General features: G+C 38.4%; 2 protein-coding genes and 2 long non-coding RNA genes across 4 annotated transcripts; all 4 read left to right on the top strand.

Annotated features, from left to right (window-relative positions):
- The first annotated feature begins 20,287 nt into the window (after positions 1 to 20,287).
- On the top strand, positions 20,288 to 22,189 carry LOC105444596. Its single transcript, XR_004065419.1, has 3 exons — positions 20,288 to 20,395; positions 20,808 to 20,929; positions 22,055 to 22,189. It is a non-coding gene; the product is annotated as an uncharacterized LOC105444596 (long non-coding RNA).
- Positions 22,190 to 22,655: 466 nt separating this feature from the next.
- Positions 22,656 to 30,153, top strand: LOC115927660 (adhesion G-protein coupled receptor G2-like). The gene is made up of 8 exons (XM_030993803.1): positions 22,656 to 22,829; positions 23,453 to 23,830; positions 24,304 to 24,468; positions 25,052 to 25,167; positions 27,449 to 27,732; positions 28,460 to 28,526; positions 29,080 to 29,338; positions 29,524 to 30,153. The coding sequence occupies exons 1-8, from the start codon at positions 22,794 to 22,796 to the stop codon at positions 30,151 to 30,153; spliced, it is 1,935 nt and encodes a 644-aa protein (XP_030849663.1). The 5' UTR covers positions 22,656 to 22,793.
- Positions 30,154 to 42,759: 12,606 nt separating this feature from the next.
- On the top strand, positions 42,760 to 58,604 carry LOC100888350. Its single transcript, XM_030993802.1, has 5 exons — positions 42,760 to 42,993; positions 43,760 to 44,754; positions 45,698 to 46,994; positions 53,205 to 53,374; positions 54,498 to 58,604. The coding sequence occupies exons 1-5, from the start codon at positions 42,881 to 42,883 to the stop codon at positions 57,923 to 57,925; spliced, it is 6,003 nt and encodes a 2,000-aa protein (XP_030849662.1). The 5' UTR covers positions 42,760 to 42,880; the 3' UTR covers positions 57,926 to 58,604.
- LOC105444376 lies at positions 50,670 to 54,876 on the top strand. Its single transcript, XR_973057.2, has 3 exons — positions 50,670 to 50,716; positions 53,133 to 53,374; positions 54,498 to 54,876. It is a non-coding gene; the product is annotated as an uncharacterized LOC105444376 (long non-coding RNA).
- Positions 58,605 to 60,948: the final 2,344 nt, after the last annotated feature.

Raw genomic sequence — 60,948 nt, 5'->3', positions numbered from 1 at the left:
GTATGCTTTTAATGAATGGATGGTTGGCTGGGCTTGTAATAATTCGTGTTATGGTTGGCTGGATGGGCTTGTATTCTTAATTGGAACAATGTTTTGGTTGGTTGGTTGGGCTAGTGATGTTCCGATAAATGGCTGGTTGGTTGGGCCAGTAAGCTATTAATGAATGAATGGTTGGCTGGGCTAGTATAATGATTCGTTTTAAAGTTGGCTGGATGGGCTTGTATTCTTAATTGGAATTGGTTGGGCCAGTAAGTGTTGTGGCTCGTAGAGCCTTCTTGGACGCATTTTAAATAAATGGTTGGTTGGTTGGGCTAGTATGCTTTTAATGAATGGATGGTTGGCTGGGCTTGTAATAATTCGTGTTATGGTTGGCTGGATGGGCTTGTATTCTTAATTGGAACAAAGTTTTGGTTGGTTGGTTGGGCTAGTGATGTTCCAATAAATGGCTGGTTGGTTGGGCCAGTAAGCTATTAATGAATGAATGGTTGGCTGGGCTAGTATAATGATTCGTTTTAAAGTTGGCTGGATGGGCTTGTATTCTTAATTGGAATTGGTTGGGCCAGTAGCTATTAATGAATGAATGGTTGGCTGGGCTAGTATAATGATTCGTTTTAAAGATGGCTGGATGGGCTTGTATTCTTAATTGGAACAAAGTTTGGTTGGTTGGGCTAGTGATGTTCCAATAAATGGCTGGTTGGTTGGGCCAGTAAGCTATTAATGAATGGTTGGCTGGGCTAGTATAATGATTCGTTTTAAAGTTGGCTGGATGGGCTTGTATTCTTAATTGGAACAAAGTCTGGTTGGTTGGTTGGTTGGGCTAGTGATGTTCCAATAAATGGCTGGTTGGTTAGGCCGGTAGACTATTAATGAATGAATGGTTGGCAGCTGGGCTAGAAATAATTAGTTTAATGGTTGACCGGATGGGCTTGTATTCTTAATTGAAACAAAGTCTTGGTTGGGTGGTTTGGATTGAAGATTCATCTGAAAATTCTGTTTTGGCATTCTTTATTTTGAAAATATGCTGAAGGGTTGTGGCTCTTGGAGCCTTCTTGGACTCTGTAATTAGTATTATTTGTCTGCGGTACGATTGTATAGCAGACAAATGTTGTTTGTATCGTTAATGAATGCATACCTATGTTGGGTCCGGGGCTGTGCCCCGATGGAATGTAATTTGCTTAGGCAGCTCGTACAGGTGTGCGAGCTAATTCTGCCACGGAGACCAGGGCGTGGCATGAATTGGTGTGTAATTGAATCATTCTAGCTTGAACTTTCAACGAGACAACTTTTATTTACAATAAAAGTGCGTTGTGTCATGTAGTGTTATATGACTGTGTTTGAATAAGGTTTTCCAGAGTTTTTATGCTCGTTGAGTTTTATCTCTGGTTTTTTATCCTGGACCATGATAGGTCCGGTTTCCAGTGAAGGAAACGGTTTCCAGTGAAGGAAACGAGAAGAAATGTTTGTTATACATTCATACTGAATGAACGGTCGGCTCTCAGTAGTCGTTGTCAGGCTATTCCACAATAATTGAAGTGAATTATTGTGTTATTTGTGTGTATTGGGAGTCAAGAGGGATGACAGACGAAATAATATGTGAGATTATAGGACAGACGTAGATATAAGTGCCCAGATAGATGTATCGAAGCTTATCATAACTCATCCTGCTATGAAATTATTATATGTATGTTTGGGGTTGAAAATTGTCAAGGTTGCTTATTGCTATTGATATTTATGTTAATTGTTGTTCATAACAGGGGAGAGCGGTTTGCCCAATGGCAAGGAGGGGCTCTCAGTAGGAGAGGTTGTTTAGGGGAATCCGTATCTCAGGAAACTGGGACTTCGGTTGGATCTCTTCCTCCCGGCTGGTCACGTGACCCGGGTTCCCCTACTTAGTATCTCGTTTTTATTTAGCCTCTCCCCTCTTCCCTGTACAATAGTGCGGGTACAGATATCGCCCCTTTTTAATTTCATTGCATTTCTGTTATTTGATTGTGACATTAATTGTTGGACGGTTTGAAAGGGGGAAATTCTATCCCCAGTGGAATAAATGTTGAGAAAATGGCAAACAATGTATCCATGTTGTATTTCTTCTCACAAAGGTAAAGACCAGTTATGGTCATGCGATTGCATTGTGAAAGAAACGTTGTGGAATCGATCAGAAAAGGTTGATCATCTAGCATCTAGCATCTGCAAGGTTCTGGAATCATCAAAATGATAAGAAATTTGGCCCATTCTTCGTAAAGTTACAAGCACTATACACAGAAAGATGTATATGGGACTACCCTATATTTCTCACAGACCATGAGAGAAACAAATTTACCAAATATATGAATTAGTAGGCGGTTTCCCGGCAAATTTTTTATCATCATGTATTAGTCAAAACATATTCTTTCACATGATTGGTAATAAGAGCTTCGATTTCATTTTTTGAAATTGGGGCGTTTCCAATACTGGTCTTTACCTTTAATATGCATTTGTGTTTTACAAGAAGGATTTTAACCTAATTTATCAAGTTAAACATCTACGCAACAAGTTCAATATATATCCAGTCTGACCATACTACTGAGGAAACAAAGAATGATTGAAATACTTACTTTATATGTAACTATAACGTATTGCTCCATTTGCACACATATAGAAACACTTCAGTTTAAATCTCTAGATCTAGTGCTGAGATCACAAGTAACTAGTTGTGCAGAGTGTTTTCCGATAATGATCCGTTTCAAAGATGATACATAAACTAATAATTAGCTGTCTGTAATGAGTGTTTCTGAGGTATATGCTTACTTCTGTTTGCATTATGGCATTGTTAACATGTTTTGGTAGAGTTTTTGTCTGCTACTGTTGTATGAATGCTCAAAGTCAATACGAGTGTGGCCGTCTTGCCAAGTGTGTTCCAATAAGGATTTAGTTTGAAAAATAATCTTTGTCCATGTAATTAGCTGTCTGCCATGCGTTTCTAAGAGGGTGAATGCATAATCATGTTTACACTGTGATATACAATAGTTATTGTTAAAGGCGCTGCCAACTATCGCTGCTCAAAGTCAAACGAGTAACCTTTGCCCCCTCAATCAGCTAATCTACATATCAATTTAGCAATAGTTTCTGCCCTGCTGAAATATTATCAATATCCTTATTGGCCATTATCTCAGGTCATATTCCGTTACCTCTTTTTTAATTGCATGTACCTGCTCGCGATTATATTGAACTTTGCCTTGTTAAGGCTATAACGAACAGGGATGATTATCATTATTGTGTACTGTGAGACAATGCGAATATATAATATAATAGACACGAGGTATTACTGGCACAAAACGTTTTTTGATACAACTCTCCCTTGCTTACAAAGAAAACAAAATAAAAAACAAACAAACCAAAAGCAGCAACAACAACAACAGCAACAAGATAAAAACAAATTTGGATCCAGAAATGAAATGGGTATTTTTCAATCCTTCTTAAGGGGATGAACATGTACTTAAATTTACAAATTTTCCCGCATATTTTTACTATTAAACTCATCTTAAATTCATTCTTAAGAATCACGTTCTTTCATACGGGTATGTTTACTGAGAAACACATCGGCAATGACCCCTACTTGAATTCCAGCATTCCAATAATTATATGGATAGTAAACTTCCTACCTGATTTTGTCGTAACCAACTGTAAGATACCATACCCCCTTTTGTCTTCTTCTTCTGTCTATGATTGACCCTTGCTCCTTATTTTCTTTCTACGCATCCTCCACCCCTCTCTCCGTCTCTCTCCGTCTCTCTCTCTCTCTGTCTCTCTCTGACTCTCTCTTTTTCTGTCTCTCTGTCTCTCTCTCTCTCTGTCTCTATATTGGTCTATTCTCTCCCCTTCCCTTATGTTCTTTCCCTTATTCTCTCCCCTCTCTTTCTCTCTATCGTCACTCTTTCTCTTGCCTTTGCTCGACTCTCCTGTGTTTTGTTTTGCTATTTGTATGCAATTTGTTCTTCCTCTCTCCCTCCCACTCTCTCACCTTCTCTCAAATACACCACTCTCACCGCAATATATATACCACCCCCTCTCTCTCTCTCTCTCTCTCTCTCTCTCCCTCTCCCTCTCTCTCTCTCTCTCTCTCTCTCTCTCTCTTACATTCAGGTCCCACTGAACGTTTTTCAAAGTTGGTGGGGGAGGCTTAAGTATTTTCGATCAGGTAGAGCATAGCGTAAATTGGCGTTGGGTCTAGGGGCAGGGCCCCGGCGGGGGTTAAGGGGCGGAGCCACCGAAAGCTCAGGGGTATGGGCATATTATGGACAAATGGGCATATTTTGATACCTTATTCATGACACTGGCAGGTCACTAATTGACGTGGGGTCAAGAGGTCTGAGCCCCCAGAAGCTCAGGGGTTTAGGCATTCAATTACCGTCAGATGAGCATCTAGGGGCCCGCCTAAGGCCCCTGGTGGTGTCGAGGGGGCGGAGCCCCAGGAAGCTCAGGGATTTAAGGTATTTAAATACGGTCAGATGAACATATTCTGATACCTTATTTGTGACACTGGCAAGATACTTGTTGGCGTGAGGTCCAGGGGCGGAGCTCCTAGAAACTCAGGGGTTTTAGGCATTAAATTACTGTTAGATTAGCATCCATGGATCCGGCTTAGGGCCCTAGATGGGGTCCAGGGGGCAGATCTTACGGAAGTTCATGGGTTTTAGGCATATTTTGATGCTCGAGGCCCCCGAGCCCCGCCGTTTCGCGGCCCCTGACATGTATGCCTGTAAATCAGCATATTTCCTGCCTGACCTTTAAACTTAGGAATTAGTCATTTTCCAACAAACGCATACAAAAGTATAATTTACTAAAAAAAGTGAGGAAAAAGTTAGGAAAATTATGTAATTTCAGCAACAAATACCAGTATTTAGCCTTTATTGGGGGCAACTGCCTTCCCCCTCCCGATCTCCTCTACCTTTCTACTGTTTCTTTTTTTCCCTTTCCCTTTCTCTCCTCTTTCCGTTTCCTTTTATTTCCTTCTCTCTCTTTTAGGATAGCTGGGGGAGGCAAGGGCCTTTCGCCCCCCCCCCCCGATCCATACGTTGTTGGCGGGATAAATCGCAACTGACTTCCCCATTTTTTTTCCTTTTCTTTTCTACTTCCTCTTTTTTGTTCCCTTTTAGCTCTCCTCTTTCCCTTTTCCTTCCTTCTTTCTTTTTGTTGACGGGGCAGACGGGGGGGGGGGGGGGGGAGGCAAGGGCCTTTTGCCCCCCCCCCCGATTCCCAACTTGTTGGAGGGAAAATTGCAACTGATATCCCCCTTCTTTTCTTTTCTTCTTCCTCTTCTTCCTTCCCTTTATCTCCTCGTTTCCTGTTTTCTTTCTCTTTCCTTACTTCTCTCTTATTTTTTTGTATTGGGGGGGGGGGGGGTGGAGGCAAGGCCCTTTCGGCCCCCGATCTTCCTCTTTTACCCTTTTCTTTTCTTGTTCCTCTTCTTTCTTTCCCTTTCTCTCCTTTTTCCCCTTCCCTTCTTTCCTTCTTTCTCTCTCTCTCTCTCTCTCTCTCTCTCTCTTTCGGGGGGGGGGGGGGGGGGGGGGCAAGGCCCACTCGCCCGCCTGGATCCGCGCATGCAGAGAGCCTACATTCAAGATTTAAGATTCAAGATTTTATTGTCCATATATAATACAGAAATTTGTCTTACAATGGTGTAACATGTAATGTGCAAAACATAAGACAAAAACGTGGTGTCGTGTGCTGAAAGCCAGAAGGGCGTCAAGATCGACTCTGTAAAGAAAAAGTCTATGAGCAGGTACGGTCTTCCGGCTGTCAGCACAAAACATAACAAGACAGTTACAATGTATATGCCTCATACACAGCAAGAATTTTAAATACAATTCTGAATCACATCATGAATAAATTCAGGTATGAATATAAATGTGAATATGAAAGTAGCAGCATCACAATCGATATAATCACATATAAAAATATTTAGCTTTTATATAGCGCTTAATATAAAGCGCTTTACAAATATACTATTATCCCGGTCATTGGATTCAGTACTTGTCCGTACACAGTGTGTGCACAATCTCCACTCCCTGGGGAGCATTCCAGCCTGGCGTTAATTGACGCTCAAAAACTGTTTTACCAACAATGACGGCCATATCCTACTGGGTACCTATTTACACCTGGGTGGAGAATAGCGAGTGCAGGTTAATATCTTGCCAAAGGATATTATTGCCGTGTCGGGATTCGAACCCTCGAACTTCGCATTTCTAGTCAAGCGCCTTTAACCACTCGACCACGACACTCCCTATGTACCGGCCCACATATTCCCACACATTGTGTGGACCTATTATATATCTAAATATACCACCGCCAAGACAACAGTTTTAAAAGGCATGAAAAAGGAGTAGATGGTGAATAAGTAATCAATGAAATCATTTCGTGCGTTTCTTTTCCATTATTTCCATTTCTTTTCCTTATTATTATAAGGAGAATAAATATTTTCAATATAAACATCTAGTTTATGTAAGGTTCTGCCTTGATATCCGGAATCGTAGTGGTATTTTTCCCCCTTTGGATGAGGCAAATCTTCTAGCTGCAAAGCGGGGATCAAACACAATCTGACGGAGCACGATGCTGGTTGTTCCATACATAGCTGGCTCGATATATGACGTAGCTTGAACCGCATCTGAGTGATTACCAGGTCGTTATATATACGCTTTTTAATTAAAAGATTTTCAAGTTAGACGGATTTCCAATACCAGGAAATCAGAACGCATCTGAATTTAAATTGTGAGACAAGGAGGAAATTATGTGTTCTCGAGTCTTGGCAAGGACTATTGCCGGGGCTATTGCCGATAATTGAAGTAGTTTGAAGAATGTGTTCCTTCTGTCCAGGACGTCCAGCTAAGGCCTGAACTTGACTTAAATTCACTAGGAGAGAAATAATAAAAAATCACCAGTGGTTCAAAATTAAGCTCGGCCGAAACTTTCTTCTTCTTGGATAATTTCATATGGGAAAACCCATTTTATATCCATGACAAATTAAATGTAAGACTTTATTTTGTGAAGAAGGAAACACTACTCCTTGATATGACCTGGACTATTTCATGTTGCCTCGCTGATTGTTTCTAGATTGATTATTTCAATCAGTCCTTTCTGTCCATCTGGGGATGAGGTTGGCTCAACTTGATATGTTTTCAGTTCTTACAAGGTCCTGATCTTCGCCAGACCAGCTAGATTAATGGAAGCGCGATGCTGACCTAATATTGCATCTTCCTATCATGATTGGAGTTTGTGTACATAAAAGAGAGAGGCCTATATCATCTAGTCCTCATTTAGGATTCACTAAATAGCCAAACGTGGAACCGTAAGCTTTACCTGAAACACTGTCAATTACCAAACAAAATTAATAACAGCAGATCTTGTACCTAATCGGACCAAACCGTTGCAAATAGACTGATATTGCTACATGTACAAAGGTGCGCTTGGATTGTTTAGAAGATTCTTTTTGGAGCCCGCAACTTAATTTAGAGGCCTTTCTGGCGTGGATGTAGTATTGAACACACTCCATTACAGAGAAATCCTTATGGATTGGGATGGTGTATAGAGCAGAGGGCTCGACGAATCACTGACAAACTTATTTTACCTGTTTACTATTGTGGTAACCTACATATTATGGCGTCCTTACTAAGTTGGAGAACATCCTTTTCTGGACTCATGCTTGTATTGTTTTACAAAGTTGCTACAAGTAATGGTAAGTAGATAAATACACATTATTATCTATACGAAAAGGTGTGCCTTATAAATAGCCTCCATTTATGCAAAAAGTATACTTCATGAAGAAAAATACAATAAGCTATGCTATAAAAATATGGAAAAACACACCCCCCGAAAAAAATAGCAAATTTCGCTTTTTAAAGTCAATAAAGTCTATACATATTACAGTATACAGTTTGTCCCACAAAAACGAAACCGAGATTTATCGATGTTTTATCATAACTTAACCACAATTATAATTAATAAATGACACACATTCGTAAAGCTTCGATCCTCTTCTTTCATTTGATGCAATGATGCATATTTCACGCATGATTGATTAAAATCAATTTGAAGAAAGGGAACCAAAAATCATTTGGCGGACGGTATCTGAATTTCAGAGGGAAAATCACATTTTTAGAAAGTTGAGTTTCTGCCCTTTCATATGACGCCTCAATCAAGAAAACATGACCAAGTAATGACAAAGTTCTGTTTGTTGAAAGTTATGCTTGCATTTCCAAAATTGTATTAAATGAATTCGTTTTTACTGACTGCCTACCGTAGCATCAAACAAGATTGACAAAATACTTGTCATCTCCAAACTTTCTTTATCCATTGGCAATAAATTGCATTACACACGATGAAAAACATAATATGAAGAGTCGGGAAGGGTGAGGTACTTCCTATTCAAAACAATGTTTCATGTATAATGACAGTAATTAAATGCTAATAGGCCTTATGTCAATACAGTTGAATTTGAAACGTAGTAAACACGGTACTACATAATGTTTTTTTTTTGCGTGTTAACCAACAAATTAAAGATATTAAAAAGCATTTTTTTTTGGTTCTGTTGATGCATGTCAAAAGGAATTGACTCATGAAAATATTATTTCATTTATCTCATTATGATTTAGATCTATGGTTTTATCATAAATCATTCTACCCAATATAAATATTTAGCAGATAAAATTCACTTGTCGTATTTAAGATGTATTTCAAACCTAGTTTGACCCCCCCCCCCTTAATTGGCTGCCACTATCAGAATGTTCTTCCCCTATCAAACCCGAACGGCACGTAAGATGTTTTAATGGTAATGAAACAAATAATAATAATAATAATCATGATGATGGTGATATTAATAATAACAATAGTATTAATACTAATAACAATGATAATAATACTACTAATAATAATAATGATAATACTAACCATAATTGGTTATTTGTATGCGCCTTGAGCATCTCTAGAGATGGATATGTTGCGCTTTATAAATATTGTTATTATTATTATTATTATTATTATATAGCGCGTTTTCCAGAGGACATAATGCACTGTCCCTTTAATAGTCTATAATCCACTAAAGAAGAATTGTAGAGGTATCTTTTCTAGGTTTTTGAAGAAGTCAAGTGAAGTACTCTTTCCTAGAAATGAAAGGAGTTCATTCCGTAAGCGTTGGACAACGGATTGAAGCCAGCCAGGGGGTGTTTCACAGAGATCCTAAGTTGAACTTATCTCTAAGTTGGACTAAAAAATTAGGGAAAGCCGTTAGCATCTTTGAAAATATTTTGTAAAAGTTATTTTGAAAGGCATAAAATGTTGATTCAAATCATTCATATTTTCTTTCATCAAGGAGATTTCATGTTCTTGATGTGAAATTTATAAAAAAAAAGTATAAAATACTTGAATTTCTGCTTTTGAATATATTTAATTTTAAGGCTCAAATGGCTGTCCAAAATGTTTAAGTCCAGCTTAGTGTTAAGTTCTACTTAGGATCTTTGTGAAACACCCCCCTGGAATCATTATGAAGTGTATCTCAATCCAAGTAGCTTCTGATACGACTAATATTACAAATGTCCCTGTTTAGGGTACGACATACTTATTAGGAGGTAACATGGTCAGACTTTTTTTTATCCCTAACAAACACTACACCCCCTTACATTGCCCCAATCCATACATCAAATACATTATGCCGGAAATAGAAAGACACTGGTTAGAAACATATCTGCTTTATATCTGTTTTGTCGACATTGCTATATTCGTCAGGAGATTTACAATTTGTATAGGTGAAAACAATTGAGAAGAATTGATATATATTGACATTGTGCAATACGTCAGTGGGTGTTTTACTTTATTTAAGGCCTATCATACAAAACATGCCAATTACAGCGGTGCATAAAAGAGCACTAGGTATTTTAAGTTGATACAAAATATTACTTTTTCGTCATATCTATAACAAGTTTAACACTATATATCGAAATTGATTAGCAAGAGAGAAAACCTTTCCCCAGAAAGGGAATGCAACACCTCCGCGCGCCGAAATTATCACATAAACTTAAAAGTTATTTTACTTCACATTTTAAGCTGTATTTGAACAGGTAATAATCTGCAAACAGCGAAATGAATAACAATCTAGGAGTTTATATAATTTTTAATTGGGAGGGGGGGGCGGAGGTCTTTAACATTCATGCACTAAACTCTAATACTTCCATTGTTGGTCACCTCATCTTTCTGTGAGAATTTTAATGAAAGATTTGGACTAGCTACTATGTAACTTTCCATTAAGTTAAAGCCCTATGGCGAATGTTGTTAAAGATGACTCCCTTCATTCAGGACCAGAAGCCTACATTCTAGTCTACGAAGTCCGCTGAGATGTGCATGCTATTAAGTATAGTATTGATTGATTGATTGATTGATTTTCATTCGCCAAGCTTCCAACATACTACAATATACAAGAATAAAGGATCAAAATTAAGCCAGCTTGAACACGATAGCCCTCGAAAGCTCGAGAGCTAATTTCCAGTGGGGTCCCCGAATTGACGATTGACAATTTTATTTTTTCCTCTAGGTTACATCGTAGACCTGACTTTAGTGACCAATCACCCACTCCTGGATCCTCGCAACACACGTGATCAATATATCGGCGCCTTCCTAGGACAGAAAGATTCAAGCATCAGAGATCATATCATGTTCGACCGAATTATCCGGACCGTTGATACTCCTAATCTCCCAACATATAGCAACAGAGTAGACGAAGGTCGATATATAAGAAAGCTTATCTTCGAACAGTCTAATCAAACCAAGGCAATAGGAGCATTCAATGCAACTTTCGAATATGAAGGAACCACACGTAATACTTCAACTGTTGTCTTGATGCACAATGGCGAGTATAAATTATTTGTTAAATCGAGAGGATTGAATACCTAGGTTACAACGCCAAACCAGTTTTAGTAATGAAGCTGTTTTACTGGGTATGTAATCGGTCTTTTATCGGTCCCTAACAAAAAATTAGGGTAATAGCAATTTCATGTAATTACAATGTCCTACTTCTTGAAATTGATAAAGGAATAGGACTACTTAATATGACATAAAAATGGAATTAATACAAAAACCTGTTTAAAATAGGGGAAGTGATCGCGCAATGATAACACTTAAAAAATGTTGACTCAAAATGCATTTTCTGAGCACCTATTTTACTCATTCCCTTACCTGATGTAATATAATAATATGGTCTTCCATTGCCTCGGGTAACCTCGTCAATTTTAATATTGTTCTTCACGAGGCCATTCAATACCCCCCCCCCCCCCCCCCCCTTCAGCCGGGCGGCCATGACAAGGCCCCCAAGCACTGAAGGATTTATTCCCACCGGGTACCTATACATTTCATAGTGGGGGGGGGGGGGGGGGAGGGTGACTGGCAAATGTTTAGAAATGTCTTGCCAAAGAAAGTATTGCCGTGACAGGTATATGACTCTGTACTATGTACTTCAGCGACTGCTAGACCACGACACCTTCAATACAATGATTGTAAAAGAAAATCGTCAAAATATGTACATATAAGCCTATTCATGTATCCATATGGGTACCCCGTTTTGACTTTTAAATTTGATGATTTCTATACTTTCAGTACTAAACATCAAGCGTTCATGTGCTTATGATTGAAAAAAAAAACATTCATATGCTTAAACGCCTATACATATCATACAGTCGATCAGCGGCTTCAGATGTAGCCTATACAATAAATGACTTTATTTTGAAAATTCCCCCCCCCCCCAAAGTTGCTTCCACAATTCATGATCTTTTTTCTTCTCGGGTATATATATATCTCCCATCATGCTCCAATTTACTTTACAGCGACAGTCTTGCCTGAACGGCCAACTTTGACTGTCCATTTCGGGGAAGATGTAAGAATCGCAGTTGTCACCAACATGACGAAAGGTGACCTCCAATGGCGGTTTAATGGTGCAAAGATGTGGGGCAGTAATGGAAAACAGCGTCTACTTTTGGAGAACGTGCAGCTAAACCAAGCTGGGGTATATAAGTGTTTTGCTGAAAAAAAATGGGATGCAGCAAATGCAATATTCCTTCTTCATGTCATCAGTAAGTTGATAGCTTACCTATCCCTACATGTATCTTACATATTCTGTTATTCCAAAGCATCTTTCATTTCCAACAGGACCGTTGAACTTGCAACAAAGGTAATTACAATTCTACATTATTGCTTTTAGCGAAACATCAGTGAAATCAATCCGAAAGGTCCTAAAAATGTATCTATGTCCTGTGGATATCAGCGTATTTTCACAGCTGTTTCCATACTAACATGGCATTTGTTTGTATAGATTCCTTTTTCCCTAAAAAGGCAATAATATCAGCATATTGAACATTTGATATTGATAATTGTTATATGTTGTATGTGTAAGGGGGAATATACAGATAGAAAGTTAGAATACAGGCAAGTCGATGCATATTGGCAAATCGGTTATCTACTTCTGATATTGTTTAGACGCTGGATTCTTATCTACTTTGAAATACTAATACGGTTTACATCAAACAGGATGCCCAGCTCATCGTTGGGGATCTGAGTGTGAACACAACTGTACCGAGTGTCTGAATGGAGGCAAGTGCGATGCAGACTCAGGAGAGTGTGTATGTCCTCCTGGTTTCAACGGGACAACATGTGAACACGGTAGGTTACACTTTTATGGGTCCTCTGCACTTTGAGACACTGGCATACACAAGGCGGGGGTACAGGTGGAGGATGACACACAAAATTAAAGAGTTACATTCTAAACACACACACACACACACACACACACGCACACGTACACGCACACACACATGAGGTCTCGACCGTTAAGTTTCATGGATGAACTTTGATCAAAGTGGATGAACTTTTGCCCCCGCCCACCTTTTTTTTTTTACACACGCCATACTCATTTTATTTCTTAGATTCAGCTCAATATTTTGTGATGTGAATGAAAATACCGATTTCATGTAAAATACTTGCTTGTAATAAAGTTAAATCTGCAATACTCTAAACTGTACGTATAGTAAATCAAATAATAACATAAGCATTCATTAATAAGATTCAGTCGATGAAACCTTGGATAGGGAAACAGCATTTTTTATCGTTCAATACCTTAAACTCTGTTCAATATAGCCGCTATTACGCTAATCATACTCAACTCAACTCAATGTTGATACCATATTACGTATGAAACATTATCATGAAGGCACTTGTATCCTTATCACTTTATTGTCACTTTATCCTAAGTCCTGGGCAGCAACCGGTTTGGGCAGGATGGCAGCTTTGCTTGTGATTCCTCAGGAGATGATCACAGTCCAGGGTGTCGGGGTAAACTCTTCTGCCTACCAGACCCCTTTGGATGCACCTGTGCAGCAGGATTCATGGGAATCGATTGTACAACAGGTACTTTGAGTCATCTTAATCAAACTCTGGAATCATCCCTAAGCGAATATTTTACTACAAGAGACCTCCTAAATATATTATTTTGATAGAAATAACATACGCGTGTAATATTCATTTTCTCATAAATGTACATGTACATGCAAATTTCAACAGTTCTTGGAATGTCTGTTCAGGCAAATAATTGTATTGTATTGAAGTGGAGAGGTTATTACTCTCTGTGGCTTGTGATATTATATACTCTTATGCGTAAAGTGAAGGTATATACCGAGGAAAGACATGAAAGAATACTTTCATTATTAGCCCCGGCAAAAACTGAATACGAAAGACATGTGTGACGTAGAAGGTTATATTTGTATTTGTAGTTAATGAATGGGTTAAACAATACGAATCTCAAGACTGAAAGAGAGGCCGCCCCACGTGTGACCTCGCATCTCATGTGATGAGAAGAACTAATTGTCAACAGAGAAATGTTTTTCAAAGGCCAACTAGTCTTCTATGATCATGACATTTCCGCATGGTTACTTTTTTGCTTCCTTTAATTAAATGAAAGCTGAACTTAAAATAAGCACAAGTATATCCTGAATAGAGTAATTAGAGAGTAATGCTTTTAGTGCGTATCAAGGAACATGGTAACATAATGATTTCATGAGCAATAATCCTCTTTCAGGATAAAAGAGATTCGATATTAAATGGGATATACTCTGCCATTCGAAACCTCAGTAGTGTTATCTTTTAACAAGTGGTGCTTGGGTTGAAAGTGAAATTGAAAGTGTTTTATTTTTCATTATTCTGTCATCATCAAAACCTTAGTTTTGTTATCTCTTAACAAGTGATGTTTTGGTTGGAAGTAAAAGTGTTTTAGTTTATTATGTTATCATATTTTTCTGTCATTATGAAACTGAAAACAAATATTTGTATTATTTTCCAAGGGATATTAATTCCTGTATCCATGTTTCGAAAAGCGAAGTCAAAATGTTTGTACAAGTGTTCTATACATATATGAGGAAGAGCTGGACAGCCATGGACTCTTTTCCGTATAAACAAGGAAGGAAACTGAATTGACAATATTCCACATTATAGAGGATGACGCTTCCCCATCCGACTTCCTGGCAAGGAGCTATACAAATCTGTCCAACACAAACATTTTCCTAGCCTAATTCTCTAAGGGCAGAATGTTGCATAACTAAAACAACATGCATGTACAAAATGCCTTTGCTTTAAAACCCACGTACTATAAACTTTAATGATTCTATTTAAATACTTCAAAGCGGCCTGTTTGAATAAAATAGTTATTTAAAAATAGGCCTATTCCGCAAGTACAAGTAGAGACTTGCATGTCAAAAATATTTGAGTACTTTATTCGATACTGTACTGAATTTAAGAGTTGATTTAAAAATGATTGAAATCGAGCTTTCTACAATGTCACTCATAAAGTTGGAATATTTTTGTTTTACCCCAATTTACGGAATTATTTTAAAAATAATTATAAAAAAATAGATCTAGACCATAGTATACATACATACATGTGTGCCCATGCCTTGAGCCGTATATGCATGGCCGTCCAGAGGATTTTTTATGTTGGGGACCGGGGTAAAATGTAATAAATTATTTAAAATTTATTGCATTTTCTTTGTTTGTTTTAATTTATGGAAACTGCCCCCTACCCAAGCCCCTGCTGCGTGCATTCATGGTTCAGTGACAAAGCAATGGCCTCGTAACTGTGAGGCCCCAGGATCAAAACCGTGTCGATGTGCTATATTAGTGCCCTTTTGTGGGGCATTAATTCTCATTACTGTCATTTATGACTTAAGGTCGTAGGTCCCCTAGTTGATAAGCATAGTAGCATACACATGCTTTAGCAGTCACGCAAAACACACATTGGCAAATTTCAATTTTCAATTATTTTTTCAATAAAATCTGAGTATATATACTCTTATCGAGACCTATTATTTTTAAATTATTTTTAAAATAATTCCATAAATTGGGGTAAAAACAAAAACATATTCCACCTGTATGAGCGACAGTGTATAATTATTACTAGATATATTTAACCATTAAAGACATTCTAATGCACTCGGGGGCAGGAGCGTATCGAAGAAAATACCCCGAATCAGCTGATTCAAATCTACCAAGTATTCAAAACGTACCCTAGATACCTCTTTGACCCATTTATTTTGGATTTGTTTGAATTTACTCTCGAAATTCAATATCAAGGCAACAATTACATTGGGGTCTTGGTCCTGCTCCTCAATGTTAAATTATGATTTTCAAATGACACATTTGGCCTACCTAATAATAATGATGTTCCTTATGTTCTATTACTTTATCAATCCCCATGACTTTTTTTAAAGAATGTAACCCGGGAACGTATGGAGTTCATTGTTTGCAAGAGTGCCATTGCTCTCCACGTAACTTCTGCACCAAGGATACAGGAGAATGCATTGATGGGACTGTGTGTCAAGGAGGCTGGACTGGTGTCAACTGTCAAAGTATTTTTTTTTCTTTCGAATAGTCAGTTTTCATAAGAGTTTCTTTTTGTTGTTGATTTGTTTAATATACAATATTATCACATAATAAACATATCACGATTTAAGAGACAAAATCCATTTATTGCATTTGTCAAAGCAAAAGGTAAAAAACACATAAACACGTTTTTTGATTTTCGTTTTTGCTTTTGAGGCGCACTTTTATCAAACATCCCAACTTTCCCAATCTCATATATTGGCATTTCAAGATGTTCCTGGAATAGATGTTTCAGTCTACGAACTCAACGTCACGTCAGTTTCCACAGATGTCTCCAAACAACTTTCTAACTTGGAATATTACGCAACTTATATTAGATCACCATCATATGTGTTTGTACAAAGTACAAAGACTTTGTTAAATTCAACTTTCGTTCAATTTTGTGTATACCCAAAACACATTTACTTAATTTGCAAATGACAAGTTCCGTTTACCTGTATATTTCAAACTTATTTCCAGAACCCGCATGTGTAGGAGCCCTACAAATGTCACCTTCAACCACACAAATTGAAGTCAGCTGGGAACTGTCATCCAGCCTATGCTCCGCTGACTACTATATCATACGTTATAGTCTCTATCAGAAGCTTGCCTGCTCTTCACCAGAAACCACCCCAACAGAGTTTGAATTGAACACCAACGTCACACAATACAATCTAGTGGGGTTGGAGCCTTACTCGCGATACCAGATCACAGTTACAGCTGTAAATGGTGCTGGACAGAGTGAACCCACGATCGGCTATTCAGATACCAGGCCAGGACGTGAGTAATGAACTAATAAGCAAAATACCCGTTCCCCATAACGTTTTCAAGACAAGGTGATATATTTTGTTATCCGTGTAATGATTATGAAAATTGGATATAATAAACAGAAACAAAGTTGTGACTGGTCCAAAGCTCGTCACGTGATATCGATTGCGAGGATCGTAATAATCCTTTTATCACTCCCGGTTAGCAATTCGCAAGGGAGAATTTTCACTCGTGATCACAATTCCCCTCGGCGCTGTGCGCTTTTTAAACATACAACCCCTTTAAAAAAATGTTAACTCCTTTCGGTAGTCCAAAAATGTTACACCCTACCAGTCAATATCTGCTTTAGATTACTTTTATATAACATACGTAAGGTGTCAAAATATAATTTTCATGACCTTTGCTTTATGCAAAATTATGAATGGTACAGTTTGATTGCGATGTATGTTCCCTTCTACCTTCACCCTAGCCTTACTACGTTAACGAATAACACGTCAAGTTTGAACAAATTTAGGTATGTTCTCTCATATTTCTGATTCACTTTAGCACCATCCAACATTACAAATGTTAGGATTAATCCAGAAAGGACTTCTCCAACACGATTAGGATTCACCTGGCAACCTCTCAACTGTAGAAATGTGAATGGAGTGATCCGGTACTACTATCTAAGAATCTACAAGGATGGTGATAGAACTAAGGCATCGGTTGGGAGGACATACTTGTATGATGACTTTTCATACTCATCAGTAGAGTTCATTGGTCTTGAGCCATGTACGATGTATGAATTGTATATCTATGCTGTCAACCGTGACGTGTCTCCTGGAAATAATTCGTATGCTATCGGTGTAACAGGAGTTATTTGTAAGTGTCGAATAGTACAGAGATAATTAATGTTTTAATCCCGCTTATGATGTCAGATTGCCTTGTTATATTGACGAACTTCAATTAAAGGAATTTCGTTGCAAAGCTGCATAGTTAAAGATAAAGACCAGTTATGGTCATGCAATTGCATTGTGAAATAAACGTTGTGGAATCGATCAGAAAAGGTTGATCATCTAGCATATAAGTATTGGTGTGTACTGCAAGGTTCTGGAATCATCAAAATAATAAGATATTTGGCCGAGTCTTGGTTAAGTTACAAGCACCGCACATAAAAAGATGTATATGGGACTACGCGACACGTGCGCGACACGTGCGCGACACGTGCGCGATATCTATCAGGGCCAAATAGATATAATAATTTACCAAATATATCAATTATTAGGCGATTTCTTTGCAAAATTTGTATCATCACGTATTAGTCAAAACTTATTCTAGCACATGATTGTTAAAAAGAGCTTCCATTTCATTTTTTGAGAGAGGGGCGTTTCCAAAACTGATTTTTACCTTTAGGTAATATTTGTGGGAGAGATCCACATTCTTAGCGATACCAAAGTTTCCTTGACTTTATATGTCAATAGTTATTGAGACAATAAAGGATTTTCAGGTAGAGATAACTATATTTCCCAGTTACAAAGTGTCGTTTTTACAATTGTACATTTTCTCTCCATTTTAGTTATTACGTTTTATTAGGCGAATTAAGATTCGTAACGTATTCATAAAGAATTTCAAACATGAACATAATAGTATGGGGCGGGGATTCTTAACTGAATACGTAAGCCTCTTTTTATTCAGTATTTACATACGTCATGCAATATATGCTGTATTAATGATAATTATAATTGACTGTGGTTCAGATATGGACCCTGTATTGATTATAGATCTTACAGTTATCAAAAATAGAAAAGGGTCCTGATGAAATTATAAATATAAACATATAATATCTGTTTCTTGTAAACACTTGTGTCCATCGCAGTATGATGCTAAAGGCGCCCCAATATATAATCTAGCTTTGGGCAGGCTTCCAATTCGTATGCTCACTGCAATCAAGGATACCTGTCTGTTGGATAGAAAGAAAAGAAAACATGTTCAATATTTACACAGATAGAAATATATTTTGCTTCATCTTTAGGTAGACAAAATTAAGCTCCCAAATCCATGAAAATGTAATGAGACGTTGTTGCAAGACTGACAGGCGGTTCTCCGTGTTATGGACATTGGTTGGTGTAATATAACCTTCTAGAATACAAACTGCTATCCTGAAATATACGATATTTCGCAAGATTACAAATTAAAAATATTCTCTCTATTTGTGTTGAATATAGTCACAAGTGCATCCGCTTATGCAACTGGGAATCAACCCAGTCTGACAGTTCAGTGGAGGGTTCCGTCTCAATGCAATGTGGATTACTACAGGCTATCGTATCAGCTCATCTCACATAAGGCATGTCAAGATGTTCCTATAATAGATGCTCCAGTCGACGAACTCAACTTCACGTCAGTTTCCACAGATGTCTCCAAAAACCTTTCAAACTTGGAATATTATGCAACTTATAGCATCTCCATCATAGCTGTGATTACGACAGCGGAGAGCTTACCCATCAATATTATTGGAGACACACGAGGTGGAGGTATATAAACAATCATGCTAATACTAGCGTTGCCGAATCTACGGGGGAGAGACGGGAGGGGGCATATGGCGTGCGTGCTCCTGGTGGCACTTGAAGGGAGCGCAAACAAAAACCGAATAAGAGAAAGAGAAAGGGTATAAAGCGAAGAAAAATATGATTATAATGTAAACCCTAAACTTGCAGAATGAATAGCTGTATAATTTCTTTTTTAAATGTAGGTATTAAATGCGAAAGTTTCTGAAGCTTGGTCGCTTTGCTCATCGCGTATGTTCCTTCAGGTTCGGAATTGTCGCGCCCCAATATAAAACATATTAATGCAACTGCCTTTGCTTGCTCCCTTTTTTGTATGATTTTCATCAGCCTCCTGTTCAATATATTAGACAAAGGAAAAATGCAAAACCGTATAAAGCGATTTGATATTGTCCAACATTTGAAAGAAATCTGAAATTTTCCGGGTTCTTTAAAACCATATTCCCCAGGTACGCCATGGAATACTAGATTTTCTAATGCATGACATGACAAGAAAGTCCGTTTAATAAACCATGTATCGAAACATTAGTTTGTCCTGGTGTTAAAGTCTCCCCTCTGTGGTGTCCTGTAGGCCCGGGAAGACAAAGGGCCTACTCCTTTTGTTGCCATATTGGTTATAACGGAGAGCCTTAAATGACCATTACGATGAGATTCTAAATTATAATAATGATAAAATAATATATATGGATATTTATATAGCGCCGGTATCCGCCAGGCTCTGACGGTCATGGCGCTGTACATATTACACTAAAATTAAGTAAATTAAAATAACACACATTATTACGCTTTATTGAAATAATTAAATAGCACTGTCTAGAAAGAGATGGGTTTTTAGATCAACTTTTAAGTCATGGACGGCAGTTAAGTTACGAATACTAATTGGCAGAGAAATATTGTGACTTGACGTTACTAACAAGTCGCCTTCTCGCTGAACGTTTATGCATCCTTAACATAAGGCGCCTCTTGGCGAAAGCAATCCTTTTATTGTACACAAACAAACATTGAATTGAATTTCGTTCAAGCCTTTTCTCTTTTAAATGCATTTTTTATTTTTTATTTTTATAAATCATGAATTTCTCCTTGATTTGAAAAAGACGAATTTCCGGTGGGTGACAACGAAACAAGTGCAAATTCAACAGGAAGATGTCCATTCAACACTTCTCAAGGTTGGTTTTCATTGGCTTTCATTTTAATTCCAGGAAGTAGACGGGGAATTAAGTTAAGTAGAACGACTAATATGACATTTTCCCTAAAGTTTTTTTTGTTCAGATATGGCGCAGTAAACCGCCGCAAAAAAGCCCCCAAACTGTTTCTTGAATACAAATGAATTTAAGGGAGGCACACGTAGAAAATATTAACAGAAACACTAAGCCCCCAGCCCTCCGACCCAATTAATATTCTAGATCCGCGCATGTTGTTGTATAGTTCCAGAATCATGAATTACTTGAGAGAATTTCAATCAGAGACAGTACTTCTTTACTTGATTGATGTCTCCTCGTTTCTTCGTAATAATATTTTTTTTGCCAGTGTTCTTTTGACATATATATATATGTATATATTTTGTTTCATATCGAACAGCCAATGAACCCACTGGACGGGCTCTGTGTATCGGCGATAGTAGTAACCAGAGCCAATGGCAACACGTGGATAATTGCGGACCATTTACAAATGTCACAGATACTCTCACCAAAATTGCACAGGTTTTTGGAATTTTCTTTTAAAATTTGATCATTGAAAAGAGGCTTTTTATAATCTTCATACACTATGTAAAGCAATTGTGTATAGGTACCGCTTATATCTCTAACCTGAAAACAGTTTTTTTGTTTTAATGGATAAATATATTCACTTCATGTTCCCTTCTTAAAGGTAAAGACCAGTATTGGAAACGCCCCAATTTCAAAAAAATGAAATGGAAGCTCTTATTACCAATCATGTGAAAGAATATGTTTTGACTACTACATGATGATTACAATTTTGCCGGGAAACAGCCTACTAATTGATATATTTGGTAAATTAGTTTATCTACATGGTCTGTGAGAGATAAACGCACGTGTCGCGCACGTGTGCGTAAAGTCCCATATACATCTTTCTGTGTACAGTGCTTGTAACTTTACGAAGACTGGGCCATATTTCTTATCATTTTGATGATTCTAGAACCTTGCAGTACACACCAATACTTATACGCTAGATGATCAACCTTTTCTGATCGATTCCACAACGTTTCTTTCACAATGCAATCGCATGACCATAACTGGCCCTTACCTTTAATCAATTTGTTTGTGTTAGTATACGCCAATTGTTCATTTGTAAACTATTAAATCATGGATATTAGGTAATGCATATCCCAGTTGATCAATTCTGCTGATTGTTTTAATGTCATTCCATTCACAAAATGTTGGATGATTTATAGTCGAGGCGGCAACATATTCACTGACATATGCATTGACAAAACTTAAATAAGAGCAATTACAAAAGGCCTACTCATCTCAACTCTTTAACTCTTGATAATGCATTAAAAACAGAAAAATAGGTTGAAAAACTAGAGTTCAACCATTCGATTGCATTTATAAAATCCTTTAAAAACACTAGGCGATCATAACCGCCAAATTCACTCGGAAATTTATCTTCCGGTTCATGAGTTGTGAAATTAGATATTATGGGACACTGTTTTTGTAATAATTAAGATGGTATACGGATAATGAACCTAGCATATATCATTTCAATATCAATAAGGGAAACATGTCCGCAACTTTTGTAATACCTTAATGAGGCAAAGTAGATCATTTAAAATGTACATGCTGTAAGATTTTCCCCTCAAATTTTAGGTAATCGTAAGTGAAGAAAACGCAGGTGAAGTGAGCCAGCAAGTATCATCTGTTACTTCCAACATCGAAGATATCACATCAGACGACATCACGTTTGTGGCAGAGATAACATCACAAATTGTGCAGCAAAATCTTACAAGTAAAGAGGTATTCTGCAAGTTGACTAATCCTATTAAACATGAAGTTGCGATGGATTTTATCTCGTTCCGATGATTATCTAAAGGGAAGAAAAAATTGGAGTCTTCCCTCCGATTCATGTAAAATATTTTCATAAAATGTGAAAGAAGTAAACCCCATAACCGTTTGTTTTACAATATTGGAAGCCTTGAAGCTTAAGTAATGTGAATGAAGAATTTACCAGAGCCTTACCCTGTATCTGGCTCTTTTGGGAAATTTAGAATAATATTTTATTCGTTTTGTCCCTGTCCTTTCATATCTGTCTGACCCCTTGGCGGTTGCTCCTTCCAGGGGTTGCGTAACAGCGTTAAAATAACAACTGTCATATTATATAATACACTTTCGTCATTCATATTTCCGAGATTTGTCAACATTCCACTGCTATAGTTTTTAATCGTGATTAATTTGTCAGGTAACAAAGTCTATAACGAGAATTGCCAGCAATATAGCTCAGGTAGAAACAGAGGAACTTGTAGCCGCTGAGGAAGACGGTGGGGCAATAAGTAAATTTGTCCAGGCTTTTGAGGAACAAATCAGTCGTGTTGAAGTTGCCGATGGTGAGATGCTCATCATTCAGCAGCCAAATGTAGCAGTACAGGTGATTTTAAATTACATTATAGACTTTGAACAAATAATTTGGTTTAACCAGAACTCTAAAAATACAGAATCATGTTATAATTTATGTAATTGTTTGCATGGAGTTTCAAGAAAAACAAACAAATTGACACTGCCGTTCATCCATTTGTAGTCTCGTTCAATCCGACAAGGTGCAACACTCCCACCATTTTTCTTTATAGTTTAAAAAAAGATCTACCAAAACATCACCATTATTTGTGCATTTATGTGTGGGAATAGTGACGGGACACATCAGATTTTTAGAGAAAATCACTTTAAACAATCTGCATTATACACAAAGTACTTCAGAAGATGGATCATACGTAAATTAGAGGGAATTATTTATCCAATTCAAATAGAAACGTATTTAAATCATTTTTGAAAACCCAACTGACCTGCTACTACGAATATGTAAAGGAGAATATTCCATAGCGAAGGATTCCTTTCAGTGTACAAAAGAGACATATTTTGTTAGTCACCTGGTCATGGAAACAGGCCATTGTTTAATGATTTGTTTGACCTGTTCTTGTTTTGTATTAAAGGCAGAGCCATGGGTAAATGAAATTGAAAACAAATCAAGTATTGAAGTTTTATTTGACATAACAGGTCCAGAGTGTACCTGCTGAAGACATCATGCGTGGTATCGTGCTTTCGCTAGCTGGATCCAGTCTTTCAGACCTGACCAAGTCCAATATTACCATCAATGCTCCGACCCAAGATGACCGCAATGACATCATCGCTCAGGTCAACATTCCACCTTCACTCTCAGGATCGCCATCAAATGGCAGTGGTGAATACGTCCGGGTCAGCTTCTATGTATTTTCGACTCCTGCTCTGTTCATTTCTAAGTCATTGCGCACAATCAGTGCAGATAATGAAGGCTTCAATCGATCGGCTAACTCGCCATTGATTTCTCTCAGTATTGGTCAAGGGAAAGTAGAAGCCTTGACCGAATTCATCAATTTTACCTTCACTACACTAAAGGTAAGACCTTTATCAATGACATGAAATGGAAGGTGTTTCTTCATTATACGTACTTGTAATCTGCCTTTAGCAGTATTTATAGATAATACAATGTCTGCATGAACATGTATTCCGAGCCATTTTCTTTCTGTTTTAACCGCTGTGTTTGACACGCTCCTAAATGGGCTTTTAAAGCCACACTGTCCTACCGACTTGTAGCTATACTTGCTCCCTTTATAATTATAGAAAACAATGCTTAATCGGTAACCATTCGTCCCCCACGATCCTCTTTTCCTTATGTTAATTGGGAGGTGAGTTGATCTTGTCCAGTGATCTCGCAGAGGGGGTGGGGTCTAATCCCTCCTATAAACTGGTACAGATAAGCTTTAAACTATACCAATCAAAGTTATTGATCATTCTTAATTATGTCAAGCTTTATCTAACCAATTTGATTCTCGGTCTATGGATTCTTTTTTTTTGTTGCTGTTGTATAGTCTGGATACGTGAATCCCATTTGTTCGTTCTGGGATGAGGAGGAGGAAGATTGGTCCCAAGATGGTTGTGTTCTTGTTTCTGGATTCGCATCATCTGATGAGCGCTATGACGAGGAGGGCGTGCGCTGTGCGTGTAATCATCTTACCAACTTCGCTGTTATAATGGTCAGTGAAAATCAATTTGGCAGTTATTATATCACTTGCACCGGTCAACTACTCCCCGGACAATTTCCCCCGGACAACATTACCCGACTCACTAAACGCAGTTGGTTACTAGAGCTATAAGCAGTATATATTACGCCAGCGGTAATGCCAATGGATACAGCCCCTAGTTTTTTTTCCAGACTGGTGAAAAATACTACGCGTACCAGGTATTTGGGGACGTGTGGTCATTATTCGACCTCGAAAAGTAACCCTTTTACTTCCGAAAAAATATAGTATAATATAGTAACCCTTAGTTGGTCTTCAATTGGGTTTGAATCATAATCTCTTGAGATCAAATAACATTTGAAGCTATAGACTCTTGTGTAAAAAATTGTAAAATGATATCCTTTTCTTTTGTCCATCAGTAATATGAATTTTTACCCTATTCATAAAACCCCCCCCCCCAAAAAAAAAAAAAAAAAAAATCTCAGTTTTCAAATTAACGCCACAGAGACTTTATGAGAGCTAATTTCAAATATTCAGTTTCATTTGAGCATTAGCAGAAGATGTTTTAGTTAGGGCTCAAATTAATTTGATGTTACAGGATATCCATAGACAGGAGGATTCATTAATCGAGGCATACAACATCCTGACTTACATTGGATGCTGTATTTCTATCTTCAGTCTTCTTGTCACATTGGCGACCTACCTGTGGAACAAGTGAGCTCATTAAAAAAAATGTGCAATTATTATGTAATCATTCTCTGGCCATTCTATCTTCGATTTTAGTTGGAAGCTTTTTAACAAAGAATGTAAACCTTGACCATGAAAGAGAATAATTTTTAGAATTTATTAAATAATCATGCAAATTTAAATATGCCCCCTTTGTATACAAATTATCTCGTAATCGAAATATTTGTGAGATACGTGTAAATTTGCAGCACAGTTATGTTTGGTATAATTTCTGTTTGAACAAGCAGGGCTGGTGCGAACTATTGCCATTAATGTACAGTTCGTGAAAGAAAGGGGAAGAGAGGGGGAGGAGTGGAAGAAGAAGAAGATGAAGAGGAAGAAGAAGAAGAAGATGAAGAGGAAGAAGAGGAAGAAGAAGAAGAAGAAGAAGAAGAAGAAGGAGAAGAAGAAGAAGAAGGAGAAGAAGAAGAAGAAGAAGAAGGAGAAGAAGAAGAAGAAGAAGAAGAGACACAGCCATAATATGATTACTTGCTCTGTAACAGTGGTGTAAGGGTTGTGCGACGAGGGTAATAAATAGGTTACCATATTCATTTGTTAATATCATATCAATATGACATATTGATATTCTATTAACGTCGTAGATCAAATCCTCTGCTTCATGGTGTGGAGTTTTTATACAATAGGAATCACATTCATTTCGAACAGCTTTGGCTTACATATTTTTCTAAATTGCCTTCGTCGTGAATAGTAACAACCGAATTGATTTTATTCAACACGAGTCACCATTCTGAGGGTTTGTGCCCAGTAGTAGAAGAGATATACAAGTAGAGCAAAATCACATAATCTCCTTCATTTCACACACGTTTTCCACCTATTTTTTCTTTTTTGTTCTTGTTTGTGACCTTTTTATTCTTCTGTGTTGCTGATAAAGTGATGGTAACCCAGGTCGAAATTCCAGTTGGTACCAGTTGAAACCAGTAAGGATTTCCAACTGGTATCTACTGGTTTGAACTGGTCTCAACTGGTCTCAACTGGTCTCAACTGGTACTAGTTGATACCAGTTGATACAATTTGGAAACCAGTAGAAATACCAGTTGACATCTGAGACCAGTTGATATTACCAGTTGATTTACCAGTTGCTTTACCAGTTGAAAACTAGTAGATGATTACCAGTTGATTTACCAGTTGAAAACCAGTATATTACCAGTTGATTTACCAGTTGGAAACCAGTAGATGATTACCAGTTAATTTCCCACTTGAAAACCAGTAGATGAGTACCAGTTGATTTACCAGTTGAAAACCAGTATATTATTACCAGTATTTACCAGTTGAAAACCAGTACGATTACCAGTTGATTTACCAGTTGAAAACCAGTACGATTACCAGTTGATTTACCAGTTGAAAACCAGTAGATGATTACCAGTTGAAAACCAGTAGATGATTACCAGTTGATTTACCAGTTGAAAACCAGTACGATTACCAGTTGATTTACCAGTTGAAAACCAGTACGATTACCAGTTGATTTACCAGTTGAAAACCAGTACGATTACCAGTTGATTTACCAGTTGAAAAACCAGTTCAATGTATCTTATGCATATTCATGATTAATTCGCATGTTTTCACAGAAAATATAATTATCATGATCTGTAAAGCAAATGGGACAATGCACATAAATTTTGTGATTTACATTTTCATCGTTAATTATTGACAAATATATTACACATGTCTGATCATGTTTTTCATCTAATTCAATACGTAAAATTAGATATATCGATATATGTAATTACTAACCAGAAATAAAGTGTACTATAAATTTGTATATATATGCATGCACAAACTAAAATTGTCAACTCACATAATACACATATGTAATCTACTTCAAGTGATCATTGTGATGGAGTAATTGCAAGGGTTAGTATATGTGGTCAAGTTGGTGGCCAGATGCTAATAATGATCATTGATTATCAGTTGATTGATTACTGGAAAATCATCTGAAAAATCAACTGGTAATTGAACTGGAAATTCTACTGGTAAATCAACTGGTAAATCAACTGGTAATTGAACTGGTAAATCAACTGGTATTTGAACTGGTAAATCAACTGGTCCCAGATAGCGTTGTTTCAATTTCCATATTAAAAACCAGTTGAACCTACTGGTTTCAACTGGTACCAGTTGACTTACTGGTTTTAACTGGTACCAGTTGCCTACTGGTTTCAACTGGAATTCCGACCTGGGAATCTTGTACATGCATGGTACAGTGTTGCTTCGATGCTTTCCTACTCTTATTTTAATGTTACAATCTTGATAGGGATTTGAGGACCAAACAGACTAACCAGATCTTCATCTGTCTGTGCCTGACCTTGCTGTGTCTCTACACGACATTTCTCATCATGATCTCTCTGGATTCTACCAGAGATTATCGTGAGGTCCAAGCTGGACCATGTGGGTTCCTGACGGCCCTAGTTCACTACTTCGTTTTGTCCTCCATTGCATGGATGGGGGTGGAAGGGTACAATACCTACCTCATCCTTGTGAAGATCTTTAACACCTACATCCAGAATTTCATGATCAAGGCCTTTTTAGCTGCATGGGGTAGGGTATTTGTTTCCTTAACATTTTTTTTCTAGAAATAGTGCGTGCTTATGACATGAAGTGTCTGTTTTCTTCTTCACATATAGAAACCCTCGACCAACTTGTTTGAGCTTATACATGTAGGTACTGAAAGTATCCATAAAAAAAATAGTTTGGCAAGGTGCGACAACCTGCTCTGCTTTGATCAACCTTCTTCAATCAAAATAATGATGAACGGGCGATCAAAGGAAATTCTTTTTTATATCGATATAACAAAGGAAATTTGTATTTACCTGTTTTGTAATGAACACAACTAATTAAAAAAATCTAGCAGGATATAACTTTAATTTCGCCATGCTAACTGAATGGTCATTAATTATGGAAAGATCACATTACGACTGACTTTATAGTCCAACAGGCATCAACTAATAATGCATATGAATTAGTCAGTTTTGCCATCTATGTGTAAATTCTTCATTATTATTAAACGGCTCTCGGCATGGCATGTATTGTATACAGAGAAGACCCTAGACCTCAAAGAGTATAATAATCGCGATATCTAATTCTTGACACAAATAATAATAGTGTCACCATAACCGTGGGTAAAATCTGTGAGCTGGACAGCTCAACGATATCATGAGTAGACATTTTGAAGAAACTAGGAAAGGAAAGTTAGGCCCATGTCCTATGTAGCCATATAATGAATGACTTAAGTTTTTTTTCTTCTCATACACGTATGTCATTTCAGGAATTCCTGCTTTCATCGTGGTTCTTACCGGAGCTATTGCTAGAGGCTCTTATGCTCATGATGATCTGTAAGTGGTAATACATAAAAGTTGAGTTAGATTATTGGATTGCATAGCATAATACCTAATGATCTTCAAATGTCAGATTTAGCCACAATCACGTTTCTGTATTAAATTTAATCTACTTTGTAGGCATTTGGCATTTTGGTATCTCATGTACCTATTAAAGTATCACTTTCGCGGGTATGTTGTGTGATCCAAGCTCTAGAAAGGCCACCAACTTTAATACAGTGACCACACATACTAAAATCTCAGATATTGTTGGTAATGGATGGGGCAACAAAGCTTGGACTTGCCAAACAAAAAAAAAAAAAAACAAAAAATAGTTCAGTTCTTGTATAGCGCATACAACGTTAAGAAATAGCATCTCTATGCGCTTCCAAACTCCAAACAGCTTTGGAAATTATTACCCTATCATCCTAATGGGAAATAATGAATAATGACAATTCTTCAGTTGAATTTTTTTAAGGACCATGGACATTTCGTTAAACTATCACTATGATAGTCAGTACTGATTGATTTAATTTAGTCACTTTACAAAATGCAAATTTACTATCAACAGATGCTTTCTACAATTCTGGGCTCAAATCGGTGGTCTCCTGATTCCCATGGCCATCATCCTCCTCATCAACATTGTCATCTTCATTCTGGTGGTTCGACAGTTGCTCCGGTCAGCCAACATCACTGGTCGGGTGAAAAGAGAGGCTAAGGTAGAACGTCGAGAGACTATCGAACGCGTCCAGAACGCGATCTGCATCTTGCTCCTGCTCGGTCTGACCTGGGTCACTGGATATCTTCTCTTGATTCCGTCATTCAGTCAGGTAAAGCCAACTAGCTTTAAGAATAACTCCTGTGTGGTATACGTCTCTTCTAAGAAATATCTTGAAAGCTCAGTTATGATAATTAAACACACCAGCAATACCTCTTTAGATGTTTAGTATCTGAAGAATTTGAGAGAGAATGCCATATACCTAATCATTATTTCTGAAACATTTGCGTTTAACAGGTGGCTCAGCCAATCTTCGTCGTCCTGAACTCCTTCCAAGGATTGTTCATCTTTCTACTCTACTGCGTCCGGAAGCCTCACATCCGTAAGAAATGGGGGCTAACTTGTTTCGACAAGTTGCTAAAGAACGGAGCAAGCACTTCCAGCGGTGTGGTGAGCTCGACGGCGTCATCCTCGTTAGATGGCATGGTAAGCAAATTGCGCCCAGGAGCTTCGGGTAATTACTTGCTGCCTACCAAAGCCGACAATCCCAATCCTATGTGTATGTTCAATCCGACCTATGATATCAGCCAGATTGAGGAAGGGGCCACACCACCTATACATAAAGATATCCAATGTTTCACCGAGGAACAGAAAAGGGACACAGATCGTGATGCAACAATCACTGATGTCGTGACGGTAAGTCTCCGGCCACTCAAGTCATCTGTCAGAGGTGATGATGTTTCATCCACCACGATTGCTGACAACGATGATTTTGCTTCCACCAACAATGATGCTCCTGTTAGTCTCCCTAAGGATGCCGCGGATGGCACCATGCACAACGAGAGAAGTGATGATGTTGCTTCTGCAACAAGTGATCAAGCCGTCAATCTTCAAATGGATGCAACAGACGTCAGCAAAGGAAATTAGAGCAGTATCATAGATTCCATTGGCACCACCAATTTACAACGGCCACTGGCTCAGTTGAGATTTTGACTATAGCGATGCATTCATTTTTACTGATTAAAACAAATATGCTTAACCATGTAAGCCACAAGAAGGTCTTATGTGAGAGTATGATCTTGTTTTAGCATACAAGGCAGGGAAGGGGGTATGGTGGGCATCAGCTGAATCCACTCTTTCTCCGAGCATATGGCAATAACCAATATTCCGTCACCACATACTCGGGAAATACGTAATGTAATAGTACTAGTAGAATGGTTTTTATTAGACAACTTCAAAATGGTAGCCCTAAAGCTAAATTACATTGCAAGTTTTACAAGTATTAAAAAGCATTTCAACAAAACTTAGATATAGACAAGTACACATAATACACAGTCGGGTAGATCATAACTTATTACTTGTTCCCTACTTGCAAACAAATAGAACAGATTCGGCATTATTATTATTTCTGTAATCATTGCTAAGTGAGGAATATTCATATTTTAAAAAGAAATTGAGGCTGATTAATTGAGTTATAACAAGTAAGTACTGAAGATTTGTTTAAAAATTTCTAACCGTAATGCACATTGAATGTCTATAAAGCTACACAATATATACGGATTTATCATAGGCACATTATTAAACAATTACCGAAAGGGAGAGATCAGGTCAGGGAGAGAACGATGTAGAGAGAGAGAATTAAGTTAGAAAGAAAAACAGGAATACATGCGGAAGATGGGAGAGGGAGAGAGAGATAGGGAGGGAGTGGAATGAGAAGAATGGAACAGTTGGAACTGTGAAGACATGGAGGAGAGGAATGATGATGAAAGTAAAACGACAAAGAGAAAGCGATTAGAAAGAAATTACAAAGTAAATTACAAAGTAATTTGTTATATCTATATTTTATTTTATTGACGAAATTATATATCTTCATTTATTATGGTAGTTTATCGAAGTATTAATGACCATATACATTTGTTTTGATGATACTTTGTGGTGTATTACTCAGAGAAGAGGTCTTTTTATTTTGGGGGAAAATATGTTTTGTTTTGTTTGTTTTTATTTCTGCATTTTCAAAATAGAACATAATCATATACATAAAGTAACAAATATTTCTTCATTTTACATAATTATACATTGTTTAAGTACATTAAATAAGATGCATACAAACACAAATACAATTTCAATGAAAAAAAATAAGATAAATTACAGAAAACGCAGGAGACCGCCATCATGAGCGGTAAGCTTGAAATCGATGGCGGCCTCGAGATAATAGCGGCAAATTCTTAAATGATATAATTATATAATTATACACGCGAAATTGATTTAGTGGGTGCAGTGAAAGTACATGTGCAAGTGCCAATGGGGGTCTGGTACGTAATGTTTATAATCGAATACTAGTGTATTTTTAAGAATTAATAAATTAAATTTATGTTAAGATGATGATGCGATGATTTTTATTCTTAGTCATTTTTGTAACTGATTTGATAAATATTTGTACTTCGAAAGGAAATTAGAAAATAAAGGTTGCGTAGCTTAAATCGAAGTTCACAAATTTCTGTCCTCTTTTTTGTTGTTGACAGTTTGGCAGAGGTTGAAAAACTGTTTCCATTGGGAATCGAACCGGGTTACTGGCTAAGAACGCCAATGCCTTAACCCGCCCCCCCCCCCACTCAGTGTTATTTAGGGTACGCGTATGCTCGTTCCCTTTTTTTGAAAGCACCCCCTATCTGAGGACTGCCAACATTTCCGAACCCCCCTTTCGCGGGCTTTTTGCGGGCTTTTCCTGCCTTGGAGACCCCGTAAATACGAAGAAAAAAATGCTCAATGTACCCCCTAAATTGCCGGACTAAATTACCCCCTCGGGCCGGACTTTGTCGCACGAAAAGTACCCCTTTACCGGACATTTTGGTAAAACGCATGCGGTCATTCCGACCCCGGAGTGTGGGGGGGGGGGTGCCTTAACCACTATACCACAGAGACGGTCCAGTAGCTTCGGCTACACACATATTCAATCGACAGACAGATTGACCAATCTCTAACCTTCATTTATTTATTCCTTTGTTCGGGGCAGGCGAGTTTTGAACAATAAAAAGCCGCTTGACTCAGTTCGATCCAAGCAAATGCTTTCAGATTCACGTATAGCTTGGAATAACTGTAAACAGATGTAAATCACCTCTACAACCGCTTTGGCGACTTTCTTGGAAAATATATATTCATGTATAATAATATAATGTGTCTGTTTATGTATTGTTTGTATATAGATGTGTTTATGGAATTCATCGAATCATGACCTAAGATCCAGTTTTATAATTAACAGATTTAAATCGATGTACTAAAAAAGATAATATTCAAAGACTGATATTTGTTGGTGAGTAAGTACTTCTCGTTCATTTTTGTTAAATAATTTTATTTAATTCTTTCTTATTTTGTATCCTTTCTATTCTTTCTGCAAAACCGTCCGTATGAATGTGTTTATGTAGGTTTGTATAAGAGGCTGGTATTATGCAAGTCTTTAACATTTTATTAATTACGTTCATTGTCCTATTTTTGTTTGTTAATGGGCCCCGATTACAAGGCAATTTTGCTTTATATTGTCTTTGTAAAATGTGTTATAAAGTTGAATAAATGCTGAATTGAATGTATCATATTGATAATTACATTTATGTTTGAGGCCTAGAATCTTGACATGCGGTATATAAAATTCTTATCTGTTGATTACATGAATATACATCCAATTTATAAGTCAGCATTTAATTTTATGCTGGGAAAGAAAGTTACCCACATTTAATTTTGCTGTTGTATTTGTAATGCTTTTTAAATGTTAATAAGCTGGATGAAGGAAAACAAAAATGTTTTGAAAGAAATGCGTACAAATGATGACAAAATACTGCCCTTTCGTGCAACTTTGTGTCATTCGAGTAGGCCTACTATTGAACCAACACAGAAATGATTGGTAATGAAAAAAGTACTAGCTGAAAGAGAGAGAGAAAGAGAGAGAGGGGGGGGGGGGGGGGGGGGGAGGGAGAGAGAGAGAGAGAGAGAGAGAGAGAGAGGGCGAGAGAGAGAGAGAGAGAAGAGGGAAAGCCAGGTGTAGTAGTCCACCTCCACAATCCTTTACTTATACCGGAAGGAGAGACCGGGGATTACAGTGATTTAATTCACTTCTTCCCTCACAGGCACACGCTAGTTTTCCGGAGGGGGAGGGGGGGGGGGGGGGGGGGCAGAAGAACAAATATTTGCATCAATACCACTCTTACATGTTTCATGCAGGCCCCGCGAAAAACAAAATCAAAATGGGGGGGGGGGGGGCTACGATCGCGTGGAGCGTAAATTGACGTGGGGTCTACGAGTAAAGCCCTAGGTGGGGTCAAGGGGGCGGACCCCAGAAGCTCAGGGGTTTGAGGCATTTAATAACGGTCAGATGAGCTTTTAATTGTTGATACTGTAACACTAGCAGATCGCCAATTGGCGTGGGCTCCAGGGGGCCGGGAGCCCCAGGAAGATCAAGTTTTTTTTAAGGCACTAGATTACGGTCAGATGAGCATCCAGGGCCTTTGGTGGAGTCCAGGGGGCATATAGCCCTCTCCCCTAAAATCGGGGGTGTTATAGTAATAGTAAACCAAAATATATTCAAATTTATTTTTAGAGTAGTATTTATTCATCTTCATTTATTCAGTCATAAATATTAATAATCATAAAATGAGTAGACCTTATTGGTGCATGGTAGACGAAATGTGTTTTTCTTTTGCAGTGGTGGCGCTTCAGCAGGAAGGGGGGTATTTAGCACTTAATATAATTAGGTGGTCTGTCGTTTTCGACAGATCACCTATTGTTTTCGTCAGAATTTTCTTTCTTTATTTATTAGGTGGTCTGTCAACGACAGATCACCTATTGTTTTCGTCAGAATTTTCTTTCTTTATTATTATTCTTTATTTTTATTTATTTCCTACACTTTTTTGTGCCTAGGATAACTCAAGTTCGGTTTCGTCAATTTCATTCAATTTTGGCACAGTCATAGGTCATTGTCATGAGACGTGGCAGGAACCTTTTCAAGGTCATCACGTCATCGTGACGTCATCCAGGCGCCATTTTGTGAAATCACGTTATCCATCATATCTTCATGATGCATAAGCAAAGGTCATTCATATCCATATCACATATATTTCAGGTCAAGGGTCAAAAGGTCATGTCATCATAGGTCACATAAAGGTCATGACGCGCGCGTACGTGCGCGTCAAAATTTAAAAATGCTCAAAATCACTTTACTATTAAAGGAGAGTACGAATTAGGTCATTTTAAGCATTTCAAAATTTTCCGTCCGTATGTGTCCACGCGCGCGTTGCGCGCGCTCACAACGCGCGGAAAAGGTCAAATTCATTTTTTTTTACATGATTTAGATTCCTCTTACCGTAAATGATAATTTACATTAATTTCAGTCACTCTTGACCTTTTATAAGGCCGTGAGCGCGCGTCAAAGTTCAAAATCCGCGCGGGCTGCTATGGGCAATATAATGCAAATTTGATCAAAAACATCCCATTTTAAAAATCAAAATAGCTCTTCAGAAAGTCAATTGACCCCAACTTTTATATCATGGTTGGAAAAAGCATGAGTTGGAGATATGATTTCATGTGTCATTTGACCCTCAATTAACTCATGACGTCATCATAATGGCCTCCAAACTCATAATTTCAATTTGCATATTATGCCGTCAGAATATTTTTGGAAAATTGATTGTATCTTTGTAAATGTTGATCAATTTTCTTCCAAATTTTGATATGTTCTACCCGAGAATATTCTCTACAAATGCGGTTATCACGATTGTTCATTTTGACAAAGGTATCATGGCGTATTTTTGCGATTAAAGGAGGCATGTCAATTTTTCACTTTTTGCGTGTATTCTCTATGGGACATGACTTTTTCTCAAAACTGGATTCTACATTCTCGTCTTTCGCGAGCAATATCTCCGTCGTTTTTTTTGTTGTTAAGGCTGAGCTTTGAGTATGTTGTAGCTGAGACAATAAGCTATCACTAGTGTGCCCTTTATTTTTCGATCAGATGCCGGGATCATGCTCATATTTCACTTACAAAGTGGCATTAGAGAATTCCATTTTCCGTTTACGTGTAATCTCTATGTGAAATGTTTTGGTATATCGGTAACGCACTTGACTTCCGACCTCGAGGTCCCTGGTTCGAGTCCGGGCGTCTCCAACAATTTGTTTTCTTCACTTTTTTTTCTTTTTGACCTTTCACTGTACCATCTCCTTTGAATATTAAAACACGTAGAATCGCAAATAATGTAATAAACAACCATATTTACTTTATTATTACCCTATTATCACTTGATCCATTACTTTTTGCGTGTAATCCTTATGGGAGATGACTTTTTCTCAAATCTGGATTCTACATTCTTGTCTTTTGCGAGCAATATCGCCGTTATTTCGGCTTGATTTTTGTTGATTTTTGAGTATGTTGTAGCTGAGACTATATACTATCTCAAAGTTCTCTCATTTTGTTCAGTCTGATGTCATCATGGTCTGTTGATGATGATCATCAACATCATCATGATCGTGATGATCATCATCATCGTCATCACCATTACTATCAAGATCATCATCATCATGATCATCATCATGATCATCATTGTTTACATGTCTATATAACTTGAAGGCAGACCACCTTATTCGTCCTCGTGACGAATTAAAATCTAGTTTATTATTATTATTATTTATTAGGTGGTCTGTTGTCAACAGACCACCTATTAATTTCGTCAGAATTTTCTTTCTTTATTTATTTATTTATTTATTTATTAGGTGGTCTGTCGTTCGACAGATCACCTATTGTTTTCGTCAGAATTTTCTTTATTATTATTATTTATTCTTTATTTTTATTTATTTCTTCCCGTTTTTTTGTTTATCGGTTAACTCAAGATCGGTTGTGTTAATTTCTTTCAATTTTAAAACAGTTATAGGTCATTGTCATGAGACGTGACAGGAACATTTTCAAGGTCATCAGGTTATCGTGACGTCATCCAGGCGCCATTTTGTGAAATCACGTTATCCATCATATCTTCATAATGCATAAGCAAAGGTCATTCATATTCATATCACATATACTTCAGGTCAAGGGTCAACAGGTCATGTCATCAAAGGTCATATAAAGGTCATGACGCGCGCGTACGCGTGCGTCAAAATTTTAAAATGCTCAAAATCACTTAACTATTAAAGGAGAGTACGAATCAGGTCATTTTAAGCATTTCGAAATTTTCCGTCCGTAATTGTCCCCGCGCGCGGTGCGCGCGTTCACAATGCGCGTTAAAGGTCAAATTCAATTTTTTTACATGATTTAGCTTCCTCTTACTGTAAATGACAATTTACATTAATTTCAGTCACTCTTGACTTTTCATAAGGCCGTGAGCGCGCGTCAAAGATCAAAATCCGCGCGTGCTGCTATGGGCAATATAATGCAAATTTGATCAAAAACATGCCATTTTAAAAATCAAAATAGCTCTTCAGATAGTCCATTCACCCCAACTTTTATATCATGGTTAAAAAAAGCATGAGTTGGAAATATGATTTCATGTCTCATTTGACCCTCAATTAACTCATGACGTCATCATAATGGCCTCCGAACTCAAAATTTCAATTTGCATATTATGACGTCAGCATATTTTTGTAAAATTGATTGTATCTCTGTAAATATTGATCAATTTTCTTTCAAATTTTGATATGTTCTACCTGAGAATATTGTCTACAAATGCAGTTACCACGATATTTCATTTTGACAATGGCATCATGGCGTATTTTTGCGATTAAAGGAGGCATGTCAATTTTTCACATTTTGCGTGTATTCTCTATGGGACATGACTTTTTCTCAAACTGGATTCTACATTTTCGTCTTTCGCGAGCAATATCTCCGTCGTTTTATCTTTGTTTACGCTGAGCTTTGAGTATGTTGTAGCTGAGACAATGAGCTATCACAAGTGTGCCCTTTATTTTTCGATCAGATGCCGGGATCATGCTCATATTTCACTTACAAAGTTGGATTTGATAATTCCATTTTCCGTTTACGTGTAATCTCTATAGGAAATGTTTTGGTATATCGGTAACGCACTTGACTTCCGACCTCGAGGTCCCTGGTTCGAGTCCGGGCGTCTCCAACAATTTTTTTTATTCACTTTTTTTTTTCTTTTTGACCTTTCACTCTACCATCTCCTTTGAATATTTAAACACGTACAATCGCAAATAATGTAATAAACAACCATATTTACTTTATTATTACCCTATTATCACTAGATACATTACTTTTGGCGTGTAATCCCTATGGGAGATGACTTTTTCTCAAATCTGGATTCTACATTGTTGTCTTTTGCGAGCAATATCGCCGTTATTTCGGCTTGATTTTTGTTGATTTTTGAGTATGTTAAAGCTGAGACTAAATACTATCTAAATGTTCTCTCATTTTTTTCAGTCTGTCATCGTAGTCTGTTGATGATACTCATCAACATCATCATGATGATCATCATCATCATCGTCATCACCATTACTATCAAGATCATCATCATCATGATCATCATGATGATCATCATTGTTTACATGTCTATATAACTTCTCCCTTTCTCAATATAGTAAATATTATAATCTATCATAAGACTAAGACAGACCACCTAATTCGTCCCCATGACGAATTAAATTTCTAGTTTATTATTTATTTTTATTTCTTCCCGTTTTTTGTTTATCGGTTAACTCAAGATCGGTTATGTTAATTTCTTTCAATTTTAACACAGTTATAGATCATTGTCATGAGACGTGACAGGAACATTTTCAAGGTCATCAGGTCATCGTGACGTCATCCAGGCGCCATTTTGTGAAATCACGTTATCCATCATATCTTCATGATGCATAAGCAAAGGTCATTAATATTCATATCACATATACTTCAGGTCAAGGGTCAACAGGTCATGTCATCAAAGGTCACATAAAGGTCACGACGCGCACGTACGCGTGCGTCAAAATTTACAAATGCTCAAAATCACTTAACTATTAAAGAAGAGTACGAATCAGGTCATTTTAAGCATTTCAAAATTTTCCGTCCGTAAGTGTCCCCGCGCGCGTTGCGCGCGCTCATAGCGCGCGGAAAAGGTCAAATTCAAAATGTTTACATGATTTAGATTCCTCTTACCGTAAATGACAATTTACATTTTTTTTCAGTCACCCTTGACCTTTCATAAGGCCGTGAGCGCGTGTCAAAGTTCAAAATCCGCGCGTGCTGCTATGGGCAATATAATGCAAATTTGATCAAAAACATGCCATTTTAAAAATCATAATAGCTCTTCAGATAGTCCATTGACCCCAACTTTTATATCATGGTTAGAAAAAGCATGAGTTGGAGATACGATTCCATGTCTCATTTGACCCTCAATTGACTCATGACGTCATCATAATGGCCTCCGAACTCAAAATTTCAATTTGCATATTATGACGTCATCATATTTTTGGAAAATTGATTGTATCTTTGTAAATATTGATTAATTTTCTTCCAAATTTTGATATGTTCTACCTGAGAATATTGTCTACAAATGCAGTCACCACGATATTTCATTTTGACAAGGGCATCATGGCGTATTTTCGCGATTAAAGGAGGCATGTCAATTTTTCACATTTTGCGTGTATTCTCTATGGGACATGACTTTTTCTCAAAACTGGATTCTACATGCTCGTCTTTCGGGAGCAATATCTCCGTCGTTTTATCTTTGTTTACGCTGAGCTTTGAGTATGTTGTAGCTGAGACAATAAGCTATCACAAGTGTGCCCTTTATTTATCGATCAGATGCCGGGATCATGCTCATATCTCACTTGCAAAGAGGGATTTGAGAATTCCATTTTCCGTTTACGTGTATTCTCAATAGAAAATGTTTCGGTATATCGGTAACGCACTTGACTTCTGACCTCGAGGTCCCTGGTTCGAGTCCGGGCGTCTCCAACAATTTTTTTTCTTCATTTTTTTTTCTTTTTTGACTTTTCAATGATCATAAAATTGAAAACAGACCACCTAATTCGTCACCATGACGAATTCAATTTCTAGTTTTTATTTCTTCCCGTTTTTTGTTTATCGGTTAACTCAAGATTGGTTGTTTTAATTTCTTTCAATTTTGACACAGTCATAGGTCATTGTCATGAGACGTGACAGGAACATTTTCAAGGTCATCAGGTTATCGTGACGTCATCCAGGCGCCATTTTGTGAAATCACGTTATCCATCATATCTTCGTGATGCATAAGCAAAGGTCATTCATATTCATATCACATATACTTCAGGTCAAGGGTCAACAGGTCATGTCATCAAAGGTCACATAAAGTTCACGACGCGCGCGTACGCGTGCGTCAAAATATTAAAATGCTCAAAATCACTTAACTATCAAAGGAGAGTACGAATCAGGTCATTTTAAGCATTTCAACATTTTCCGTCCGTAAGTGTCCCCGCGCGCGTTGCGCGCGCTCACAACGCGCGGAAAAGGTCAAATTCATTTGTTTTACATGATTTATATTCCTCTTACCGTAAATGACAATTTACATTAATTTCAGTCACTCTTGACCTTTCATAAGGCCGTGAGCGCGCGTCAAAGTTCAAAATCCGCGCGTGCTGCTATGGGCACTATAATGCAAATTTGATCAAAAACATCCCATTTTAAAAATCAAAATAGCTCTTCAGATAGTCAATTGACCCCAACTTTTATATCATGGTTGGAAAAAACATGAGTTGGAGATATGATTTCATGTGTCATTTGACCCTCAATTAACTCATGACGCCATCATAATGGCCTCCGAACTCAAAATTTCAATTTGCATATTATGACGTCAACATATTTTTATAAAATTGATTGTATCTCTGTAAATATTAATTCATTTTCTTTCAAATTTTGATATGTTCTACCTGAGAATATTGTCTACAAATGCAGTTTCACGATATTTCATTTTGACAAGGGCATCATGGCGTATTTTTTGCGATTAAAGCAGGCATGTCAATTTTTCACATTTTGCGTGTATTCTCTATGAGACATGACTTTTTCTCAAAACTGGATTCTACATTCTCGTCTTTCGCGAGCAATATCTCCATCGTTTTATCTTTGTTTATGCTGAGCTTTGAGTATGATGTAGCTGAGAGAATGAGCTATCACGAGTGTGCCCTTTATTTTTCGATCAGATGCCGGGATCATGCTCATATTTCACTTATAAAGTGGGATTTGTGAATTCTATTTTCCGTTTACGTGTAATCTCTATGGGAAATGTTTTGGCATATCGGTAACGCACTTGACTTCCGACCTCGAGGTCCCTGGTTCGAGTCCGGGAGTCTCCAACAATTTTTTTCTTTTCTTTTTTTTTTTCTTTTTTGACTTTTCAATGATCATAAAATTGAAAACAGACCACCTAATTCGTCCCCATGACGAATTAAATTTCTAGTTTTTTTTATTTTTATTTTATGTCCCCACTCGATCCCCTATTTTTCTTTTTGCCAGATCCACCGGGCCCCTACCCCCTCACTAGATTCGCCACGGGGAAGTCCACCCTGATATCAAGTTGGTTTTAATAAAAGCAGAAAATGAGAAAAAAAAAAAACAGGTCAGTGAAAGTTGAGACAAATATGACTGTCATAGAGTTTTTTTTTCTTCTCGAATTATAGGACGTTTGGCTTGCCATAAGTAATGCTTATGCTCAAATTGTATGGACAGCTGAATGATTTGACGAGAGTCAAACTCGACTTTGGGCAAGAAACTGATCCATTTGAAGTAAGTGTATCCATTCAAATAAAGCCTAAATAAAGGAATAATTGTAATGTGCTTACAAATCAAATGTTATTCATTGATAGTGTAAATGTAAGTATTTAGATCGATATTATAGACCTAGATCTAGTTCTAAAATTAATTATTCGCTTCCGTTTTGGATAGCACCGGAAGCGAGGCCAACGCCAGGCGAGCGAGGGGGAGGAAACCCAGGCCAGGAAGCCGGGCAGGGAGCTCCGACGGCCGACGCGACCCAAAGGCGTCGTGTTGCAGTCGTTGACTTAGTCAGTAGATGTAGGCCTATTTGTTATATATTTTTAGTGCACTTTTTCAAAAAATTTTGGGGGCACGATCCCCCCGTCTCCCTCGCGGGATCGCCGCTCCTGCCCTGCCCCTGGTCGCGACCGGTCAATGCATTGCCCTGTCTATGATGATGATCCATGCCAGGATGTATGGGGTGACTGTAGGCTAGATCTAAACAAAATTGCTGGGTTTTTCTCACATGAAGTTCTTGAAGTCAAGAGGTTGCCATAATTAATTATAAACACACATCAATAAACCTGATTAAAGAATGCAACCTCTGGAATGTGGTTTTCGGAAAGTCAGGCCAAAACTGGCGGTTATTGCTTGAAAGTGGATCGTAAATCACTATAAATGCTTGCTCTCAAAACAACATGGCCGGGCATCGTTTCATGACAAAGTCACCGAAATCCCATTGAAATGTGTGTTAAAATGAATACATGCGTTTGGGTTTTAGCAGGAATATGTTTTAGTAGGGTATCTCCACGCCGGAGTTACGGGTCAAATTTTGGAAAGGTTTCTGAACAAGCGCCTAATGTATTTGCCGGTGATAATGTCGCAGCGCCACATAGGCCGCACCCTCAATTTTGACATTAACAACAACAAAAAAAAATGAAAAAAAAAATGTCAGGGGCGGGATATGAACCCTCCCCTACAAATGTAGATGTGATGCAAATCACCGCCTTAGACCGCTCGGCCATCCCGGCCCTGATGCTATCTCTTGCAGCTTTCTCTTGTGTATTGCGCCTTGGCTTTGCTCGCGCGAGCGAGAGGATTGAGGTTGCTTTAGCTATGGCAAAAACTAAAATCTAGATCTACCAGTAGAGTTTGGTTGGTAAGTTATGAATTTTATTTACGAGATTGACAAAACTTTGCCCTTCATTTAAAAAATATAACATTTAATTGTCGGTATGACATGTGATACATGTACTCTAGACAGTTATTCTAGAAATGTCCATCACCTTTCATTGTTGTACGTCCTACATGGATGTGTTCAAATTCTTGTTTTTGACTTGCAATTTTTTATTTTTTTTTACTCTTTTGCCGCAAAGGCCGCACCCTGACTTTTTGATATTTTCTCTTCCAAAAATACTGCGGCCTTTACGCCGGCAAATATGGTATTATCTTATGACATTGAGTGACTGGAAGACAGTGATAGCCAATAAGAAGTGCCCTTGTTGGCGCCAATTTTGTAAAATGAGATTGCAATTCGCTGATTGGATGAAAGTTCTGTGGATGTGCTAAATGTATTCGCTAAAGTTCTATGTGACAAGCAAATCGTGCATACACTGCGCTTACCCCCCCCCCCCCCCCAAAAAAAAAAAAATGAAATAAATAAATAAATAAATAAATAAATAAAATAAAAAATGAAAAAATGAAATAATAATTATAATGTTTTCATGACAAGCAAAGACTAATTGATGGCTTTATACCATTTATTCCTGTAGCATTTAAGTAGGCCTACATGTAGGTGTCAATAAATGGATTTAACACATTGTTTTGTTGTTTGTTTTTAGGTGTTATTAGTATTTTTTTCAGTGTTAATTTACTTTCTTTCCCTTTCTTTATTTTCAGTGTAAATGTTACATGTGCCTGTTGTAAATAGAAAACAACAAACACAAGACGGATGATACAATGTCGGCGCAGAACCCCGATGACAACGATGTTGCTGCTCCTGTGCTTCACGGCGCAGAAGAGTCACTTGCCAAAAACAAATGGACTTTCAATGCTGACAGAGCACGAATTAGGTGAGAAATATATTTCAGTATGCTTCTCCCTTATTTCTATAATTACAGACAATTGTTTACTTCGTAGATTAGGTTGTAATTTTTAAATGTACTTTTTATATTCATGTTGTTTGGCCTCTGCTCACTATTTTTATGGACCACTATTCATAAGGACTGCTACTCATGATTTGAGAAAAGGGTCATTATTTATAAATCTAAAAAGAGGGCCGCTATTTATAATACAAAACATATGTACACTGTATACTGTGCGTATTATGAATAGCGACCCTTGTAAGTAATGACCCTCAATTTGAATAGTGACCCCCTTACCTTCACATATTGGAAGTTATGTGTTATGAATAGCGGTCCTAATGACTAGTGAGGTTACACCTATTCCTTTTTTTTTTGGTCCTCATTTAAGCCTTTATTTTGCCTCCACAAGACCTAAAGTTGTTCCAATAAAGTTCAAGTTCAAGAAACTTAATAATGTACACGTCAGAATAAAGCAATTATTTCAGCTGTATTTAAGAGCATATCTGTTGCACACGATCTTCGAGCTTAACTTTCAAAATACCTTTATTGACATACATGTATGTTAAGTAGTAAGTGAAAACTGAGAACTTTCATGAATATTAATTACTGGTACCATTTCCATTCTTCTCATGTCACTACATTTCACTAATCTATCGCACACGTACATGTATATATATTCTTTCATTGGGTCTCTTATTTCATTCATAGATATTTAATTTCTAGAATGCCCTTTTCTTTGTGACATTTCTTACAGGTGTTCAGTCAACAAGTCTAGCCCTGCCACAGGCACACAGCATGGGGATGAGCTTACTGAAGCACTGGACCTTACCCAGCCCCCGCAGCGAAAGGATCACCTAGGCAGCCTCAAACATGGAATGCTTGACAGCAAAGGATCAAAACATTTTGAAGATCAACAAAATGGCCTTGATGAAGTTACAGACAGCCCCTTGCATACAACGCTCACTATCAAACAAGAAAATAATCTGGAAGGCTGGGGTGAAAAACAAAATGACCGCTATGGAGTTCCAGACAGCCCCTTGCATACAACGCTCAACATCAAACAAGAGAAAGATCTGGAAGGTTGGGTTGAAGAACAAAATGACGTTGATGAAGTTCCAGACAGCCCCTTGCATACAACGCTCTACATCAAACAAGAGACTAATCTGGAAGGCTGGGGTGAAGAACAAAATGACATCAATGAAGTCCCAGACAGCCCCCTGCATACAACGCTCAACATCAAACAAGAGACTAATCTGGAAGGCTGGGGGGAAGAGATTCATCGAAAGCACCCACCACTTCAAGAAGAGATTCCCCACCGCCCTCTCCACAAGACACTAACAACAAACAGACGTAAGCAGCATGTCCAAAGGGACAAGTTTGGTCAGGTGCAGTATCATAGAAACGATCCTCTAGTTCAAGGGGAGGTTCCCAGCTGTCCTCCGCACAGGTCAGCCAAAGCCAAAGGGCACCGTCAAGATAAAGATAAAGACCTTGAGGGAGATCTAAATCACCACCTGCAAAGGGACACTGTTGACAGTCCCCTGCTGAAGATACCCAAGGTCAGAACCAAAGCAACACATTTTCAGGGCCAAAGCTCTGGAGTGGCCAGAGATCAGATCTTGCAATCTAGCTACACACACAGAAAATTGAGAATTCCAAGACTTGACAAAATTGTGAACAAGTTGCGAACTGTGAACGAATCCAAGGAAGCATCAAGTTTAGTACCTGATAAAGACTCCTTCCTTCTTGGTAGGTACATTTTAATTGTTGCATGGTAATGTTATTGTACGCAAAGTCACCAGTCTTTTCAACTCATTGCTTACGTGAACCGTGTTGTCCCTATATTAAGCCTATGAAGATCAGAGAATTCAATAGTCAATGTGATATCATGCTTAAGGCAACTGTTCAAGACTACATGTACATGTATGTACATTAGGGAATTCATTTGCCTCTTGTAATTTGTGTACAGCGAGAAATATTTAAATTCAACATCAAATTATTAACTATCACTGCATACCGCCAAATAATCTCCCCATGCCACAATGTATTAATCATGAGATAGTCATTTATTACCAAATACATGCTTCAAAATAATTCAACATTTTCCAGTGGAACATTAAGATACTGTAGAGTGTAGTCATGGAGTTGAACAAGATCTGAAATAAAAAGTGTTATTTTGGAAAACCATTGTGTTGCACAGAGCTATCTATCCCTCGATTGAAGCTTATTGTGTTGTGCAAAATGCATGTGTGGCAAATGAGCAATCATGCAGAGAGGCAAAGAAAGTATTAAAGGCATCGTTTAACAATGTATAATCTGAGACGCACGGCCCTACGTGATTTCAGTGTCTGTGATTTGGTGTAATATTGATGCCCTAAAAAAAAAATCGCGCTTCAAAATGATCAAGAAGTGCCTCCAAAAAAAAAGTTTTACCATACTCGTTTTCCTTGATAGACTGTGTTATGAAAACGCAAACACAAAATTTGGATTCGATTTCCAATCATAAATATCTTAATAATCAGACAGGTGATCGACTTGTAAAATTCATGGGGTTCCTGACTGATCTAAAGGTTTATAATTATCATTGCAGCATGATCAAAATCCAGGATTTTGTATCAGAATCTGAGACAAAGTTTAATACTGGATCCCTTTAAACCACACTGCTAATAATCCAAAATCTTTATATTTTCAGGCGCTGATGTGAATGTTAGTGCAGAGGCGTCCTCCAGCAGTAGAGCGACAAAGGGGATGCTATCTGGTGGCTCTACAGATGCAGACAACTTTCTTAATCCTGCCCCACATGGGCACCGGAGCCAACCAAGCGGCTTCCATAGCAAAGAGAGGGTCGGAGCATCTATATCAAGCAAAAAGAAACACTGTTCTAGAAAAATGCCTCTCGTAAAGAGGACTGAAAAATCTGTTGAAAATGATCTATTGAAGAAGAGATGTTTGGTGGTGGAGAACCTGGTGGTGGGGGAAGCCTTTGTCGCTTCTGCTTCTGCTGGTGGTGATCTTGTCCTTGAGAGGGCGTTGCCTCCTGGGCAGCAGTGTGCCTTGTGTAAGGAATATGTTTCTCATGCAAGTCTCAACAGCCATCGATGTAAGGTGGGTGTCTCAGGGACAAAGCAGCCTCTTCTCGATGGAGAGTCCTCAGGTAAATCTCATAACCAGGAATCCTACCAGTGCAAGGTGTGTCAGAGACCACTAACTGAGGACAATGGCGATGGTACGAAGCGACTCGTATGTAGGGAATGTGCAGGACGAATGGACCAAGGCGAGAGTGTCAATGTCTCAGGGGATGTAGTCCGGGCCATTCACCAATGTGATCGATGTGAGCAATCCTTCAGCAGTCGCTCAGGTCTTAGCCTACACTTACTGAGTCACGTCGAAGTCAAGATGCACGAGTGTGACGAGTGCGACAAGACTTTCAAAACACAAGGCAAGCTGAGGGTACATAAACGCATACATGCTGGGCAGCCTCCACACCAGTGTCACATCTGCGACCGGACCTTCGGTAAAGGCAACACCCTCGTTTGCCATATGAGGACACACAGTGGGGAAAAACCTTTCCAATGCGACCTTTGCGATAAATCCTTCACACAGAACAGCGCGCTCACGGTTCATAAACGTATCCATTCGGGCGAGCAGCCCTTTAGTTGCGAGCTCTGTGGCAAAAACTTCCGGGATAAGAGCAACCTTCGTAGGCACGTTCGCACCCATAGCGGAGACCAACCGTTTGAATGCACCGTGTGTGGCAAGCGCTTCAGCACCAAGGACCACATGAACACGCATTTTCGCATTCACACCGGGGACAGGCCATACCATTGCAGCATGTGCGACAAGGCATTCACACAGAGTAGCACACTTGTTGGTCATATGAGGACACACACGGGAGAGCTCCAGCTCAGGTGCGATGTATGTGGCAAGAAATTTAAGGACAGGAACAGCTATTCTACCCACATGAAACTACATGCTGAAGACAGCAATTGAAAATCTACATTTTCCAGCACTTGAAAACTGTGCCCATTATTTTTGTTACCGATTACCCCCTTTCCAATGCATGTTAGTTCTGAATCTCCTTCCCCCCCCCCCCCCCTCTCTAAAAGAGAATTACATGTATATATTGTAACATCCTTCCTTTAGCTTGCTACCCATCCCTTTTTCGTACAATGAAAAAAAATCATGCATTTAGTCCTTCCCCCCCCCCCCCTGCTCCCATCCCTCTTCAATTGAACATCTTAGTCAGTAGCTCTAGCTCCTTTTCTATCCCCCTTTCCCCCTCCCTAATTCGGAATTCCTCAGGAAATTGTATACTCCAGAGCTAAGATATATACTATAGTGTACATGTATTTTTTGTGAGTTTGGGCTATTCTTGAAATATCCTAGCATTGACTCTCAAAAGCATGTAGAATATTATTGCATCAATTTAAAAATGATTCCACACACATTAAATCCACACTGTATTAGGAGCAAAAAAAAATCCCCTGCAGCATCATCTCAGGTCAGCTGTAGCAGTATCGTCCTGTAACTCGCTGCTTCCCTCCCTGTGCTGTTGGATCTCGCATCAAGTCCTCTGTCTGCAAAATGGGAGTTTCTAATGGTTTACGCACTGTTGGCAAGTTGACCATGAGATGGCACTAGGGGATAAACAGTACGATAGGGCAGGAAGTTAATAAGTTCTGTATCACTTTAAAGCCTGTCTGTGCTAGTTAAGCCAGGAGGGATAATACCACCCAGCGTAGTCACTGACAGGTTATCTCATCAACTCGGCTCTCAATTAACATAAGAAAAAGAGGATCATGTGGGACCAACAGGCACCACTTAGGTATTGTTTTCTATATGGAGGGAGCAAGTAGCTTCAAATAGTGCAGTGGGGCTTTAAGGCACATATGTAGTTTGGGTATTTGTAGATGGCTCACAAGGCTGACTGACGATGTTGATCTCATAGGCTCTTTAACAGATTTGTTTTAAATTACACCATACCAACAATTTTTAATCTTCAGTAAAGGCCCGGTCACACAGCCCTCCACGGGCGTATCGCGGCCGAATCACGGCCAAAAATTTCTGCCCGTGAAGCAGACGCTGTTGGATGCTTTGAGGTCGCGATAAAGACGCGATACAGCCGTACTTTACCCGTCGTTACACGCGGTAAGAAATTCACACGCGGTTGGCCGCGCGAAACAGTTTTGGGCTGCCCAAAAATTTAGACCGCGGGTAATCGCGGGCGGTACACGTGGTACACACGTGGTACACACGCGGTACAGACGCGGAACGAACGTGCTAGGACGTGCTACGGCCGCGGTTAAGACGTGGTTACACGCGGAATTGGACGCAAAATTTTAGCGGGTAATCGCGGGTGGAGCACGGTCAAAGCACGTTTGTTCCGCGTCTGTACCGCGTTGTTATCACGTGCATTAGCGTGTGTATCGCGTGTAAGCGTGGTAGGCCGCGGTACCGCCGCGCTCCACCCGCGATAAGGACGCGGAACAGTCGCCGGCGTCTGTTCCGCGGGCATACCACGGGTAAACCGCGGGTAAGCCAATTTTGCACATTTTCCACCACGGGCAACCGCGGGCAAAACAAAAAATCGCGAAATTTTACCCGCGATACAGACACGAAAGGCTGTGTGACCGGGCCTTAATGTATCTTGCCATTTTGTTGGTTCTGTTGGAACTGTCTTCTTTTCTGTATTTTCTTTCTATATCTGTACATGTATTGTAATATTTGTAAAAACATACTGGATTGAATGCACCATCATGAGGAACATTAAAACCATACCAGACAGGAATGCTGATTTGATCTGCTTTTTAACCCCCCCCCCCCCCCCCCCCCCTAGATTGGTAACACTTGTATTGTATGTTGATCTGTTATTATTACAAATACAATGAATTTATATCATGAAAAGCATACATAGAACAATGTAATGAAGTTGACATTCTTTTTCAGGGTATTTTAGAGTTTTATTATGAACTTTTCAAATGGTTACCCATTGAAGATTTATGGTATGGTATTTTTCTACTGTTGTATAAAGAGATAAAAATGTAGTTGATCCAAACTTCTAAATTTATGGCAGTCCTCTCAATTCCATCTTGGTTAATACATTTATTTCCTACTTGTGAGTTTCAATTTATACCAAAATTTAATCAAACCAACTTTTGTTTCAGTCATAAGTGGAACAATTTCAACTCTTTGAGAGATACATGTAGCCCTCTTCCACATATATTGAGAAAAAATGAAATTATACAAGTTTGGGTAATTCTGTATTAATACAAATCACAAATTGATGATCTGTATTATTGGCAGAACAAATGTACCTTATTTACCAATCCTATGCTTTTAATAACATTGTGCAATAGAGCCTGTGAACATATTCAAAATTTTCTGTAGAAATATATTTTTCTGAGATTGTTACAGATTATGTAAGCCCTCTTCACCCACCGTTTCTCTTTCTTAAATATGTTTAATATTTATTTAGAAATATAGTCATGAGGTTGTCTCATCGGCTTTATTTTAGCTATGCTGATCATCCCTGATGGGGCCTGTTTCATAAAACTTGTTATGAATAATAAATGCTAAATTTCTATGGCAAATTTTCTCTCAGCCAACCAACTGCCACTTTTTCAGTAGCTTATAACAGTTATTGTAACTTGTTATGGATAACAAGTTTCATGAAACAGGGCCCAGGTATGAATGAGTACCTTGTACGTATATTAGTACGGTGAAACCGGAGCATACATGTTGGCAAGCAAACTCCATTATTAATTTAAACTAACCTTGCTTACTACACATGTAGAAAATGAATAAATAAAGAAAGGAATAACAAGATGTCAGAAGTGTAATTAATTAGTTTTCTTTGATTTCAAATGATAAATATTAGCTACTGGTAAGAATTATATGGTTGAAAATGAAAAACATAAAATAGAGAGAGAGAGAGAGAGAGAATGGGGAGGGGGGGGGGGGGGTGAGAGAGAGGGGGTAAGGGGAGGTAGAGAGAGAGAGAGAAATAGGTGGAGGAGGTAGAAACAGGGGAAGGAGGTGGAGAGAGAAAGAGGAGGGACGTGAGAGAGATACTTGGAAGATGATGATTAGGAGTGAGTGTAGAAGTCAGAGACGCATGAAAGGGATAGAAAACAAAAAAGGAGAGGGTGAGCTGTGGAGAGATCGAGAGAGGAATCTAGGGAAAGTACTGAGAGAGAGAGAGAGAGAGAGAGAGAGAGAGAGAGAGAGAGAGGCAAGTGAGTGAGCGGGATGGAGAGAGAGAAATAACATGTTGGAGGGGGGGGGGGGGGTCGCACTCTTCTACTCCTTCTTCTCCTCCTCCCCCTCATCCTCCTCATTCTTCTTCTTCTTCTTCTTCTTCTTCTTCTTCTTCTTCTTCTTCTTCTTCTCCTCCTCCTCCTCCTCCTCCTCCTCCTCCTCCTCCTTCTTCTTCTTCTTCTTCTTCTTCTTCTTCTTCTTCTTCTTCTTCTTCTTCTTCTTCTTCTTCTTCTTCTTCTTCTTCTTCTTCTTCTTCTTCTTCTTCTTCTTCTTCTTCTTCTTCTTCTTCTTCTTCTTCTTCTTCTTCTTCTTCTTCTTCTTCTTCTTCTTCTTCTTCTTCTTCTTCTTCCCATACTATTGTTAAATTAGTCTATAATAATGATGTTACCGCCTGAATCTTAGACTAATTCGAAAGGTCATTTGAGGTGAACATCTATACAACAGCAGAAATCGCGTAAGTGAGCTTATTTAACGTGTTCAAGTCCATCTTTAGTGTGAATGTTTGGTGTATCCATTGTAAATAAAGACACTTTCGATTTAATCTTCCATTTAGATGCGATAGAAGTCACAATTAATCTTTTATCGCATTCTTTTAATTACAACAAAACAAACTATTTATTGTGGTCCCACCTACGTTTATTGATGTGTGTAATTTCTGAGCTGATTCATAACCGAGCGCACTGATCTCGCAGCTCGCAGCTAGATAGATTTGCAAGGGAGCACATTGAGCCATGAAATTGGAGCGGTCATTCCACCTTTTGTTTAAAATTCTTCATGTGCTCGGTCATGTTGATACTTGAAAATCGGGGTCTTGACTCTTGTACTCAGTTCTTGTTGGTGACTTTTTTATGATTTTGCTTTCCAATTGCCTGAGAATAGTGAGACTGAGAGGTTGACCATCTTCCCCCCCCCCCCCCACCCCCTTCTTAATTAAAAAAAATATAGATATTATTAATCATCAGTAAGGGGCGCTGGTTGAGAATAAGGATCGTTTGCATAAACGAGGATCGGCCTCGTAAACGCGGATAGACGTGCCCGCAAAAATAAGGATCGTCATTTCTTATTTTCGATCCAGGCGTTGTCGTTGGCGATGCGAAAAACGGATTCCACAATGATTTTCTTGATGCATTTCACTATGAATTTGAACAGAGACTTTCACAATATGAGCAATAAATCCTCGGGAAGAAGGACAACAGATGAAAGTAAATGGTGAACTTGAGGTATTTTTTTACGCAGAATCCCTTTTTTCGCATCGCCAGCACGTGGTTCGGGAACCCGAAAACCTGCAGAGCGCCGATGAAAAAAACGCCTGCGAAAATGTGAACGATCCTTACTTTTTCTAGGACTTAATGTAGACTCTATCCGCGTTTGCAAGGATATCCTTGTTTTTGTGGAAGATCCTCATTCTTGGACGATCTTTAAATCCTGCTGAACATGTTATGCAAAAGCAAGGTGTAAAGTAAAATACCTGTAATCCGATTATAGTGTAAAGTAATACAAATACCTTCTCATCAATGGAACTAGGCTCGACTAGCACTTGTGCTAACTTCTAGTTCCCATTAACAACTTCACCTAAACATAGTAATATACATACATACATGTATATATCTTTTGTACATTTAATAGTATGCAGATGTATGTCTAAAAAATATCGTTTTAAAACCAATACTGTTCAATCGACATTACTCTTATGTTATGTATACATGTATCAGTATTATTTTTTGCATTGTATGATTGTTCATATGTACTGTCATTATTGTGATGTGTTGTTGTTAATAAATTCAAATTCAAATTCAAAATATATATTTATACTTAAAACACCAATCATCCAAAAACCACTGCCAAACTCAAATATATCCTCTCCTATTAAAATCTCCAGAATAAAAGTAGCAGAGCCCTACATCAATACAACTGACTCAGAATATGTCCAGTGCAGGTCTGACTGTCTTAATTGTAGGCTGCTATGCAGCATTGTACTGAATATTTTAAAGCAAAGTAGGTCTATATACAAATGGAATATATCACAAACCAATTGCAAGATAGGATTTAAGAGTAAAACTGAAAAATGAATAGGGAAACGGAGAAGAGAACCAATACAATGCATGTAAGAAGAAGATCAAAATACCTAATGCATTCACACAAGAACCATGAATAAAGAATGAGAAGAGAACAATTAAGGAACATACCAGGTGAGATGGAAGACTTGGTATGTAGAGGAGAGGAATGGAGGAAGGAACTGCGTTGAGTAGTTGAAGTAAATGATGTAAGTTAATAAGCAAATGATGTGAAATGAATATGTATAGAGAGAAGAGACTAGAGAAACAAATAGTAATTGTAACAAATACATATGGAAGGAGCCTAATTCTAAATCTTACAAATAGTTTAACCGGTTTCAGCACATGACAGTTAACTTTTTTATTTTTTAAAAATTTGTTCTTTGCTTGCTGTTGTTCATTTAAAAAAAAAATATTTCTACATGTAAGTGGCATAGCTGACAGTTTTTGTCTCTCAACTCTCATTCATCATTTTCATTTGTACAGTATGTTGAGGTTTCACTAAATTCACTCTACAGTATTCTACAATTCATGCTAAGTCATATGCCTTTGAATTTAAAGCCCCAGTGCACCACTTAAACATGTACATGTAGCTACTTGCGCCCTCTATATAGCAACCAATACCTAATCAGTGCCTGTTGGTCCCCCATGATTCTCTTTTCCTCTTTTCCTCTTTTCCTCTTTTCCTCCTAATTGAGAGCTGATTTAATGAGGTAATCACCTGTCAGTTACCTTGCAGGGAGGTCTAATCCCCCCTGGCCAAGCTAGTGCAGATGGGCTTAAAGTGAAAAATTCCTTCTGTTTTATTTTTGGCAGATGGTATTCTACTGTAATTTGACAAGTGCTTTGTCCTCACACCATTTCTGCACTTCATGGCACTTATTGCAGCTACTTGCCTCACCTACCATCCCAGAATAGCTTCCTGAGTGAGCTGCTAAAGGGATTACTCAACCAAGTACCACGTATTAAAATGATGGAGGGCTCAAGAGATGGATGTGGCCATGTGTGTAATGAGAATGTTTCAATGTCATTCAGCCATAATATTGAAGAATTGATTGGTGAGTATTTTTACCACTTTTAATGTTTAAAGACACATAATAGTCGAGACTCATGCCAATAACGGGTGTTGTCAATCACCAAGATTACTCTTCAGTTTTATGACCAACAAGCTTTATGTAATGCTTTGCTCTTCCCATACAGTAAGGTCCTCAGAGACAAGGGGTATCTATTGAGTTGATTACGAGTTTGCTGTGTGCAGACTTGTACACCATTATTATAAATAGTTGTTCTATCAAGTCTGCAAGTTATGACTTTCTGCCCATGGAAACTGCCGGCCCACCCACTTTACATCTTTGTCGCTTTCTTTGCCTTTCTGCACAGTCGCCCCTTGACTAAACATGCAATTACCTCTGCCACAAACCCCCCCCCCCCCCACACACACAAACTAAAAGGCATGAATTTAGAGAAGGATTGCTTTGTGCAACACAATGGCTTTTCAAAATAACACATTTCTGGTCTTAATTAGCTCCATGACAACCCTTTCAACACAGGTATAAATTAATCCTACAGCAAATATGTCAAATTTTCTCCTCGGCCAATCAAATGCTACGATTTTGTAGATTATAACATTTAAATCATAACTTTAGTGAAACAGGACCCAGCACAAAACTTTTCTTTTTTTTGTCGATGGGGGATTTTTTTGGTAATCTCAGCAAGTTTGCTATTAACTTTCATGACCACTTATGAATGAGGTTTGATTATCAGATTTGTTATAAGATAAAACAGAGAATTTACATACCGTATATATTTCTTTTACATGTTATTTGTAAATGAAACTTTGACAACTTGCTGAAATTCACATATTTGCCTAATGAGAAATGAAAAAAAAATAGATGTAAGTAAAGATAAAAGATCATGCATGATTAATTTTGGCAATCACTCATAAAGAGTCAAAATGATAATATTATTGTTATTCCTACCAAAATTAGAAGAGAATTGTGATACGACTATTGCAATTAATGCATGGGCAAAAATGGGACAGACAGGGGTTTAATTCAGGAATTGATTCTGGGTAAATAAATTTAATCCTCTTTTTTCAAAGCTCCAGTTTTCACAATCACAAGTTAACTACAACATCAGTTGTTGTGTAATATTTGGCTATGTCTGTGCCTATTTTTCTAGGAGGGGAAGGAGACCCAACAGGCGAGACATCTACTGAACAGAGGGGTGATTCCAGTATGGACTGTGAACCACTGGATGGAGAGGGATGGGTCGGTGACATCACAATGCCTTCTGGTGAGGAGATCCCATCACCTGAAATATCACATGGTCTGTCACATGACCCAGAAGGTGAAAGGCTTTCCCTTTTATCACAAAACCTGTATGCTGAAGTTGGAAATGGACATAGTCATGTTGGTGCCACAGACACTGTACCCGTCGAAAGTCACCAACACGGCACTCATACTTATGAGGGAGGAAGTCATGCCGAAGAGCTACACGTATCACCTGATATGTCACATGACCAGTCATATGTTAGAGGTACTGGTGAAGGAAGGGAATCACTTACATGTATGTCCAATGTTCAGCCTGGACTCTTGAAACAAAACACAAATGAGGCTAGTGACACTGCTCATGCAGAGGAATCAGAAGTAAGTGGACTTCATTTGCAAGATGGAGGAATACATGCTACTGACACGGGGGAGGCCACATCATCGATGGGAAGTGACTACATTGGAAAGAAATGTTTGCTTGTTCAGAATCTTGTAGATGGAGAGGGTCGGCAAGATGAGAACAATAAAAATACTGTTCTTGTGGTAGAACAGGAAGAGACTACGAAACAAGGTGATGAAGATGTGCCCCCTACGGACACAGTCCTACGATACACCCCCTGCAAAAAGAAACTTAAGAAGAAGAAAAAGAAATTGAACAAATCTCTGTCACATTACAAAAAGTACCACACTGGAGAGAAGGTCTTTGGTTGTGATGTCTGCGGGAAGATGTTCAGCAACCGAAGCAACCTGACCGTGCATAAGCGCATCCACACAGGATACCAGCCATTCTCCTGCGCTGTTTGTGAGAAAGCTTTCAGGAAAAATAGCGACCTTACCCGACACATGCGCATACATACTGGAGAGAAGCCGTATTCATGTGACCTTTGTGACAAGAAGTTTCGGTCTCGCAATGCTCTTAATTATCACAGTCGGAGCCATACAGGAGAGTTGCCATATCCTTGTGGCATTTGCAAGAGGCGGTTCAGAGACAAGAGTAGGTTGACTCGTCATTTGAGAATTCACAGGCAGAAAAGAACTAAGGTTCCCAGTCAGGTGGCACAGTTTGTTGACCAAGGAGAAGAACAAGTGCTATGCTGTGATATTTGTGATGTAACTTTCGTTGACCAGAAAAGTCTTTTGAGTCACTTTGCTACCCATGACGGCCATCAGGTTTTTCGTTGCGAGAAGTGCAACAAGTCCTTTACCACAGAGGTGTCATATTCTCTGCATGTTATGTCTCATGCATCAGAACACTTGTATCGCTGTGAGGTATGTGATGAACTCTTCAGAGACGAGTCCAACCTCATCATTCATGCCACAACTCACGCAGAGGATAACGTAGAGATGCATCCTTGTGATGAGTGTGGTGACAATTTCAGAGACATCAGAACCTTGAACAGGCACAAAGATTCCCAGCACAATGTAGAGCAGTTCCACCAATGTGGTATATGTGAGAAGACTTTTACACAGCAAAGTCAGCTGATTTTCCACCTGAAGACTCATCGAAGTGGACGCAACAGGTGCATGGTCTGTGATAGAGTGTTCACAAGGAGTGCTAGTCTGGTTCGTCATATGAAGATGCATGGTGCTACAGGCGACCTGATGTCTGACAAGAAACACAGGGTAGATGATAATAAGGGTCACATTGACGGTGAAACATACCACTGTGATATTTGTGATAAATCATTCAGCAGTGAGGCACTTCTCGCAAGCCATATCGACAACCACAAGAGGCAGGAGCCTGTACATCGTTGCGGGATGTGTGAGCAGACGTTTCCCAGCAGCGCGATTCTCAGACAGCACATGGAAACCTTTCACGCTGTGGACAAGTCACATAAATGCGGGGTTTGTGATAAGACTTTTGCACAAGAAAGCCAGTTGACCTTCCACCTCCGGTCTCACATGCCTGGCCAACGTTTCCAGTGCCATTTCTGTGAAAGGTCCTTCGCCACGACAAGTAGCCTTACGCGTCACCTCAAGAAACATCCCCAAGCAAAAGGACTCCAGCTGAGGAACAGTAAAGAACAGAAAGGGAGAACCAAAGCAACTCGTCCAGTAAATCATGTGTATCGTTGCAATGTGTGCCATAAGTCCTACTTGGAGGAAAACATTTTCCTGAAGCATGTAAGAACTCACAAAAATGAAACACCAGAGAAGCATCAACCTGGTGAGAATGTAGGTTCAATAACTCAAAGCAAGCCAATCAAGGATCACTTGTACCAGTGTGGTATGTGTGATAAGACATTGTCCAATGAGAGTCAGCTGAAGCTCCATTTGAGGTCCCACCTAAGAGAAAGGTTTCAGTGTGCCCTCTGCGATCGGTCCTTCACTACAAACAGCAGCTTGACAAGGCACATGAAAGTCCATCCTGATGTACCACGAGAGGACCCCTCTAGGAAAGTGAATCTTGTAGATGCAGCGTCAAAATTAAAAAAGAACGGGCGAAGGTATAAATGCGATGTTTGCAACGATGCTTTTGTGACTGAAGCACTTTTGGTGAAGCATGTGGAGACACATCAAGATGGAGATCTTTCCCAAGGCATTGTAGAAGGCGCATCCAAAGAGATTAGCAGGCATGATCCCATCGATACAGAAGACAAGTTTCATCAGTGTGGGATTTGCGACAAGACATTTACCAAAGAGAGCCACTTGACAGTTCACTTTAGAGCACATGGTCAAGGACATCGGTTCCATTGCTCTCTCTGTGATAAATCCTTCTCCCGCAACACAAGTCTAAGACGCCATATGAAAAAGCATGTTGCTGCACTTGCCAAAAGACGGAACAAAAGATCTCATCATAGAAAGGCTTTTGTTGGACAATCTCTTGAAAGCATCCACCAGTGCAAGAAATGTGACAAAATCTTCAGTGATCGAAAGGCGCTGAAGATTCACCTCCAAAGCCACTCGGAGATTCTGCCTTACAAATGTGGCATCTGCGAGAAGACTTTCTACCAGAGTACCCAAATAGCCCAGCACATGCTGACCCACTCACGGTACCAGCCCTTCAAATGCGAGTTCTGCGATAAATCGTTCTGCCAGAGAGGAGGTCTTAATCGCCACCGCCGTTGTCACACTGGAGAGAAGCCTTACAAGTGCGAGAAATGTGACGAGAGCTTTCGCGAGCGACGACAGCTGATCTGCCACACGGCAAGCCATAAAGGCCAGAAAGCCTACTGTTGTGAGGTTTGTGGCAGTTCTTTCAACCACGGAAGCTCCCTGTCGCGTCACATGGTGTCTCACTCAGGAGACAGGAAGCACCAGTGTGAGGTCTGCGATAGGAAGTTCTACCGCAGTGGTCATCTGGCACGACATCTGCTTACTCACACAAGTTCTCAATAGAGGATAACTATACCAATAAATTTATTCATGAAGAACTACTTTTTTTAGGGTGCTATCGGGAAATAAATTGATAGCTACATTAAATTTACATCTACACATATTAAGCTACATCTCTATCCGCGGTGATGCTCTTGCAATAATGTGCCAGATCAAAAGACTGGCAAATGGAAAATAGAACAATGTATGTAGAATCAGTCATGCATGCAACACACTGGACAGTTGGTGATTAAACAGTTTTACTATCAAGGAAGTGTTCACAAGGCTTTGGCAATGCTACAGTAAACAAGAGCACACAAACTTGGCAGTTTAACATTGACCAGCGGGCAAGGTTCGAGCAGATTTTTGCAGGAAAAAGAAATGTTTTGTGTTGTACTACAGTGGAACCTCTTTATAAAAAGGGACCATGCCAATTACGGTACCTTGTTACATCAGAGCTTGGACCAGCCAAATCACCTTCTTATTTATAATAGAAACCTCGTTATGTCAGATCTCTTGTTCTTAGGTTCCACTGTATTACATTGCACATTCTAACTAATAATGGTGTCAAGTTCGACTTGCATTTACTACATTTATCCTTGAATTTCATCCAAACATGAAATTTCTGTTATAATGTTTTTTTCCCCTGGTTTCACCACATTGATTAATCTTTTAATGATATATAGGCCCCAATTCACAAAGGAGGTTTATTTGCGTCATATGACGTTTTCGACAAGTTTCAGACCAAGGTTTGTCTGAACCTTGGTCTGAAATGCATCGATACGCGTCGTATCATGACGCACATAAACCTAGGTTTTTCAATAAACCTCCTTTGTGAATTCGAGCCATCGAGTTAACAACTAAGTTATTCATTCCCCTTATAAATTTACTGTTTTTGTTTTCTTTCTTTTTACTTTTCATAACTAAAGAATGAAGGGTGGACCGGTTGAATTAGAACCTTTGTTGCTTACTTGTAGATATAAGCTGTAATATGTTACATTCTGAAGAAACACGAATCGGGACAAATCAATTTTTCCAAAGACTTTAGCAAACATTTTAAAAATTGGTAAGGGTTTGAATAGTTAAGTTCAACTGTATTTTCGATTTTGTTAAAATTGTCAAAAATACATGTAAGGGACATTATGCACATAATTGCCCTCAGTCATAGTAAAGTGGGATACTTTTTTGGTACCATATTCATGGTTCCATATGTCCTATTTGCATAGGATAAACAGATTGATAAGGTAAGGGTTTGGAATTTTGACACAATAAACCGAAACGAATGAATGAGTGAATGATAGTTGATTTCTCCCATTTCTGATTCCATATACTCAGTTGCATTCTCCAAATCTTGAATTCTCGTATTCATTCTCTCAAACTTGGTCTCGATTTTACTCATTCTCTCAGATATAGCGTCAATTTTAATATTAATCTCATCTAAGACAGAGACCTTTTCCAGAATGTTACGTAACATCGAGTCGCTACTGGTACCGTGTGTAGGTTTACTAGTACGTACCGTACTTTCCGGGTCTCTCGATGATTTGGGCGTGGCAGTCTTGTTGGTAGAATCCATTTCTTCAGCTTCTTCTTCGTTTTTTTCCTCGGAAGTGGCTTGACGTTGTCTTTTAAGTTTATTCTTACCAATCCTTAGTTGAAGTGTCACACTATTTATAAAAAAAATTATTTCCGAAATTTCATCTTTTAAACTGGAGCTCCATAAAAAAAACCCTGCAACTTAGCTCGACATCAAGGGCGCCCCCCCCCCCCGAATGAATGATAGTTACCATTTACTTAATTGAGGTACATGTACACCGTAATTCAAAAAGTGTGATTCTTCTTGTGACTTGCACTGAATACTTCAAGATAAAGTTGAGTTCTGGTCATGCGATTGCATTGTAAAAGAAACAGTGTGGAATCGATCAGGAAAGGTTGATCATCTAGAATATAAGTGTTGGTGTGTACTGCAAGGTTCTGGAATCATCAAAATGATAAAATAAAATTGGCTCACTCTTGGTAAAGTTATAAGCACTGTACACAGAAAGATGTATATGGGACTACGCAACACATGCACAATATCTAATAGGCGGTTTCTCTGCAAAATTTGTATCATCACGTATTAGTCAAAACATATTCTTTCATATGATTGGTAATAAGAGCTTCCATTTCATTTTTTGAGAGGGGGGCATTTCCAAAACTGGTCTTTACCTTTAAGAATGAACATAACAAATGAATAGATGTACATCATACATTATGTTCATACATACATGGTGAGTAATAAAGCTGAAAGAACTGCCAATTTATATGAATTGCATATCAATACACATATTTGTACAAATGGATATTTCTGTAATATATGCAGTGTATGTATATATTGAATAGTTTTTGGTGACGTCGTAAAGTAAACATAATACTTTAAGTTAGATGTATTATTGAGGATGTATTATTATATTGCAATGCTGACATCTCAATTTCGTACATCGTTACATAATGCTATCCATATTTAATACGAGGGATCAGTGACACAAAGACGTAACTCCATTTTGAGAAAAAGTGGTTTATGTGTCACTTGGCACTATTTTTTTTGTTTTGGTCCTCCAAAAATTGCACCCCCCCCCCCCCTTGAGTACCAGGGGGGGGGGGGAGCATCTCCAAAAAAGGGTAAAATTAACATTTAAAAATGTAAAAATACAAGGATATAAGGCTTATGTGCAATAGTTGTTACGATACCACATAATTATATAAATAGTCTAGACAATAGGCAATCTTGTTTCGAGGTTGAAATGATGCAAATATAATGGTGTAAAAAGGAGAGAAAATGAGTAAATTATTCACAATCGCAACAGAATAATGAAACCATGTTGGGCATTTTTTATTGACTTGTGTTTTACATATAGGAATGTGAAAAAATTGTATTGGTGTGTTGTAAAAAACGGACCTATTTTAAATGTGCAGTAGGCCTACATAGTGGATTACAAAATATGGCCGTCAAAGTAATTATTTTGAAAGTCTGTACGGTCGGGGATTAATATTGAAATGATGTCTGAGAG

The sequence above is a fragment of the Strongylocentrotus purpuratus genome, unplaced genomic scaffold (assembly GCF_000002235.5).
Source record: "Strongylocentrotus purpuratus isolate Spur 01 unplaced genomic scaffold, Spur_5.0 spur5_scaffold_20, whole genome shotgun sequence".
NCBI lineage: Eukaryota > Metazoa > Echinodermata > Echinoidea > Camarodonta > Strongylocentrotidae > Strongylocentrotus > Strongylocentrotus purpuratus.
Note: the sequence above shows the minus strand (reverse complement) of the source record. Positions and strands in the feature narration are given on the sequence as shown.

What these genes read in the sequence shown, in the direction of transcription:
- LOC115927660 (XM_030993803.1), top strand. Translation starts at nt 22,794, where the DNA reads ATGCTCATCATTCAGCAGCCAAATGTAGCAGTACAG. An exon ending in AGCCAAATGTAGCAGTACAG is followed by an intron (nt 22,830 to 23,452) that starts GTGATTTTAAAT and finishes TTGACATAACAG; the next exon opens with GTCCAGAGTGTACCTGCTGA. An exon ending in TCTTATGCTCATGATGATCT is followed by an intron (nt 28,527 to 29,079) that starts GTAAGTGGTAAT and finishes TACTATCAACAG; the next exon opens with ATGCTTTCTACAATTCTGGG.
- LOC100888350 (XM_030993802.1), top strand. Translation starts at nt 42,881, where the DNA reads ATGTCGGCGCAGAACCCCGATGACAACGATGTTGCTGCTCCTGTGCTT. An exon ending in TAAAGACTCCTTCCTTCTTG is followed by an intron (nt 44,755 to 45,697) that starts GTAGGTACATTT and finishes TTATATTTTCAG; the next exon opens with GCGCTGATGTGAATGTTAGT. An exon ending in TAATATTGAAGAATTGATTG is followed by an intron (nt 53,375 to 54,497) that starts GTGAGTATTTTT and finishes CTATTTTTCTAG; the next exon opens with GAGGGGAAGGAGACCCAACA.